The following is a 58,428-nucleotide window of genomic DNA, read 5'->3' as shown; positions in this document are numbered from 1 at the left end:
TAATTTAGTTTGACTTTAGAAGCAGATTATCAGAGCTCAATCTAGTTTCACAAGCTTTTCTTAGACATATTTTACTGCATTCCATAGACCCCAATGTAGATATACGGGTTGAGTTGGTTTTACTTAATGCTTTTCATTACTATAACCTCAATACTATGTATCATCCTTAATTCACTTGTAATTTCTATTTACATATATGTAAATATATGCTTTAATTCTACAGGTAAATGGAAATATATATATTTGACTATCTTTTGTTGTTTATAATTTGGCAGTAAGATAAATATTTAAAGAATTTGGTATAAAGTGACTTTTAAAGGTGCTTTTTTAAGGGGTTACAGGTGTGACTCAGTGGCAGGGTACTTGCTTAGCATACTCAAGATCCTGAATTTGATCCCCAATAGAACCAAAAAAACCCAAAAAAAACCCAACCCCAAACAAACAAAACCAAAAGAAAAAAAAAAGATGACAGATGAGATGCTGTTTTTGTATTTAATATTCAACAGTACCTTTTTCATGTGACTAACCTTGCAAATTAAAAAAAAATCTCAATGTCACCTTTTTATAAATCTAAATTATTGAATTTTTTTCACATTGATCTAGAACCATATATTTGTTTATCAGCATTCTAAATTCCTTGCTATATTAAGTGAATGATAGCAGAAATTACAAAAGGAATGACTTCTGTGTGCCTATGCAATGTTACCAACAGAAGCTTAAAGAAGGAACAGCCATCAGGCTCTGAGCCATGTGAATTAAAGAAACAGACAAATTGAAGGAAATCACTGTATAAAGAACTGCTGCAACCAAAGAACACACTGCTCCACAAAGTAATCCATGATAGAAACACTGGTTCCATGACAGAAAATAGTGGGCAAAACACCAAAGCCTTGAAAAATACATGCACAGACATGAGAACACCCCCAAAATGTGCCCTCCTTTACCCCAGTGTAAGATTAGTTATCACATTGACTGGAAAAGCCTTGAAATAATGGTCAAATTCTTTTAATATTTAACTAAGCAATTAATTTATTTGGATTAACTAAACATGTGAGTCATTTTAGCTGACATTTCATATTACCATATATTTATTTGTTTTTCATTCACTAGAGTGATGTTCAAATAGTTAGTGTTGACTGTAGGGATGGCTAAGACAGTTCCAAAGCTGTTTCTTTTCTTCTTTAATTCTCTTTAGCTTGAGACACACAGGGGAGAATGCAATGTATTGTTCCAAGATATGACATAAGTCACTTCATTATATCACTTTTATACAACTTGGTCAACAGTGATGATAATGCATGTGGTATTTGCAGAAGTATGGCACCCCCTTCGGATTCCTCCATGGCTGTCAGAAACCCACCTGACCCTGAAAGTCGTATCCTTGTGGTATCTTGTAGGCCAAGCAAGTCAGTAAGGGATTAGTGAACAGAGCTTCCTTTAGATCTAGAGTGAACACAAGACACTTAGAAAACAAAACAGCACAAACTCGTTACAAATGCAAAAGGACAGTAAGTACAAAACGTTATTGGACAAAAGGACAACAAGAGTGGAAGTTTGAATTTCAGGGAGAGAAAGACAGAGAGGAAGAGAATTTAGCAGGAAGGTACATTCTTCCTCTCCCTTTACATCTTCTTCCAAGTGAACTTCCCCCACTTTTCATACCCTAAGAGTAATTTTCTCTCCTGGAGGACACCATGGCATACTCCAGACTGAGACAGTATGGGGACATTGCTGTTCAAAGAAAGATTAAAGAAAAAGAAAAAAGGACAGTCTTTTTGTTCTTTTTATCAGAGTAGAATCAAAAGATTCAGAGGCTATAATAGAGAGTCTTGGACTCTCAGGTATATCTACTGATATTAGCTATATCAACAGCTAATAGACAGCTGTATCAACACTTTACTGTGCTTCCTTCCCGCAGACAAGGTGTGTGACTGCATGTGTGTTTTTTTTGCCCAAATAGCACCATTTAAAAATGAAGATGAACATGGGAGTTTGAGATTGGGAGGATCGCAGTTGGAGGCCAGCCCAGGAAAATAGATTCCAGACCTCCGTATCCAAAATAATCAGAGCAAAATGGACTGGAAGTGTAGCTCAAGTGGTAGAGCCTGTTTTGCAAGCAGGAAGCCCTGAGTTCAAACCCCAGTCCAACAACAAAAAAAAATGAGGATGATTTTATTCATGAGACTTTTGTTTACCCAACAATACACCTTTCTTTATCATTGTGTATAGCTGTATAATGTGCATTTTCTTAGTTACTCCGGAAGCAGAGATCAGAAGGATCCTGGTTTGAAGTCAGCTTAGGCAAATAGTTCTGTGAGACCCTATCTCGAAAAAACCCTTCACAAAAAAGGGCTGGTGGAGTGGCTCAAAGTGAAGACCCTGAGTTCAAGCCCCAGTACTGCAAAAAAACTTTAATATTAAATAATTGGTTAATATTTTAATAGTTGCTTGAAGTAGGGTATCCTATTTTATGAAACACGACAATTTATTTAATCTTAACATGATCGATGGACATTTTCAGGTTATTTGTTGTTTCGTTTGCTCTATCATTATTTCCGTGTCAGTTACCTTCAACATAGTTTCTGGATGCTGACGATAGTACAGTTTTACTGTTTTGACATTTTCTCTAACCATATTCAGAGACAGCTCCCATCCAGAGGTCCTTTTTCCTCTCTTCTTCTGTGCTGAGACTCCAAACACTAAGCTCATCCTCCTGTTAGGATACAGATTGAAAAGCTACTAAGCAAAAGTTTATTATGCCTTTTGTGCTGGGCCTTTTCTAGTTCATCAGTTACCTCTGAGAAACAGCAATGAAGGCCTGAAGTCAGAAATCTAGAACATGGCTGGATATTAGTTTAGGAAAGGACAGAGATGGCTTACGCTTATCAAACTACCTGTATGTTGCCGCACTTTTTACTTGGTTCACTCAGTCTCATTGACTATCCATAAAATGTGTTCAGTGCTATTACCTTTCAATTTGCCATCAACTGTTGTGAGACCAAGCCACAGAGGAAATGTGTAGCTGCAAGACTGTGATAAACATAGGATGCAGGCCACCACAAGGCATATTCCTTTTAAGGCTCGTTGGTCACACACACACACACACACACACACACACTTCACTGCCGGAGGGCAGGCCTCTTGATTACACTATATTTAGTGGGCTCACAATATCCCCTTGTTCCTTCCGATCTCCCCCCACCCCCGCCATCACCAGTAGCCGAATTCACGCAAAGAGCACCGCAGGCTCTTCTACATCATCATTGTTACGGCCTCATATGAAGGCCTTGTCACCAGACGGGGGCGGGAAGGCACTCCCCAGCAGCAGCCCCGAAAGCATCTTAATTCCCTCCTCTGTCGCTGATTGGTTGAGGATTGGGAAGCAGTGACCGGCCTCCTGCGGCTCGACTCGCCATTGGCTGAGAATAGGTGGCAATCAGGCCAGGCGAGGGCTGAAGCGCCTGCTGCAGCTTTATGCTGCCGCCCCGGCCTGGTTGCGTTTACGCGGCTGCAAATAACTGCCAGGGTCCCTTCCGCTGAGCCTCTGCGTGGAGGCTGCCTCTGGGTCTCCGTGCGCAGACACCATGGTGAGTGCTTTCAGCCGGGTCAGGCAAGCCTCACGCCTTGGCCAGGGCCGACCTTGATTGTCCCAGGGACCCTACCACGCTGCTCCAGCTTGACGCCGGGGCGGGGGAGCGCACTGCCCGCCGGCGGAGCAGCCGCGCGGTTTACCTGCGTGCGGGAGGGGGAGGTCGCGGATAGGACCGGGATCGACCCGTGCCTCTGCTTTCTAGAGGGTCCCTTCCGCGGCACCCCAGCTTCCCAAGCTCGGGAAGGAGAGGTGCGGCAGGGATTGATGTATTTTCGGCGCAGGCAGGCCCCGCAGGGGTGGTAGACTTGAGCGCCCGAGCGAGGCAGGCTCGCGGTGCACGTCCCCGCGTTGTCCCCGGTGCTCAGCTCGTCGCCGAGCGGTGACAGGTGAGCAGGGGTAAGAAGACCGCATGGGGATGGGATGGCTGGTGACATAATCTGCTCCTGATGGGGGAGGGGTTGCCATCATGATCCACCCCCTTTAATATAGGGTACTCCTAACAGCGGAGCAAGGGGGCAAGGGGACAGGTTAGAGGATTAGGATGTGATCACATCAGCAAGCTGGCCCCGAAGCCCCTAACCACCCAGAGCCAGTCCCTGACGCTTGGCTCTCTCTCTGCTCCTACAGTACGGATTTGTGAATCATGCCTTGGAGCTGCTGGTGATCCGCAATTACGGCCCCGAAGTGTGGGAAGACATCAAGTAAGTGACCGGCTCTTCTAGCAAGGGCTGCGCGCTGGACCCCTGTGTGGGGACCCCCGGGAGTCGGCCCCGGGCGTTTTCCACGCGCCTTGCTATACCCACTGCTTTTTGCGAGGGTCTCGGGTGCGCATCCTCCGAGGTGCCTCCGCCCGCGGCTCCGGTTTCAGCAGCGCTCCCACGCTCCAGAGCCGGGACCCGGAGAGGAGGGGCAGCCTGGGCGGGGCTGCGAGGGTGAGAGCGGCAGAACCCAGCCCCTTGGGGTCACTGCGGCCTCGCGACCCGGCCAGAGCGTGGGAACCCTCTGCCAGAGCCTCGGTGGCTCCCAGGCTCCGCAGACTGTCAGCTCCCACGCGGAGGGGATCCTCAGGGATTACGCAGGCAGCTGCAAGGTTCTTGCTACCTACCAGAGGCCTTCCAGACAAACGGAAGACGGGGCTGCTTTATGATAGACACCCCTTGCAGACGTGAAGAGGCCATGCCTTTTTTATATACTGAAATACAATCATAGACAATTTCTTGAGCAAGTCATCAGGTATATTTATTCATTCTGAAATAAAGTGAAATTAGAATGTTTTCTCAAATTCCCTCTGTGAGTGTGTGTGTGTGTGTGTGTGTGTGTGTGTGTGTGAGTGAGAGAGAGGGGGGTGAGGGGGAGAATTTGTTTTCTATTGAAGGTCCTAAGAACCTGGTGTCAGTTTATCTCTTTGAGCCCAGCACTCTGATGGGAACAGAAACACCACACCCTGAGAATTAAAATCAGTTGTAGAGAACAGTCATCATCTCTATGAACACTTGACCCTTTCAGTCTAACAAAATCATCTCTCCTGTCACGCTGTTGAAATTTGCATTTAACTTGTATAGCTGATCACCATCAGCCATCCCAGAAGAATATTTAGGGATTTCCATCTTAGAGTGGAGGAGGAGGGAAGGGTTTCCTTGGGTGGACGTGGAACATATTTTGATTACTTACTCTGATTTCTTGTGCTCACTAATTTCATTTTGTTATCTCAAGTTACATGAGGATTCCTTGCTGCTGTTTTTTCTTAAGCACACTATTAGCAATCAGTTTTAACAGGCCTTTGTTATGCAGTAGCACTAGAGATTTCTTATAATTACCGGTTTCCATGGAAATGACAGGGGTTATAAATTAAGCACTAGAATGCAGTTACTCTTTCCTCTGGGTCTGTATCATTGAACATTTCTTTATCTTCTGTAAGGTCACTTACATTATCTGTAGAACACATGTATAGGCTATACAGAGAAGGCGAGATTTGGCAGTTAAATGGTTCTGTCAAATGAGAGTACAGGCATTCAAGGTTACTTTGAGATTGGAATTTTCTTTTCACCTTATTAATACCTTCATAATTCTAATCTTGCTTGGTAGAGAAAGCAAGCACCACGAACAAGGTTTTAAACAGTATTAACATAAGTATAGGATTATTTTTAAGCCACTTTCTTTGTGAATTTGTGAAAGCACGCCCTATGTGATGTTTTCTCATTTGTAAACCAGAATTCCCAAATTTTCCTGGTGGATGTACTATAACAATGAATATGCTTAGAATTTCAAGACCATAATAAAAGATGACTATTACTACTTAAGAGTATTTTAGCCAAACTTAGAATGCATGCCATACCCATTAGATATTTATATAACTGATAAGTACAAAGGTGAAAAGTTGTACTTCATAGAGAGATGTAGGAAAAATTTCTTTAAAAAATAAAATTATTGCTGGCACCCATGTCTCAGACCTGTAAGCCTAGTTACTCAGAAAACAAAGAGCAGGAGCATAGCAGTTGGAAGCCAATCCTAGAAAATAGTTCTCCAAACACTATCTTGAAAGAATCCATTATAAAAAAAAAGGGTTGGCAGAGTGGCTCAAGCAGTAAGAGTGCCAAGCGTTAGGCTCTGAGTTCAAACCCTGATACCTCTTAAAATAAAATAAACAAGAAATGTGTTTATATTGGCCATATTTTCCTCAAAAGAGGTAAAAGTCTGAAAATACACAAATTTCATTGATGAAACTTAACTGCCAAATCACACTAAGAATATTATAAGATTCTATTTTAATTATGTATCAATTTTTTAGTTCAATATCAGTATCTTCTAACTCTACCTTTCAGTAGCTTTGAAAAATATTCTTAAACTGTTAAAGTGATAATAATTCTAATCATCCAAAACATTTTGTTTTGGTAAAAAATGAAGCAAATTTTGTTAGGTATTTTTCTTATAAAATGTCCTCAAGGATTATGCCTGTATAAAGAAAATACTAGTGGAAATAGTGCTGCCCTTCTGGTATTGATTTTGATTGTCTCTTTAGGGAATCAAATTACTTTGGTGCAGTTCAGAATCTGAACTGGAGAATATGGTTCTGCTTTCTACATTGGAAGTATTGAAGCTGCTGGGTGGTCTCTAACCCAGCACCACTGAGAGATTCCTACATGCTCTTTGAGACATCATTTGCTGTCTAGAGCAGAGATGCTCACTGCCTGGGCAAGGGAAATGCTACTGCTAGGATTCGGAACCCTCCTCCCCACTCCACCCTTCACTCCAAGGAAGATTACTCCAGTTATTGGTCCAAGACACTTTCAGTTTTAATTACTTTATGAGAAATTGAATATATGAGAAAACATTTATCTGTGCCTCAAAAAGTACCAGACTTTATCTTTTTTGGCTTGTGAAGAACTATAAATGAATATTTATAAAATGTTAAATAATACTTCTTGGTTTAGTAGGAAATGGCCATCCATCCTTCATGAGAAAGGATGTCAAATATTTAATGACAAATAAAATCCTGAGTAACAGATTCCAGACAGAAAATTTTTAGTGGATAAGAACTGAAATGCTCTATTGTAAATTCAATATCCACTTTTATTCTTACCAAAATATAACCTTTTCACAAGAGCTTTAAATTCCTCTTTTTAAAAAAGTAAAAGAAAAATTGCCTAGACCAAGAAATAGCAAACTTCTCTTAAAGTACCAGATAATAAATGTTTTAAGTGCTTGTGAGCTAAGCTAAAACTGAGAATATTAGGTAGACATCTGTATAACTAAAATGTAACTATTTATATAAATATAAGAAGGAAGTGAGCTAGATTTCACCTGTGGATCAAAAAATTGCTTATTATCCCATACATTTGGGATACAGGTACTGAAATGTCACATCATGCCCCATAAATATGTACAATTACTAGTGTCAATTAAACAAAAATATACTAAAAAAATTGCTTATTTCTGCTTCTGAACTATATCATAACAAATGTTGATACTGAATCTACTTCAAATCTTGTTTTGCAGATTTCTTTGCAATTTTCAGTATCCTTGGACCTTTTAAGAATCCATGGTTCCAAAATGACGAGAAAAACCAATAATAAATTTAGAAAATACCCGTAGTCAGGGCTTATGCATATTAAAACAGCATCTAAATACTTGACTTAGCCATCTATGTTTTCCTTGCATCAACTGCTGCTAAACTAATTATTGCATGAAATTACTAAGTTCAATTTTAGATTTTCTAACTTACAGGGACATATGGGTTTTAAAGATGGATTCAAAAGGCTAAAAATTCTAAGATATTTAAGTTTATTAATAAATAGATGAACCAAGATAGGAATGTAGCTCAGTGGTAGATCACATACTTCCCCAGCACAGAAAAACAAACACACAGACAAACCAACAAGCAAACAAAAAACCAACATTTCTAAAAACTGCAATTACTTACCTACAGTTGAGCTGACCATCAAGCATCTTTTCAGCAATGAAGTACTACACAGAGTTACTAATTAGCTTTTCTCTGTTTTACTAAAAGATCTGAGATAAAGAGCTGGATCAAAATTTGGTATGAAAGATGTAAAATTGATAATAATGTAATGACTGTTAGCTGATAAATAATGTGGTTAGTTCCTCTGGAAGGCTGTCAGTCATCTAACCTGGTATAAAGAATACATGCTTTATGGTTTTATCTGATTGTAGCAGGGTAGCATACTTTTTCATTCATTGATTCATTTTTTCCCTTTTATTGTTAAGCTTATCTGTAATGAGCATAGTTTAGTGTTTTAATCACTGCAGATAGAAAAGCAAATGATGTAATCCTTGCCTTCAAAAAGTCTAGAGATATCAGGATATTTTTAGTCTTAATTTTTTAAAAACTTTCCTGTCTGTAACTCAAATATGGAAGTAGTTGGACTGCTGGATAGTGTGTACTGATCTTCCACTTTTGAAATTAATGTGTCTAGTTGGATTTGCTAATCATGAGTAAAGATTATGGTTCAAATAAGCAAACACTTTGCTATGAATTGGTTATGTGACTTTCCAAGTTGCATAAACTTTTAAAGTATCAACAGCATAAGGAAAAAATACTGCTTTATTGGGTTGTTGTAATACATTGAATAATATCATAACACAGTTCCTGAATAGCTGCTTATTAAATAATAGCTATTATTTTTCATTTTACTCTAGAATTAGAGTTTTTCAGTGTTTTTCTTCCCTAGTCCACATGAAAGATGTGAAGCTCCTTCTTAGTAATAGTTGTCTGAGCACAGCTTGGTGGTTGTGTGCTTGCCTAGCATGTGCAAGGCTCCTAACAACAATTTGTAGTAATAATAACCCATCGCAGTCTCTGTACTACATCCATGCAAATGTTTCTTATCACTTCAGGATAAGGAATAAGTTGACATTTTTCATTACTCTTTCTTCTTATTATTATTGTTATTATCACAGAACTAGTATTGAACCCAGTGCATCTTGCACGCTAGGCAACTTGAACCATGCCCTTAGGCCTTTGGCTTGTATTTTGTTTCTTAGGTAGAATCTGGTAGCTGTGCTTGGACTGGCCTCCAATGCATGATTCTCTGTCCTTGCCTTCTGTGTAGCTGGAACATTACTCTTTCTTTCTTCTTCTTTTTTTTTTTTTTTTGTGGTACTTTCTGGGACTTAAACTCAGGGCCTACACCTTGAGCCACTCTACTAGCCCATTTTTTGTGAAGGATTTTTTGAGATAGGGTCTCACAAACTATTTGCCCAGGCTGGCTTCGAACTGTGATTCTCCTGATCTCTGCCTCCTGAGTAGTTAGTATTACGGGTGTAAGCCACTGGTGCCTGGCTTGGGGCATTATTCTTTATGCTTTATCCATTCCATGGAACTAGTACTCGTACTTGAATTTGAAGTATCTCTTGAACTCTCCGCTTCTTTCATTCTGGCTCTTATCACCTTCTCTAGTGCTACTCTAACAGGCCTCCTTCTGTGTCTGTTTTGTCCCTTTCCTCTCCAACTTGCAGACTATGGAAGAGTATTGTTTCCATTTTGCCATATTTCTCCTGAGCTCTTCTTTGGAATTAATCTTACATCACATTCTTCAAAGCACTTCTTTGCCCACGATCCCTGTTTGGTGTTTGAAAATGTAGCATATCCTCTTAATATTCATTTTATCAAAATAAACTAAAGCAAGCAAAATAGTGAATCACCATATTTTGCCATGTTTTAATCGTATTTTCATGTTTATGAAGGTGAGTTAAATATCAGTACCTTTCTATCCCCTTAGTCAAGTAGTGGTGCTTTATACTATAAAGTATTTAAAATTTAAAAGGTCTTTTCATCTCTATAATTTCAGCAACTGAATTCTACATTTGCTTGAAAAAGGAAATGACTTTTTAGGCCAATATGATTTTGGGGGGGTACTTTTTAAATTATTTTATTGAGTTCTCAAGATATGAAATAACTGTCTGGGGAATTATGCACAGCGTGGGGAAGAATCAGACCTGCAACCCTACTCCTCTGATGCCAGGCTTAATGCTTCTTTTAAGATACATTTATGAACAGGAGGTAAATAGAATACCTTTAAAAATGAAATCATGTTCATTTTCGTACACAGAACTTATTCTAAAGATAAGCAACTTAATATATGTAAGTCAACCAGACCCTTGTTAGAATCAGGACCTTTTTCTCTAGAAAGATCTGCCAGTTAGCCAGAAAGACACAGTACATTAGTTGATAAACATGCTAATGTTTAAAGGAATTTTGGAGCACTAGATGCCCTAAATACAAACACCTCATATCCCTGCTAGTGAGCTCTTTGCAATGGTCCCCCACAACCTGGGCCATGTGAGAAGCAGCATGGCAGCTAGGTAAAAAGGCAAGTTATAGCCTTATCTCAGGCATTTTTTATTATTTCTTTGTTTTTACAAACTGAAGTAGTTTGCAGAAATCAAGATTGGGCATGAGGTCTTTATTTTCCTTACATTTTGCACTTTTGTTAAAATGTGCAAAAATGTTAAAAAATTCATAGAAGCATATTATTTAATTTTGTATGTGAGAAAAGGATCTTTGCACATTACTGTGAGTACCAGAAGAGAAATTAGAAAATCTGTGTTCTCACCCTTATATCCAGATGTTCAGATGGCAAACATTAAGTAGACGTGGCTGCTGTTTGCAAGAGCAATGTCCTTTCTACGTTCTCTCTTTTCTCCAGAATCAGGGACTCTGGCAAATGTCTCTCTGTAGTGTGCTGGAAAGTGACAGCTAGGGGTTGATACTGTGCAGACGTCCGCAGGAAAGCACCCTTTAGGAAATGAGCACTATAAAGAAATCTAACTGGCCCAGTTCAGAAGTGACAACTTAGAAGACCAAGACATGAGGACTTGCAGCTTTTGTATTTGCGATTTTACCTCCTTATCCATTAAAGAGGAAACTGTGGGGAAAACTGTCGTTTGTGTTTAGCAAAATGGAGCAGCTTTTCCTACACAAACTACATCAAAAGATATTGAGGTCAAGGAAGTTTCTAGTGAAGTTAAAAAGTCAACATTTTGACATTTTGGTATTTCTGTGACTGTGGCATGGGTTCAATTGCAAATTCTTATGTACTTTGTTGGGTCATGAACTATTAAATCATTGCTTTATTGAAATTCTTTGTTGTCAATCTTCAGATTACCCAGACGTGGAGATCTCTCCATCCACCCATTGCATTTTCCTTCAGCACACCAGCCCCATGGGCCAATTTTCAGCCACTCAACTGTACGGACCTTTGAGATGTGTCTCAGGAGCGCCTGTCCTTGGAGCATGCTCTATTTCTTGACTCTCTCCACCCCCCATCCCACCCCCAACTCCCCCCCACCCCCCCCCCCGTCAACATATATACCTCCCTGCTTTAAGAGCCACAGCACATGGTAACTAAGGGAACCATCTCTTATATTCAAAATTATACCTTCTCTTTGTAGTACGTGCAAGAGTTTGTGATATATATACTCTGCCAGGCTCTCTCTCTCTCTCTCTTTCTCTAAATTTAGTATGTGTGTGAATACTTATAACTTTATATTCTTAATCTCACATATATTCATCATAGATATCTTTTCTGCAATCAGAATTTATGTCAGAATTATGACCTCTTTAACACTATTGATAAAACATAAGCTCTGTTGAAGTAGGCATTTTTCCCATCTTTACTGAGGTATTCTTGACAAAAATTGTATACATTTAATGTGTACAACTTGATGCTTTGATGTATGTATACATTATTAAATAGTCACTATAATAAAGATAATTAGCATGTCCATTACCTCTCATAGTTATCCCTTTTTTGGGGTGTGAACATTTAAGACCTACCCTGTAGACTATTTCAAATATGTATTACATTGTTGTTAACCAGAGTCAAAGTACTGAACAAAATGGACATTTCTTACATCAGTTAAGGCCAAAGATATAGCAAATAAATGATCCCATTTCCTTTTGGAGGGAGGAGTTCTTTTATGTTGTCTCCTGTGGATATATTAGAAGGATTAAGAATGCTGTTGTTGGAGTGCCAATTTCATTTGTCAAAAGACCGTTACTGGCTTGGATTCAGGGCATGACTAATCCTTTAGTGTGCATCTAAAAGGCAGGTATGTGAGATGCTGTTTAAAGTTTGTGTTGTGGACTGTAGATTAATGTCTGCAATCCTGAAATTAAATTTGAAAACCAGATGGGAATGCTCACCATGTTGTTCTACTTTGAGTGTGATATCTCATTTATATTGGACAGTTACCATATGGCTCTGCAGTGTCCTAAGTGTTTTGTACTTATTACCACACTCAATCCTCCCTACCACTGCAGAAAACAGATCCACTCTTTTTTCTCATTTTGCAAACAAGAGAACTGAAGACCAATGTGGACATAGGTGGTCTGGTAATTATCTTCCTGTGGGTTTTCCTCCAATGAGATGGACGATGGACCTGTAGCCTTCTCCTTTCTAAACACAACCAGTTTATCAAGGAGGTGGGCAACATAACGTGTTTAGCACTGCTTGCTTTTGGTTTTGCCTTCCTGGAATATTCTAGCACTTGTATAGGTGATTTCGATTTTAATATTTTAAAAGGTAGTTTTATTCACCAATCAGCACATCTGCTGAAGAAAATCGGAGTCTCCGACATTTTGAGCAAGCTATTTGTGTTGAGAAGAGCTGCTGCCTGACATGCTCCCCAGGCAGGGTTAACTAGGAAGCACACAAAGGCTAAGTAAATTAATCTACTGAAAGAGCTCCTTGAAACCCGTGTGGATGTATTTAAAGAACAGGTGACATTGCTATGAAGGGTCTCTCTTGCCAGCCTGGTCATAATCAGGAAAAAAAAAATAAGTCAAGACTGCTGTTGCTTTGCCTAAAACTTGAATACAAGTGTCACTCACAAAAGCATGAGTCAGGGACACATTGACCTACACAGGAGCTAACCTTTGCAAACCCAAAGAGGGTCCATCCAGGAACTGACACTGGATTGAAAGAGCTTGTCTCTTCCCTTGGCACCTCCCCAAAACTAGTCTCTTCTTTGGGCACTCAGATTTACTGGAATCATTTGATTTGGATAATGAAAATACAGAGGCTGTTCTTGCTTCCCAGCCACCTACAAAAAAGCAACATAGTTTCAAATTTTTGGATGTTATATATGGTTATTATATGTGGCTTATAATGGGACATTTTACTATTCATAATGATTGAACAAAACACATGATAACCTTCACCCCTCTCCAATGAGCCATCCTAATATTTATCACGAAAATGACTTCAGCATACTGCCTTTTACTACAGCATCTTTATAACACCATATCCCCTGGGACTCAGGGCCGTCACTGTTGTTGGGTAAGCTAATTGCTTGATATTCGTTGAACTTTTTCTGCTCAAGACCAGACCTTATTTATTTTGAGATTCCATTTTCAGATCAGTATATTCAGGCTCCTCCATCTGTAAACTATATGTAATTTAAATAATAGAGAAATTACATAATTGCTTTACAACAATTTTGAAAGAATGAGAGAGTCTAGACAATTTGGCCAGTGTATATGGCAGAATTTGGATAATTCAAGTGTGAGATTCTATATATCTAGAACGTAAATTATTGAAATGTTGTATAGATACACACACACACACACACACACATTATTCTTTGTTTTTAAGGTAAAAGCCTAAAAGTTATGGGATAACAAAGTGAGGGGTAGAGGATTATTAAATAATATGACTTGAATTACATACATTGTGTAATTTAAATATTAGCTTTACTTCCTAAGTATTTTTTACTGGTCACCTTTTGTGAGTTCAGGTCTTAGGTGATAAAATAGCTCTCAGATAAGGAGAGAAAGACGTGCAATGAAAGAGAAAGTCATGAAAGCTCCTCATAGACTTGTGCCAGGTGTGTCTTGATGTGTGCTGGGAGAAGGCTATGACCACCTGTTACCTCTTTGCCACCGGGAAGCTAAGACATTTGGCAGGATGAAGTCCCATGCAATATAAAATTGACTGGAAGTTGCAACAGTGGTGCTAAGTAAGAGAGAAAAAGGAGAAGACTTTGTTGACCTGATATTTCTGGTAACCTTAACAGCCATACTGTCCGACGTTAATTCTCTTGGTTATCACTCCTTTTGCACTGTTTGTTACCCTGCACAGTTCAATGTATTAATCTACTCCACACTAAGGGTTTGTGATATTTCCTATTAGCTTTTCCCAAAAAAGCAGATGAAGAAGGAGCTACAGAAAGAAGAGAACTGGTCCCAGAAGGGTTAGGTGAGTAATGATAGAGACCAGTTTTGCCTCAACTCTGTGCTTAGATGTTATCTACTCCTTGGAGCCTGCCATGACCACTGTGTTGGCATCCTGCCTTCATCCTAAGTCCCCACTCTCATGTCTATTGTTACCTGCTTATCTCTACCAGCAAAAATACAGGTTTAGGGAAGGCTGCAATCTTTATCTGTTTGATTCACTGATATATTAAAAGTGCTTAGGAAAAGGGGAGAAAGAACATAACGAGCATTAAAGTATTTATGGTAAAACTTCTCAAAAAAAAAGCAACTCAGCATTTCCAAAGACTTCTAAGATAAATGTAAGTGCAGTACTAAGTCTTTTTGAAAAATTTGGGGAAATTCAGTGTGAGGTTTTTAAGAGAAGAGGATTATTTTCTGCCTAATACTTCTGTTTAATTTCTATTTCAGCACCCTCTGCAGGGGGCATATTGGGACAGAGTATTTCAGGAAGTGAAGCTTAAGAGATAAAGGAGCTTATTCTAATGAAAAGAGAAAGGAAAGAGGGAATGCATTGGCTCATGGTTAGGGGAATTCTCAGGAAATGGCTATTGCCTTATTTTCTGCTTGTAGCTCACTCATTCAATGATTATTATGGATTAGTGGGTGTTTCAGAGAAACTGAATTTATTACAGAAATTTCTATGATTTGACTTATTCTAACTATAATAATACAGCATAGTGAAAACATGAATTAATTTACATTTTATTGTCTATTTAGGTCACATTCGTTTGTATGTTACTAGTCTGTCCTAAATCAAAGGTTCCAAAATACCCACCTGTAGACTCTTATTGTTTCATAATGAAATGTTAATGGAAAAGTGACAAAAAATAGGATCTATAAGTTTATATTGTTCAAACCAGCAATTCCATTCCTAAGAATCCTTGCTATCTTTACATAGAAATATGATTAGCTGTAGAGATATTAGTCACAAAATTGCTTACACTGGTGGAAAAGATAAAAGCCATATAATTTCCCATTTAGTCTTCAGTATGTCTGTATGATGCAGTTTTGTGCAGTCGTGGTGTAGAAATGTGTTAACTGACCTCAACAGATACCTGTTGCCTGGCATGGCAGTTTGTGCCCAAAATCTTAGCACTTTGGAGGCAAAGACAGAGGATCTGTAAAAGAGTGTAATATTAGTACTGCTTATCTCAGAATAAGGGAAAACCACTTTTTCTTTTTTAGTTTTTCCTTTCCTGTGCTTCAAGTATTTGTACAGTTAGAAATTATAATACATAAAATCTATACTATCACTTAACAAAGGATAAGTCAGGTTATACATTGTTTGTGATTTTTCTATCACTGATACTTGGTATTAAAAAGACCAGGATCTTTGAAGAACTGTGTCCATTTAATTTAAAAGTTGTGTTTTTAGGAAAAGGGAGATGTTCACATTTTATATTTAGCTCCATAACTGAGTTTGCAGACATAGGAGGCACTATAGTCATTGTAATATGTGTAATGCTTTAACCACTTACAACATAATTTTCCGTAACCTTAAATCTTTACATTTGTGGAAGGCGAGTTATAGTGTCGCTCCCATTTTAGAAAAGAGATGTTCTGATGCTCCTGTGATATATGTGGTTTGCCCAAGTGTGCTTAGCTTGTCAGTTCTGGTTTCTGAAATGCAGATCCTGTGCTTACTGAACCATGGGGGTTTTTGAGGTGTAAGGATAGAGTCCAGTGACTTGTGCATGGTAAAGTGCTCTTACCACTGAGCAAAACCCTCAGCTTTACATAACTGCAGCAACTAAGTATAAATGGAGGTCAAGCAGTGGCTACGGGCTTATAATGCCAGCTACTCAGGAGGTGGAGATTTGGAGGATTGTGGTTCAAAGATATCCTGGGCAAAAAGTCAGCAAGACCCTATCTCAACTAAAAAGCTGGGTGTGGTGGTGAGTGCTGTGATCCTAGCTACATAGAAGGCATAAGTAGGAAGATTGCAGTTCAAACTGGTCTGGGCCAAAACACAAGATCCTGGCTGAAAAATAACAAGCTAAAAGGGCCGAGGGGCGTGGCTTAAGTGGTAGGGCACCTTCCTAGCAAGAGCAAGTCCTTGAGTTCAAAGCCCAGTACCTTCCACCCCAAATGCATATTTAAATGCTATGCTCTTAAGAACATAGAGTGTCTTTGGGAGTATCTCTCTGTGGAGACAGTGACATAAGACATGCCACCATTTGTATTTTTCTCCTTGAACAAACAGTTGGAGCATGAGTAACAGCTGTGACAGTATGATTTCTGAGGGCTATGGTTTCCCTGAAGTTCCCATGACTGCAGTGAGCATTCCTTCCTATTCTCTGGCAATGTGCTATGATTTAAATGAGTGGGGTTGAGGGTCTACCTTGACCTCCATGCTATATGTGTTTTCGTGAACTTACCAGTGCGAAAGATGTCTGAAACCTTGTTGACTCCCCCTCACCCACTTTTGGATACTTGTCTGAGAAAAGTCATCCAAATCCTATCAAAGTAAATGCATTTATAGAATCATGACAACTGTTAAAAATGATAAATATAGTTTTCCTCCACCAACACTGTGTATATTTGAGCTACTTTGTTTAATGAGCAATGGATAGAACTGAAGATTTTATCAGTTCACTTGGCATCAAACTTAGTGTGTTTTAAGCAGATCTCTTGATCTTGACCGCAGTCCACCTCCAGTAGGCTCTCCCAGTTCAGTAATGACAACCTCCTTATAGTTGCTCAGGCTAGAAACCTCAGGGTCACCCCTGAGTCTTCTCCCTTGCTCATACCCTGCATCCCATCCATGAGCAAATCATGTTGAATTTACCTTCAATACCCACTTGCCTTTGGACCACTGCTTACCCACCTACTGCTTCCACTCTGCCTCTCTTTTGGCAGTAGCCTCCTGTTTGGCCTTGCTTTGTGTCCTCCACACCATGGATCCATTCTCAGTGCAGTGGCCAGTGGGGTCAGTCCCTGTCACTGATCATATCCCAGGTGCCAATCCCTTTCTGTCTTCCTAGTGTCCAGCTAGGCCAGGCTGTGGCCTCTGGTGACCTCTCTGACCCATTCCTTTATAGTTCCTCCATCCTCTCTGTTCCTCCTGCAGCTCAGGATGCTGTGGTCCTCTAGCTCTTCCCTGAGTTCAGGACGCTCTTCCCCAGGTTGCTCATGCACACTCAGCCTTACTCACCCACCAGCTGCTCGGTGAGGCCTTCCCTCCCCTTTGGGCTTGAACGTCCCACCCCTCTATTCAGCTCTAGTTTTCTCTTTATTTTTATTTCACATATTACTTGTTAGTTTTATGTCCTTTCTGTTCTCTGACTAGAATATATGCGTATGAAGAGAGCAGGAATTTTTGTGTGTGTATGAAAGGTTATCTCCCCCATGTTCACAATACTGCCTGGCACATGGAGGGGCTCAAGAAACATTTGCTGAATGTTTGTTAAGCTGAAAATAACTTCTTGATCATATTTAATGTTGGTCATTGCATTGGACATTTAAGTACTTATATAATTTAGTTTTAATAAGATATAGGTAAATATGTCATTTTAATTTGGGGAGAGGGAGATGACATACTTTCTGTTTTATCACTAGGCTTTTTGGAGCATGATGTTGCTTTAAACAGATTTGCCAAGACAAAATCCCATTTCAGATATCAACTATTATTTATATAATCATTATAAATGTGGTAGCCATCCTTTTACTTCAAAGCCCACCATTCTTCCTCTGTTGTTTTCCAGAAAAGAGGCACAGTTAGATGAAGAAGGACAGTTTCTTGTCAGAATAATATATGATGATTCCAAAACTTATGACCTTGTTGCTGCTGCAAGCAAAGTGCTCAGTAAGTTACATGCAACTTGCCTTCTTCGGCTTAATTACACATGGATGCTCAATAGAATGTATGTTTCAAGATCACAATGTATGGTTATACAAGGTGTTCACTGCATAAACTTGGTGGGGGTCATTAGGCTATGCTGAGTCTTGATCTTCCTTTCAAAAAGTCTTTAGAGAATGGAAAGTAGAAAGGCTTTCTTCTCCTCTCTACAGAAAGCCTTGTATTGAGGAAGGAACAAAATATTGATACTCATGTAATTCAGTTATAGTGTAAAGAATATAGTAATTACACCAAGTGTAGTTCACAGAAAACATTCTGAAATCTTTTTTCAATCACAAGTTACTTTAACTATTAGCAAAAGGTAGAGGAAACAAAACTTCTAAACAAAGTTCATTGCTAAAAGTACAAGTTCAAAGGCTTCATGGAGGAAAAAGTCATTCTCAATATATCATCTATTTTCTTATAGAGCTCAATTTGCACCTGGAGTGTAGTATGTGGATGATAGAACAAAGCTGGTTAGTATTGCCTGGAAGAATACAAAAATAAGACAAAAAATTGGCAAATGGCTAATAATTCAAAAAATATAGCTTCATTAGTAATCAAAATTGAAATGAATATGAAACAAACTTTAAAAGTAAACTTGCAGATTTGTGAAAATGAAGTAACTAGTGAGGGTCAGAAGTAAAGTTAAGAGGGCTACCATACAGATTTTGAATCTGATGAAAAACTAAGATGAGTTTTTAAAGAATGATTCTGTATTATCAAAGTCTTTTGAAAAATATGTTCAGGCGCTTAAGAAATTTTTTCTAAAGAAATAATCTCTTCATTAAGATTTATATGTCAGTATTTTTATGTCAGAGTTCTTTATATTATCAAAAATAAAAATAAAAACAAATTTTCAACAATAAAAATAAAAATATTTTCAATAAGGAAAGATTGGTTGTATAAATTGTTGTACCAAGAAATTGAACAAAATTGCAGTTAAAATTGATACAGAAAAATTACGGAAAAAATTTGAATTTAAAGGCAGGATGCTAGGGTGCAGACTGTATGTGATCAAGTTGTTAAATGTCCATATTTATATGAAAGAAAATTACTTTGCATCAAAACATTGTCATGTGTATTCCTGATGATTTAAAATATCTCTAATTTCAGAATAAACAAGGAATATGTTAAAGATATGCCATAAAATGCCAAGATTAAGTAGCTTGTTATATAAGATGAGAAAACAGTTGTGTTGTTAGTATGTACCGATTTATACCACTAATGTGTTAAGATATTGACTTCTCAGATTTCATTATATTGTGATGGCCAGAATTTTTTCTCTTGATCTATGTCTACACTGCACGAAAAATGTGAATATTTTAAATCGTTTTAATATTCTTCTCATTGCAATATCCTACCTATATAATATGGATTTTTTCCTCCTCTTTAACCTGTAAAACAGATCTCAATGCTGGAGAAATCCTTCAAATGTTTGGGAAGATGTTTTTCGTCTTTTGTCAAGAATCTGGTTATGATACCATCTTGCGTGTCCTGGGATCTAATGTCCGAGAATTCCTACAGGTAAGCAATTTGAGGTCCTGCAATTGGAAGTGAGTTTGTGGTTCTTAAATATAGGTTCTGCTTTTATTCAGCCAGCTGATCAAGAGTGTCTTGCTGCTAAGAAGGAATCACAGTGACTTTTTTCACATAAAATTATATTTTTAGATGATTTTAAATATACTTTAGCATCATATTTTTCTTAATTCTTAGTTGCTTACACTGAATATGTAAGTCATAAATTAGTGTTTTCTTTAAAAAAAATCTCCCCAGGGTCTGTTATGATCTGTTCAATACTCTTTTTATGATGATATGTGCTAATGGTGTGGTTTTACCTTTTAGACATACAACATAGTCTTATTTTTTGTTTGTAAAATATTCTTAAGAATAGAGTGTATTAGTATTTATGAAATCCTATCTGGTGCTTGTCATTTAGGAAAAGCACTAAGGTTTTCAGGTGTTCACCACCAAAAATATTTGAGAACCATTGCTGTAGAATTAAATATTAATTAATCTATCATAGAAAAGAAAGTAGGAAACTTTCCAAGTCAGTTTCAGGTTAAAAAAACAGATAACATCACCAAAGGCTTTTGTCTTAGTCTTGTTAAAATTACCTTAAAGGTTTTACTAGTAATTCACCTATTAGATGGGAGACTATTTCTGGAAGGACCCTTTTGCTGAAATGTGTTGACATTGAAAATTATGTAGCTCCTTGCAAAGAATATTTCTAAACCGGCCGTCGAGAGCATCCAGACCTTGCTGGAAAATGATGTCAGCGCAGTACCAGCTGAACTGAAGCCCGGTTTTCAGGGAATGTAAACTACTTTCAGGCCAGCTGCATTATTGATTTAGCAGCCAAAATAAGAACTTTCGTGTTTAATCGAAATGTCTGTTGTTTACATAGGGACTTTTTCTTATAAACTTAAAAGAGCATTAAATCAAGCTGGAAACTCGTTTGCCACCTCCTGCCAAGGGTTTATTAAACTAAGCTGTCAAAAAAAACCCCTGTCCCTTCCTCATGAAGCTACTGCTTCATTAAATTAAGCTCAAGTGCAACAGGCAGTATTTAGATGGATTGAAGTCAGATACTTCATATTTGGGGGATTTTAGATGTTTGAGTACATATTCTATTTTTAAAAATATTTTTGTTGATCACTGTCACCTGATCAGTGAAATTTTAACTTTCAGTTGCTCTCTCTTCATTTCAGTGTCTCTCTTATTGGTCATATGGACGTAACACAACAAATATTGAAATGGTTTTACTAATTTTTTCCACCCGTACTCATTGTGACCATTGGCTAAACTATTTTCACCATAGTAGTTTTATGAGTGCATTTTAGAGCTAGCTATACCATTCAATGGAGAGCCACTAGCTTCCAAGTCAGTGCAAAAAGAGTACACACATGTAAGTAAATGTAAAAACAATAAAATAAAACGTAAAAAGGTGTGTAAAATAGCATATGTGTAATTTTGTATTAAAAGTTAGTTAACATGCCAAGTGCCAATGGCTTACATCTCTGCTCCTAGTTTTAAGAGGCAGAAATGAGTAGGATAGTGATTGGAAGCCAATCTGGGCAAATAGTTTGCAAAATCTTATCTTGAAAATACCCATCATAAAAAAAGGCTGGTGGAGTGGCTCAAGTGGTAGAACTCTCGTCTAGCAAATTTGAGGTCCTGAGTTCAAACTCCAGTACCACCAGGAAATAAATTATTTAGCATATTTTAAAATTCTATATGATGCTTTTATTTTATTTTTCCTCTGATGTAAAAATGTGAACAATAAGAAAACCACAAATGTAGAATGCTATAAAATTTCCATCAATATTATCAACTTTTGATTCTGTTCTTTTTTTCCTGGTTTTGAGGCTATTTTTCATGGCAAATTGAGTATGTTAAAATGTTGCTTTTCTTAAAACTAGATTTTTTTTGTTATGATTAGGCTAATTATGTAAAAGTGAAACAAACCTTTTTATGTTGAAGTAACTGTGAAATAAAGCAATAGTGTTTCATGAATTGTTTTAAGTTCATATCTCACATGTATAAATAGACATTTTCTTTGTGTACATTAATAAAGCATTCTTTATTATATACCTCAATTGTTCCATAAGGAGTAAGATGAAATAGACTTCAGTTTAAAGTTTTAATGGGTTTTATTTCTTTTTTTACCACCTAGTTTTAATCAACCACCAGTCTTTTAACTGTATTTCCTAAGTGCTGAATTTTGAAAACTCAGTCATGCTTTTTCCATTTCCCCAATACTTCCTTGGGGGAGTTTGCTGTTATCTCAGAATTGGATGGGTTGCTTGCATCTTTTCTTGACCTCTTGAATCTCTTCTTCATTTTAGAAACCTTACCTAGTAATTCGTCTGAAATGCAAATATAATATAATCCATCATAGCATTTTCCTGCTTAAACCTTTGAGTAATTCCCCATTGCTAATTGGAAATGCCAAACATTCAAGACAATGGAAAAAAAGTCCATCATTTATCCATCCCTCTTCTTCCTGTCCCTCAGTCTAGCCATTCATTTATCTTGTTTCCCCATCCACACTTTTGCATATGCTCTTCCCTCTGCCTGAAACATCCTTCCAGCTCCTTTTAACCTCCATGAGGCCTCTTCATCCTGCAAGTCAAATTGCTTCCTCTAGGGAGACCCCAATCTCTACCCCACCTGAGTCCGGATAATTGTCTTCTTGTTTTCAGGACACACTCCATTCCCCAGCCACAGTGTTCTCACATTGCATTATCATTTCCTGTTTTTGGGAATGGAATGTACACTTCTAAAGGCAAGAGACCATGCATAGACCAGGCACAGACAGTATCTGTGTCATTTAAAAAAGGAATATTGACAATTAGTATAACAATAGGAAGAAAACATGTTAATGTAGGAAGCAAATTCACCAAAAGCTAAAGAGAATTTTATTAAGGATAATCCATTTGAAGTAAGCCCATATAACTTATTTAGAGATGAATCAAAAATTAAAATATAAAAGACTGACACACACTAAACCATTTTTCTTTCCAGGTGGACAAAAGTTAATTACTGGAACAATACCATGTATTATTTTCCCTTTTCTGTTTTATGTCTGTGGTAGCTTGCATTTGTATACTTGTATAATGAATCAAGAGCTTTGAGAAAGTACTGTTTGATAAGACAAACAAGGACTTTTGAATTGGAGCTGCGTCAACCCAAAAGCAGAAGGGCCATTCGTTTTCAATGCTATTGCACTAATACATTCTTTACAGACCCAAGAATTTTACAGAGTTAAATGAAATTAAAATAAGCATCAAAGGCTGTCATGTAGACTACTGAAAAATAAACAGGCAAAATGCACCTTTGGAGCACCAGTCAGGATTTAAATAATGACTTTTAAATATGATAAGGGCCTCATTTGAACATTTATATACTCTCATTGTTTGCTGGAGACACTGGCTCCTGAAACTGACTTTGGTATGGAAGCAGTTTCCTTAGTTGGCTCAACTCATTTAGATTCCTGTTTCTCAACCAGTACCTCTGTTGAGCCTGAGTGGGACTTTACTCATATTCCAGTTGGCTCCAGCTTTTGGCTTATAAAATACAACATTGTGCTTTGGCCAGCTCACCAGCAGCAATCTGGGATTGATGACTGATCTAACTCTTAAATGTTTGTGCAAAGGGTTATTTTGGGATATATGAGGATTTTCCTGAACAGCTGTAGAATTCTAATACTTCCCCAAATTATTTATATTTCATAGAAAAGAATGCACTATTCACTTTATTTTTAACTTTTGAATTTCAAAAGAAAACACTTTTCTCAGCATCCAAAATGACAATTTCTGCAACTTACAATTTAAAAATTGACACATAGGGATTTAGTTTTATTTTAAAAAAAAACTTGTGAAGGCAGATAAGAAATGTCTTAGAACTGGAAGACTTTTCTCTTTGAATAACTGGTGGATATTCTCACAATTTCACAAAATGTTAATTTTCAAATGCAGCATCATATGAGAGGGATCTTTCTTTTTAGCGTGAGTTTAAAAGCAGAAAATGAAAATTTTCTGCAGTTTTGTTTCTTTGACTACTTTTCTTCTTTCTTTATTTAAAATATTTCTCTTGAAAGGACAACACACACACACATACATATAGTTCACATTTAATATTTAAATAATTTTTATGACCCTGGTACAATTTCATTTGCAATAGGGCTTTCTGTTTTTTCTTTTAAATTATCTTCTCACTTGCCATGATCTTAGGCTATTTGTTTTGTGCTTTCCATTATCTAAGGTTAGGATTGCCATTTGCTTTAGGTCTTGTTTGTTTAAACTTTTCATCTTCCAATTCTAAAATAACCTTGTTCTTATAAAACTTACTGAGATGCTTTAAAGTTACATAATTCTCATTAAAAACTGCTGCTGCTGATCCTGTTTTTCAGAGGTGTGAGAAGTAAAAAGAAAGGAAATGCAGTACCCTCGGCATCCATCATAAAGAAAGAAGAAAGAGAGATTTGTAATGACTAAGATTTATTTCAGATCTAAACTTCAGAGATGTTGTCAATTACAGACAACTCCCTCTTCACCATCCACTAAGACAAGGTTACTGGGAAACTGAAAATCTCTTTTCCTTAAAAATTTCAAGGAAGGGTCCTATTTGGCCATCTCTGTGGATCATTTAGGCATTTTTCAATAGATATACTGGAAGTAAGGGAATGAGATCATGGACTTCTACAGACTTTGTCTCTCATTAGGTAGGAGCTTATTTTCAGTCTGCACGTTACAGAAAGAAAATCTGCATTTGTTGTGAAACATTCCAAGATCTTTAAAAATATGGAACTTTATAGTATTTCTCAAAAGAATATTGAAACGTCTTTGCTTCTGAAATCTGTAGGGTGCAGTAAGCTGGGACTTCCAGCACACTTTCCCAGGATGCCAGAACTCATCTTTCTTCTATAAATCATAAATGCCAGGTGACAAGGTGAACTGCACTTGTAGTGGCAGAATTCCTGTGTAGAAAAAGTTCATTTTGCTTGTAGAAAAAAACAACAAAGTCATTGATGTTAGGACATGCAGAAATGGAATTATAACCCTAGACTAACCTTTTGGTATCTCAACATAAAATATCCTCTCTTAGTTTTTAATTTTATAAAACTAATAAGAAAATGAGTACAAGCATATTTTAGACTTGTTCCACTGTTCACTGGCAGTCTGCTTGTGCTGCATTGTGTGTATTGACATTCCTCTATGTCTCTTTGGCTTTCACATCGTATACTTCCAGTTGGCAGTGCATCTCCTTTTGTCCTATATTGCTTCCCTGGGTGTACATAGAAAGAAAATAGGTATCAGTTTGAGGTGAAACTCTTATTCCCGGAATACGTTGCTACAGTCATGAATGAATAATCAACTTTGGTTAGGTAGTACTTACTATCAAATCTGGAGATTTTCCCTCGGCTTTCTGAAAGTCTTTTTTTGTGGCTTTTTGAGGTTGGTACAACAATTGTAGTCCAAATTTGAAAATAACACACTGATTAGCAATATAAATGCACTGAAATGAAAATAACTTAATTTTTAATCATTAATCCAATTTCTTACAGTAGACAGGCTGTGGGACTTACTTTAATTTTGAGAGACTAAAACCAAATAAGGAAAGCTGTAACTAAAGAAACCCCAAGAGTATTTTTTTTACATTAGATACTATCTACAGAAAATCAATATTACACTAAGTGATGTTAAATATTTTATGCTACAGGAAAGCACTTTACTTGTCCATTTAATTAACAGTAAATTCAATAAAACAGCAAATCTCTGTAGAGTTGGTTACCACAAAAGAGTTAAAACAAGAACATTCTCACTTGGCATTTTTAATGTTCCACTGTCTTTCAAGATAAATTTAAGCAATATTTTGTTATCAATATTAATATCTCAATACTATCCATACCTTTATTTAAATTAAAATGGCTCCAGCCACCCCTAGAGTGTAGTGCCTATCTTTAGTGACACATTAATTGCCAGATTTGGTTTGGTATCTGATCTTCCTTAGTATCAAGGCAGCTACTAGCACAAATGGTGCCACTTGTCACTGCCTCATGCTACTGGCTTGACTGCATGCACGAATGTTGCTAATAATATAGCATGATACAAGATGAAAATAGATGGTTACAAAATGATATAAGCATGCTGATATATGAAATATTTAAACATTTTATTTATGAAAAATTGACAAAAATATAAAATACCTATTTGAGTTAATTTTCTTTGTTTTTAAGGACCGGTCTGTATTAGAAAATTGTACTTAATGTGGAAATTAGCTCAGTTTTGACTTTGTGAACAATGGAGATGAAAATAAAACTCTTCTGACAATTTTTTCTCAAGAGATTTCTCTCATGAGATTTTTCACAACATCATTAGAATTGCAAGAGTTCTGGAGGTGTGTGAAGAATAGGTATCCCCTTCTCAGGGAAGAATTCCCACGAGAACTTGTCACAGGAACAGTCCACCACACTGTCCAACCAAGTAAAAAGAAATGGAGGATTCCAGGACTTGTGGATCACACAAACTGTCTAATGTTGGTGGCTGCTGTACTGGATTATTTTTCTACAGTAATAGCGGCCTCTAGAGGTAATCAAGATAAACTGATGGTTTTGTTAAGAACTAGCCTGACTTGGGCTGGCAGAGTGGCTCAAGTGGTAGAGTGCCTGTCTAGCAAGCACGAGGCCCTGAGTTCAATCTCCAATACCTCTAAAAAAAAAAAAAAAAAGTTGTAATTTGGAGGAAGCAAATAGGAAGCAGTATTAATGGAGGCAGTATAAAAAGACATCAGATTTACCCAGTTGAGAAGGTCATTGAGACATGTATTTAGATTGGAGTATTAGTCTTCACTTCATGACCATGCTGTGCTGTGGTGTATGTGTGTGCAGCCACACACAGAATGAACTAAAGACTCCTTAGAACATAATATTGGACCAAGTTAAAAGAGTGGTTTGCACCAACTATTGTGGCAATCTTTATACAAATAAGTGTTGTATTTTAGTGAATACTGTAAGACGAAAGAATTTGACAGTTTCTAACTTAATGACATAACTATAAGAATTGAAAATATTTACTGGAAAATATATTAGTTTTCCAAAACTTCAATTCCAAAGGTAATTATTTTGCAGGTTTGCCATGAATCTTTACCTTGATTGGAGACTACTGATACACATGGAAAAATTACATTCCTTTAATTTCTAAAACATGTTTGTAATTTCTGAAATACTACTCCACAAAATAATATGTTTATATTCCATTACGTTTACCACACTTATATTAGTTTCTAAAATAAAAATAAGTGGGTCACTGTAGTGCAAAAAGAAGGGTGATGTGTGATCACTCTGAGTGTCCTCTGCTGTTATTACAACATACATGTACACATGTGCACTCCAAACTCCTGCAAATGCGCCTGCCTTTGTTTTTACCCTTAACTCTGTCTTTGGTCTGGTTCAGGCTTTCCTTTGACATGTCACTTGTTTGTCTTTTCTCGAAGTACACTGTTAATAGTCACAGATTTTTAAAATTTATTTTTTGTGATACTGGGACTTGAAATGAAGGCTTACACCTTGAGCTACTCCACCAGCCCTTTTTGTGTTAGGTATTTTTGAGATAGGATCTCGAGAACTGTTTGCCCGGGCTGGCTTGGAACCACAATCCTCCTGATCTCTGCTTCCTGAGTAGCTAGGATTACAGATGTGAGCCACCAGCACCCAGCTTATTTTTCTTAATTATACTATTTTCATTTCAGTTACTCCATAGTTACTTGTCTTACAGGTGTCTCACTGAAGAGTGTGCTTTGAAAATGTTCACTTTGCCAACCTGCTCAGTAACCTCAGAGCTGAGGGTGCTTCTGTACTATGTTTGCTGATTCTGCTGTTGTTGTGAGGGTATTCTTTACCTTTCACTCTTTTCTCTTTATTGCAGAACCTTGATGCTCTGCACGATCACCTTGCTACCATCTACCCGGGGATGCGTGCACCTTCTTTCAGGTGCACTGATGCTGAGAAGGGCAAAGGACTCATTCTGCACTACTATTCAGAGAGGGAAGGACTGCAGGATATCGTCATTGGAATAATCAAAACTGTTGCTCAACAGATACATGGCACAGAAATAGACATGAAGGTAATGACCCGTGATGGGCACTCTTCTGATCACAGATGGCATTTGGAATATTATCAGTGATGCTCCCTAAATAAAGTTGTTGCTGCTAGTGAATTTTACAAGAGTATACATATGTATATAATGTCAGCATGATGGATACATTAGTACTCTTTTATAGTTGGTGTTGGAATGCATTATACATGACACATTTTTCTTTGTAACAGCAGTTTTTTTTTTTTCTAATTATATTGCTTGAGGCAGGAAGAAATTTAGTTTGCCTTCTTGTGAGCACACACCAGCTGGGAAGCAGGAGAATATATGACTGACTGAGCTGTGGGTTTCTATTTGCAAGATATCCATAATGTGGATAGTCAAATGTGAAGATAATGCAAAACTAGATATGGTGTTTTTAAATCAGTGTTTCTTTGTGGATTTTTTGTCTGCCCTGAAATGTAGTTAGAATATTTTGTTTCATCAGCTGAAAGTCTAGCATTTTGAATCAAGCTACCTTTGTAAGAGTTACCAGGTATGGTATTTGAAAAATTGTGTTGCTATTAGTAATGCACACTATTAGTTTTGAGTGGTCATTTTAAGTACTAATATAGCATTTGTGCAACAAAGAGAATCACCAATTTTTTTCTATCTCTGACTCAGATAGTTCTCTCCCAATAGCTGCTTTTCTTGTGATCGGTATGTTCAGCCTCAAGTGTCATTTCGCAGTGGCTCTAAGCTTGAACCAAAGTGGATACAAGGAAACCCTAGTCCATCTGTCTTTCTTTATGGGACAGCTAGTAGCCAGAGCTTTCTCAGATATAGTGATGTTCTAGCACAAACGAGATGCCCAAAACTCTTAAGTGCAATATTATATATGCAAAGTAAAAACTGCCACATCTAAATTGAGTATGTTAGAGGAGCAGCCCATGTATGTAATCTAGTCATGTCACGTGAGACTTCATAGTCCTTCGCTTTCAGGAGCTGGCAACAATTCTTATGTAGCACCTGTGGATTTCCAGATGGATGCATCATGAGTTTTTCTACTAAAAAGTAGAACCTTATGTAATATGACATTATCAAATCCAGAGATATTTTAAAAATAAAAGCCTTGGATGAAGTGTTGATATAAATCCATGCATGGGAATCTCACTGGAATTTAGTCAAAATAATATATGCTTCTCATTTCCAATGTTTTGATCTTGACTCAAAGTAACACATTCTCCATCCAGAGTGAGCCTGTATTATCAATGGCTTTCTGTGTACCGTGGTTGCTATTGGTTTTGTTCACGGAGCCGAGGTGAGCTAGAAACTTCAGAGGGAAACACAAACTAACACACTTAGAAATTGTGGTCAGTTACTATGGCGATTACCTGGCACAGCGATGGCATCCCAAACACCATAAGAAATTCAAGTTTTTACTTAATTGTGTGGCTCGCTTTATACACTATTTAGGTTCTTTTAAGACCTTCACTTATTCAAATGCTCCAGTATACATTGAAATATTTGCATTTATAGATATATTTTGCATACTTGATTTTTCAAAGGTATCATTTTTAACTTCTTTTGGTATTCTTAGATTAAATTCATAAGTTTAATGATTCCAGAGATACTAGAGAATTTGAGTCACAAAAGAAATGTTACAACAAGGGTTAGGGAATGGCTCAAGTGGTAGAACACCTGCTTAGAAGACTTGAGGCCCTGAGTACAAACCCCAGTTCTACAAACAAAGAAAAAAGAAATATTCCACCATGTCATAAAGCAAGAGGGCAAAATACAATTGCAGAAGCAATTCATTTAGCCAGTTTGACCAAAGAAAACTGTAGAAGAAAATAATCACTCCGTACATTTGGGTGTATATGATTTAGTTCCTCTAGTTAAAATAGAAATAGAGCAGAATGTCAAAATTAAGCCTCAGTCTTAAGGTTAAATCTCTTTTGTTTTGTACCTGATTTAGGGAAGTCAACCCTAATGAGGGAAAGATTTCAAATTCTAACTAACAAATATTAACCTTTTTAACCACAGTAAGTAAATCATAATGCTACCCTAACTTTGCCATGAAAGAATATATAAAATAGCTGCCATGATTTTTGCCTTTTATTCTTTAAGTCACAGAATGTGGGGCAAAAAGTGAAAATAAATAACATGCAGTCTTCATTTAGCTGTGTCTGAAGGAATGTCACCTTCCCCAGCCATTCCTCCTGTAGATCTAGCTACAATGGAGACAGAATTTTTCTTGTTAGAGAGAACATGTTGCTCTCTAGTTCTTAAACTCAAAGAAATTCTATACTTTAATATCAGCCTGTGACTAATATTTTTGAGATGTAGCTATTTAAATTATAGAGCTCTGCTTATAATTATGATTACTTCTTTATAATGAATTCCTGTATTTGGAGTTAAATCAAAGAATATATATTTTGAGGGATTTTTCTGCATATTGTCAATTTATCCTATAGAAACATTAATAAAAATACCTTTCTAGTTGTAGTATTTGAGATGCCTCTTTTCAGTATCCCACCCAGTTTTGCCAGTTATACTTGGCAAGTGATAGATATAAAATAATATTGCACATTTTAAAAGTGTACATCTCTATCCTTTAATTTCCCGCTGTCCTTAAATAGCTTATTAAATATTATCTTATCATATTAAATATCATTTTTTATTATCTTTATCATTTCATCATTTTTTATCATGTGGTAAGTAGGTTGTTCATTGTGCAAGTGTACCTGGCATGGGGGTGCTCACTCACCATGCTAACGGGGTGTCTTCACCCTAGTTCTACCTAATAAGGTAGACTTCTTCCTAAGAGGTCATATATACCACTGGGAAGTGATATATATACATAGTATTTGCATATGTATTACATTTTTCTAATTCACTTTTTAAATATAATTCTCACTAGTTTCTTGTATTTAGGTATTTTAACTATACTGAAATGCACACAGTTAACTCCATCTTCCTCCCCCCCATTTGATTTCCAGGTCATTCAGCAAAGAAATGAAGAATGTGATCACACACAATTTTTAATTGAGGAAAAAGAGTCAAAAGAAGAGGATTTTTATGAAGATCTTGACAGATTTGAAGAAAATGGCACCCAGGAATCACGCATCAGTCCCTACACCTTCTGCAAAGCGTTTCCTTTTCACATAATATTTGACCGGGACTTAGTGGTCACTCAGTGTGGCAATGCCATTTACAGAGTATTGCCCCAGGTAAACCCATGGTACACCTCCTCAGGGCCTGACACCAGGGTCACAGGTGCGATTCAGCCCTTTGACTGTATATAGGTGATGTCACACATCATGTATCCTGTAAGTGTTTAACCTTGCTTAAACATACTGCAGCTACTTACCTGTTTCTGCTTTAATCACTTACAGGGACAGTCGGAGGTTATCTGAGAATGATACACTTGATTTAATGAGAAAATGGGGAACTTGCAAGTGACAATCAGTTTTTACTTCTGTAGTCATTTATTGAATAAATCCATTGAATATATACCTTTTGAAAACAGCTTTCAAAATCAGCCATTGACCTGTCAGGGAAAGGAAAGGAACTTTAATAACACTCAAGATGAAAAAGTGAGATTATCATGGGGTTCCATTGAAAAGGCAGCAAAGAGCCCCAGATGGTTAGAAGCTGCATTTGACTTCTATTCTTGAGACCTACTAGAAAACTCCTTCCTCTTTCTCTTATCCACTCACTTCTGGAGTTGCTCACAACATGTCTAGTGGTACTTCTTGCTTGTAATTCAGAATTAGTCCAAATGGGGTCAAATGTAAACCTTGCAGATCTACAGGCAGAAGTGTGGATCTGCACTATCTCTGCAGTCCCCATTGAGTGACCCTAAGTGCAGCACTCTCTGCCTGTTTTCCCTCTCTTCCAACATGAGATAAAGATAAAGCACATGAAGATCCCTCAGTTCAGTGCCTGGTCCTTCATAAGCCACCAATCAATGTTGTATATGTTTGTCCTTACTAACCCTCCTTTGATGAACTTTAAGAAAGTGTTTGCAAGTGTTTTTGGTATTTAAATTCAGTTCAAGGTAGAAGCATTTAACACATAATGCTACAATAAAAGAAAATTTTTTCTTCTTTCTCCTGAAAACTCTTACATTATTTGTATCAGATTATATTTGAATATTATTATCTGAATCCATATTAGGTTTCATGTTCATGCAACTAACTCTTTGATGTCCATTTTGTCATTGAGTTGCATACAGCAAAATATGAGTTCAAAGATCGGATAACTTCTCTACACAATTCTGGCTTAATCTAGTAACTGATATCAAACCATAAAGATCATTTGAACTAACGAAGTGACCTTTGCTTTTTACCTGCATTCTAGCTCCAGCCTGGGAATTGCAGCCTTCTGTCTGTCTTCTCTCTCGTGCGTCCTCACATTGATATTAGTTTCCATGGGATTCTTTCTCACATCAATACAGTTTTTGTATTGAGAAGCAAGGTAATCAAGACTTATTTCATTAAATGTAAGTGAGGTTTGTTACCAGTTAGAAGTTATGAGGAAGAAAAATGAGCTATGATCACATTCTATGAGATAAAGAAGTTACAGCGAGATAAAAACCAAACCTCAAAGAGATGGCTGTTTAAAAGGCAATTGTCTGGCTTTGTGGTTTGGCTGAGGAACTGGAACTCTGTCAGCAGATCAGAATCAACAAAAGTAGGTTGTAGAGAGTGTCTTGTGGGCACATCCCATTTCACATAATAAAATCGGCATCTTCCCCCTGTGCAGGCATGATGCCTTATTTTAGCAATCAGAACTAACAAAGGTTTTTTTTTTTTTAAACTTCATCTTAAGCCACTGTTTTATTCTTCCCTAAATTGTTTATTATTCTTGGTGCCATTTTGTAGGAAAATAAAAGGGAAAAAATACTCATGCAGTTGGTAAGTTAGACAGTATCCAGATCTCATAGTTTGTGTTCCCAGGATAATTATAGCAAATGTGGTTTGCCTAGAGTACACATTTCATCCTTCCTACTCCTCCCAAAGGCCAAACCTACATGCATTTGATGCACTTGGAACGGACCACTTTTAGCTGTTCTGTGAATACAAGATTAGCTTGGTTCCATTTTTTTTTTCTTTTCTTCTTCTTTTTTTTTTTTTTTTTTTTGGTAGAACCTAGTAATATGTGTTGCATCCATACTGGAAAATCAGGAAGAAAAAGACTCACAGAAGATTAAAATAAATATATGAACAAAAGCACAGGCCAGGCACAGTGGTTCACTTCTGTATTCCCAGCTATTTCGGTGGCAAAGATTGGGAGAATTGTGCTTCCAGGCCAAACCAGGCAAAAAGTTAGTGAGACCCCCGTCTGAACAAATAAGCTGGGTGTTTTGGCTCACATCTGTAATTTCAGCTACATGGGAGGCAAAGGAAAGTATGAGGCCATCCCTGGACAAAAATTTTAAGGCCCTATCTGAAAAATAAAGCAAAACCAAAGGCTAGAGGTGTGGCTCAAGTAGTAGTAGAGTGATTTCTTAGCAAGCATGAAGCCCTGAGTTCAAACCCAAATACTGCAGAAAACAAAAGCACCACCTCTGCCTTTCTGAGCTCAAAGGAGCAAGTCCAGGTTCATTCACCTCTCCCTGGTGTTGAAAGGTAGCCACTGTGCTTAATACCTGGCAAAACACCCTGTGGTGGTCGAATTGAGGCACTGATTTCTTCAGGCACTGGCTAATGGCTATATCTCACCTTTTCAAGGAAGGATTGCTGGATGTAGAGAAACTGGAATGTGAGGACGACTTGACTGGGACTGAGATCAGCTGTTTACGTCTCAAGGGTCAAATGATCTACTTACCGGAAGCAGACAGCATACTTTTTCTGTGTTCCCCAAGGTAAACATTTTTAGGTTAATGGTAATTGATTTAAGTATACGCCTTTAGTTACAAAACAAATTCAATAGCATTTAATTTTTTAGAAAAATTTTGACTAACATATACTAACCGTATATATTAATAGGGTTTAATGTGATATTCAGTATACAGAAAGCACTGATGAAATCCAGCGTCCCTTTATCCAATATTTTATTCCATCCTGCTCACTTTTGCTGACGTGTAAATACATTTTTCCTGTTCTAATTCTCTACAACAGGGGTCATCTTATTGATAATTTGTTTATAAACTCAGAAGAGATCTGTCACGTCTCAAGCCATTTTTGAAGTATTTATGCCATTAGATGGTGAGAGAACTTTCAAAAGAAGAATTGTGTAAAAAGCAGTTTTGTAAAGTATATAATATGATGTTATAAGTACACAGTACAGTGGGGATCAGGAATGAACTTTTCTATAGGATGCCTGTAAAAATGATAAAATGACTCTAAATGACTTTTGGATTTGAGTTACTTCACATTAAAATATTTAACTATTTTCATCAGGGTATACTAGTCAAAACATATTATGAAATAGAAACTTATGTTAAATATGTTGTTTATAAAAAGCCATCAAAAGAAGAACAAGCTATAGGCTGGTATTTTTCTAATTTGAGAAACCATTTTACCAACAGATGCATGGAATTCAGAATATGAAAAATATATCTAAATTTGCTTTACAACAATAGGAAAAGGTAAAGGTGGGGCTTGTTATTATGTGATATTTTGTATATAAGATTATATAAGTGTGGTAATGGCCTATTTCCTGAGAAATATGAAAATAAAAGAGACAAAATGAGGAACTATGATACTTTCTAAAAATTAATACCCTTTAATGGTCTAGAGGTATCTGCTATCAGATGTTTTCCTCTTCTTCCTCTTTTCAGACTGAGCCTATAGGATGGTAAATTCCCATTAGGGTGATTTCTCTTCAGGGAGAGAAGACTTTGGGGAGAGAAGCAGACATTTTGCAGTGTACCTGTTAACTGCTGTTTGCAGAAATCAGTCCTGTAGTGAGACATTCACAAATTGCAAAAGCATCTGCTCATGTGTGTAGGAAGATTTGTGCTCCTATTAAATAGAATGAGATCAATTTAAAAAACGTCTTACTTGTAAAATATATAATTCCAGGATGATTTGTTTAAATTAAGAAAAATTCATGATAGTAGTTCATTTAAATAATAAGGAATTTTAGAGCAACGAGATACTTATAATTTGATTAAATTTTCTAACATGGTATGAAAACTTTGCACTGTTCGTTTCTATTTTAAACTTATAATCATCTTTTTATTTTTCTGCTCATGGGAAGCTCTTGTATAACTTTTGGCAAATTATCTAGTCTCTGTCCAAATAGGTTTATTTCTCCAAGAGAGCTTTTAATTGCATATTTATTTTAACAAAATCAAAAAAGACTTTGTGCCTTATTAATAAAATCCTTGATTACTTTATTTTTGCCTCTTGCCATGCTAATTTTTGCTTTAACTTAAGGACATTTCTGTTGAGAATATTTTTCATGGGAACCTTTTATTAATTCAAAATTCTTTAGTAAAATCATACTTCATTTTGTCATTTTAGAGAAATTATTATTCTTAATATCTAGGAATAATTATTTTGCTTTTAAATAATTCAAACCAGTAATGTAAACTAGTTTAGCTAATGAGTGAGCTTTTCACTTATTGGAATGTCACCGAGTCAGCAGATAATATGCCGCTTCAAAAATGACTGAAGTTACAAAGATGTGTAGAATTCGACAAAGTCAAATAACACTTAGAGAAAATGAGAAAATTTAATCAAAGAAAATAAGAAAAGAAAAAGAACTGAGAGCCAGAATTAATAATAGCACAAAAAGAACATGCTAGGAGTCTCGTAAACATATAGAATGCTGATGAAGATGGCTAATAACTTTCGTAAACTTATTTATTTTATTTATTTTTTGCAGTACTGGAGTTTGAGCTCAGGGTCTCGCACTTCCTTGCAGACAGGGACTCTGCCACTTGAGCCATGCCTCAGCCATTTTATTTTAAGGCCTTAGTTTTCAGATAGGGCCTGTGCTTTTTGCCTGGGGCCAGCCTGGGACCACCATCATTCTACCTGTGCACCCCACGTAGCGGGGACCACAGACTTGTGTCATCATATCCAGCTTGCTGATTGAGATGGGGTTTCACTAACCTTTTTGTCCATGTTGGCTTTGAACCATTATCCTTCTAATCTTTACCTTCTGTGCAGCTGAGATTACAGGTGTGAGCCAATGCATCCTTTTCTTGTAAACTTTTAATTATTGTTTCCAAATGGAAGAAGTAATCAATTGCAAGATTCATAGAATCCGTAAGGCAAAAGCAAGCTGGTTTCTCAAAAGAATTATTATTCCTAAGAGAGTAAAAATAGGTTTTTTTCTTTCAGTTTTATTTTATGATAAAAAATTTTAAAAAGCAGCCTTGTAATAAGTTTCTGAGCAGATTTCATAGGATAGTTCTGTATTTTATCTTTCAGTTAACACAAATGACTCCAAAAAATGCATCCTTATGAAAATGCATTGCAAGCTCACTAGGTTCAGTTTTGTTTGTTTTTCGTAGTAAAAGTAATAGTAAAGTTTATTAGGAAAGAAAATAGTTTCTGCTGGGTATTGAGGGGGTGGGGGGGAGAGGGAGGGGGTGGAGTGGGTGGTAAGGGAGGGGGTGGGGGCAGGGGGGAGAAAAAGAAATCTAGTATGATAGGATAAAAGTGGGGAGAAATGGGGAAAAAAGGGAGAAACACTTTCTGCTCCCCATACAGGAAATGAGAAACTCACTACTTTTCAAATGACTTTTTAAGTTTCTGAGAGAATAAAGTCACTTTATTCATTATTTTCCCAGTCTGACCTTTTGAGTGGTAGGCATTGGCTGCATGACACCAACAGTGGCAGGGAAAATTTTGGGTCTGAATTTGCCCCATTCTCTGTGTGACAGTGTGATGAACCTGGATGACTTGACAAGGAGAGGGCTGTACTTGAGCGACATACCCCTACATGATGCCACCCGCGACCTCGTTCTCTTGGGAGAGCAGTTCCGGGAGGAGTACAAACTGACACAAGAGCTGGAAATCCTCACAGACAGGCTGCAGCTCACACTGCGAGCCCTGGAAGATGAAAAGAAAAAGACAGACACGTAAGAGTGTGGTCAAAGAAGGGCACGGATTTATTCATAGTATGTCACAATTGTAGTGTCGTGAAGACTGGTACCCAGACTAGAAAGACTTGGAACTTCTGTACTCTGACGACTGTGAGGCTCTGCTTCCATATATTGATTAAAAACAGTAAATTCCAGACTTTCATAAGACATTTCACCCAGATTCTTGCCTGTCCATTTTTTAATGTTTATGAAATAGCAGGTGGTGTTGCTGGAGACTTGACCCAATCTGTCTTGCTTCACGTAACTACTTCTACCTACTGGATCGATTAGTGCTTCTTCAGCACTGATGTGTTCGTAGATGCCCGTGAGTGGATGTCGGCCATAGAAGGAAACACACCAGTTAACCTTATCCATAGCGTGGATGAAGTAGAGAATGCCATTGCAAACGCTTGGCTTGTCTGTAACTACTCACTCCACACACACAGTGTGTAGTTCCTTTGAGAGCCCTTTGTTTCCCCCATGATCCTGAACTACAACCGGATTCATCCACACACATATGGAGCAAATTTCAGCAAGTGTATGGGGCAGGCAGCTCAACATTTTCCATTACTTGAAACCAATTCAAAGTGTACATTTCACTGTTACACTGCACCAATTTATCCATGAAATATTACACTTTTATGGAGCTTGTAAGACCACACTTAGGACTAGATCCAAAGTCACATGAGTTTGTGAGTTTTGACTGAGTATCCTGCTCCGTCTGTAATAAGAGGAAACCATGTTGGTTTTATTTGTTGTTGATGTTATTCTCTGGCTTGATATTGTCTGGTATCTACATTTGTACTTGTGTTAGTCAGCTTTCTGTGGCTATAACAAATATCTGAGATAAGTCAACCTGAAGGCAGGAAAGGGACTTCTTTGTTTATTTGTTTCGACTCATAGTTTTGATGGCTTGGTCCTATTGTTTTAGGCCTGTGGCAGCACAGAGCATCACGGCAGGAGTGTGCAGTGGAGAAGGCTACTCACTCCATGGTGGCTGGCCTGCTAGAGAAAGGAAGAGCCCTTCATCCTAGCATCCTCTCAAAGGGCACTTCCCCAGTGACCTATTTTCCTCTCATTAGGCCCCACATCTTAAAGTCTCCACCACCTCCCCAAAGTGTCACAGGCTGGTGTCTATACCTTCAACACATGGTCTTGGGGGACATTTCTGGTCCAGAGTATAACACCAATAAAGATACCTAGCACTCTAAAGAATGCACAATTTAAATTGTGAAAATATCCATATGTGCTATATTCTATATTGAAAAAGCTCTTAGGTCACTTTTCCCCTACATTATTAGCTTAGGCCAAGTATTTACTTCTCTTAGGAATAGGTTTACTGTTAACATTTAATATTCAGTATAGCTTTAACTTTCTGTTTAGAAGTTAAAAAATGTACACTGGAGAAATAACAAATATGGCCAGGATTACAATTGAGAGCTCAGCTCCATTCTGCATATTTGAACTTCACCCTTTGGTTTTAGGGAAGAAACACTTTGCTAAAGCTGACAATACCCAATGCCAGTAGTCATCTCAGTATCCGCTCTAGAAATAAATAGAATATTTTCTTGTCTGGATCAATCCCCACTTGTTTTACCAGTCTCTTTCACAGAAGAGTGAGGTGGGAATGGACGGGAGAGCGCCCTGCTCCATTTACTATGACATCACAAAACCTGAGAAAATCTCTTTTTATTCCTGAGAGGTAAATGTGTATCAGGGATTGTGCCGATTATGACAACTGTCACATCGTCACTATCATGACAAACGGGCCAAAAGACAGAACTACAAATGAAAACTTGATTTTCCTTGGACAGTCCTTTCTTTCTTTTTCTTTTTCTGGTCTGCTTGTTTGCTTGTTTAGCTCATTTTGATTTGGTTTAAATTGGCTTAGGTCTGGGGACATATACGATTAGAATGAATGAATGGCTTGTGTACCCTATGTGTCGTTCTTTGCTTATGTATGTAACTAATCTTTGATGATGACTTTAGAAGGTGGCCTATCAGATCTGGTGCAAAGGGCCTTGATGCTATAAGGCAGGGTCCCAGCTTTTCTTACAGTGCTTTTTCTCCACACTCACAGATTGCTGTACTCGGTCCTTCCTCCTTCTGTTGCCAATGAACTGAGACATAAGCGTCCAGTGCCTGCCAAAAGATATGACAATGTGACCATCCTCTTCAGTGGTATTGTGGGCTTCAACACATTCTGTAGCAAACATGCATCTGGAGAAGGGGCCATGAAGATTGTCAATCTTCTCAATGACCTCTACACGAGATTTGACACTCTGACGGATTCAAGGAAAAACCCATTTGTTTACAAGGCAAGTCCTCAGGAGCGACAGCAGGGCTGTTTGGAGCCTGGGTTCCAAGCAATGTTCTCAGTCTGTAGCTGCAGCCAGGCACAGTGAGCTGTGATGCAGAAATGATTTACCATTTCCTTAAATAATTACTTTTATTTATAAAACTTTCTTCTCATTGTAACTAAAACCAAAGTTTCATAGCGTGGACGATTCACTGATTAAAATGAAGTATTCGGCAGCTGACTCACACTTAGGCTAACAAATCTGTGCAGGCTGTTTATCACATTTAGTATAAACACGGCATTCATTCTGGTGTTCTGCAGAAGACATTTTTACTGAAATATATAAATGCTTTGCGCCACAAAGAAGTCATGGGGCTTGGGAAAGTTCTTGGGCCTCAGGTTTGCTTTTAGATAACATCAACTTGAAGGTAAACATTTACAAGGTATTTCTGCCCTTTGTTTCAAGTTTGTTTCAAGTAGAAACAAAGATAATATCGGAAAAATGAAGTCAGTGGAATATTGCTTTATAAAGGCAAGAATGTTAACTAAACCAACTCCAGACATTCAGCATAATATAACTTCACAGGGACTATTTATTTTGTGGTCAATTTCTGAGGCCCAGGGTAGCACTTGGTGAGCATACCATAAAAATGAATAGTTGGTGGCCATGATAAGTCACTTCAGCCAGTGACTCTTAAACCATCAAACCATCAAAATAAGGTATTCAATTATTCTACTAAATTATGAGCATATCTCAGGTGGGAAACTGTTTCTTAGAGCAAAAACTAATTCTCTGCCTGTACTTGCCTATAATTCAAGGCCCCACATGTCAAGTGTATAAATTCCAAATAATTATAAGGTTTCATCTTGTTGGATTTCGTGTGTTGAGATTTTGAGAGAATTAAGAAGGAAGGAAATTTAAAGTTGGTAACTTTACCAACCATAGGAAAATATTTTTTCTTAGGGTAATAAATCATCTTTATATGAACCATTGAGCATGTAAATGTGTCTTGTGCCAGGTGGAGACCGTTGGTGATAAATACATGACAGTGAGTGGTTTACCAGAGCCTTGCATCCACCATGCACGGTCAATTTGCCACCTGGCCTTGGATATGATGGAAATTGCTGGCCAAGTTCAGGTGGATGGTGAATCTGTTCAGGTTAGTACAATGTAGATATTATAACGTTAGCAGTGGTCCTTATGCAGAATAGATTCGTGTTCTTGTCTAGGAAGTCATTAACATGTATAAGGAAGGGAGTGTTACAATAAAGGATAAGATATTTTATTGAGCCCATTGTATTTCATAGAAATGGGAACTGTGTCTTCCTATTTAAAATTAGCTAGTCTGCCCCATGTCCCAAAGATGAGATTAAACCTCCTGCCCTTCTGCTTTTTGTTTAAAATCACTTTCATGAGTCTCACTCAAGTTGCTCAATTCACATCTTTAAAGTCTGCAACGTCAGATGTTTTTCTTGGAACAGAATGTTTCTCAGGAGAAAGAAATTTGGTTAGGGCATTTGGGTTGTCTGCAATAGCCTTGAAGTGCTCATAAGAATGCTTATATTTTCAATGAGGACTCTCCTTTCTTCTGTAATATAAATGAGCAAGCTTGTACATATTCACGAGAAAAGCGAGTGAAGCAAAGCTCTGCTTTCTGCAGATCACAATAGGGATACACACTGGAGAGGTCGTGACAGGTGTCATAGGGCAACGCATGCCTCGGTACTGTCTCTTTGGAAACACTGTCAACCTCACAAGCAGAACAGAAACCACAGGAGAAAAGGGGAAAATAAACGTGTCAGAATATACCTACAGGTAAGAGAAATGGTCTTGGTATTTACTGACTTGGGAGGGAAAACGTGCCTTGTGTGTGGGCTAGGTGAGTGATTTTGTTACCTTTAGTGATCTTCTCCCCTCCCCTCTGCATATAGGGTTATTTGTCATTTGAGAAGACCTGTTATTGTTTCCATTTGATTTATTTTTGGCCATACTGAGGTTTGAACTCAGTGCCTTGTACTTGCAAGGCAGGCACTCAACCACTTGAGCCACAATTCCAGTCCCCTTGTTTACATTTTAAATGATTCCAGCCCTCCTAGGAAATGTTGACATGCTTATTGTGTCTAAAACTTCAAATGCCTTTAAATATGACTCCAGTATATTTTCTTGCGTCTTGGTTCTCCACACAACCTTTATCTACTTTTCTCCCTACTTCCTGTGCCCTATCTTTTAGGTGTCTTATGTCTCCAGAGAATTCAGATCCACAATTCCAGTTGGAGCACAGAGGACCAGTGTCCATGAAGGGCAAAAAAGAACCAATGCAAGTTTGGTTTCTATCCAGAAAAAACACAGAGACAGAGGTATGACTAATCAGAGCGCAATACTGTTTTCTAAGGTTGAGTATAAAATGGGGAAGTCAATTGTAAGCACTGAAAGCATGCTAACTCTTTAGTTAAGTGGTAGAAATAACTGAAGCGTGAATGAGCTGTTTTGAACAATGCACACTTTTTAGGGGGCACCTTATGGCTGCCAACTTTTGTCCTCTAATGGAATTAAAACAAAGTACCAGAGTGAGCAGGTTTGTGTTTTTGTTCTTTGTAATCCAGTCAAACAGGACTGAGGTAAGTGGGCTGTGAGGGACCCACCCACCAGGCCCTTTCCTACTGCCACTTCTTCTTTTCCTTCTTCGTTGTCTTTTCCTTCTTTTCTTCTTTTCTTCTTCTTCTTCTTCTTCTTCTTCTTCTTCTTCTTCTTCTTCTTCTTCTTCTTCTTCTTCTTCTTCTTCTTCTTCTTTCTTCTTCTCTTTCTCCTCTCCCTCCTCCTCCTCCTCCCTCTCCTCTTCCTCCTCCTCCTCCTCCTTTCTCTCTCTTCTCTCTGTCTCTTCTTTCCTTCCTCCTTCCCTCTCTCTCCTCCTTCTTTCTCTCCTTGGCTCCTAAAGCTAGTTCTTAGAAGGGCCATGGTTCATGGGTTCTTTAGCCACCAAGCCTAAGATGTTTCTAAGGGTCACACCATTTCCCTGCTGAATGTTTTGTGTGTTTTTGGAAATGCAAGTCCCTTGGGAGTTTCTCCTAGAGAGATGAGTGTTGTATAATTTGCCAGAATCCAAACAATTCCTTAGGAGAGTTTTAGATTCTTGGGGTACTGTAGTTGCACTCCAGCCAGAACCCTTGGACATAAGAACCCCCACACCCCATCTGGAATCCTGCCCTGTACAGTGGGATTGTGTTCTCCAAGGTCACATCGGCTAGCTCCTACTTCCTAAGTGTCACATCAGAAGCAAAGTTGCTATTTTGTTCCCTGTTGACATATATACAATGGTTCTTCAGGGGGTCTTAGACTATAATACATATGTTCCTAAAAATGCTTTTGTAGAATATAACAAGTAATAAAAGAAATGGAATGCCAACTTTTTAAATATTTTATCTTTTTTCAACTGTTCTTACTCTAAGTAATCTACCTATGAGGTTGAAATGCTTATGAATGCTCTTCTGATGAACCAAACTATATCTCAAGTGTCAGTCATCTTATTTGGTAGTCCTAAGAAAAATTTCACCCTACATAACGGTGGGAATGATTTATAGAAATGGTAGATATAAATGCAAATCATACATACTCAAGAGAGGGGAAAACCATATTTAGGAGACACTGTAAGCTTTATTATCACTGCAAATTAATACTGCATTTCTTCTGCTTTTTAAAGGAAACAAACCAGGATGATAACTGAATGTCATTTTGTGGGTTGAAGAGAACTGAGGGTGAGGGTCCTGTGATCTCCCAGCACATGACACGCCAAGACACAGATTCAGATTTTGCCTCCTCTTTGATTATCCCAGGCCTTTCTCCTAGGTAGATTTCGCACTATCCATTATTCAACTTTAGCTCTGCTTTGATTATTTTTTAATATTTTAGTATCTTATCTAAAGTTTGGCTGTGAATGATATGGGCTTTATGTATCAAAATCTACAAATGTCACCCAAATTAGTGATCTGCAAATAGTAGGCACCCAATAAATATTTGTTGAATTTAATTAAATGAAAACAGTATTTTGTCATATATATATATATATATATATATATACATATATAAAATGGTTCACCAAATCTGTTTAATGCTCCATATATATGTATATGTATATTTTAATGACTATAACATAGAACAAACTTTATATCACGTTGGCGTATATCATTATAGAAATCATTTTCTAAAGGAGTGAGTTCTAAGTTTTAGGAAAAAAATGCAATTTATTTTCAGAATTCCAAAGTAAGAATTAATGCCATGTTAAGAAAAGAGTGACTATTTTGAAAGTATACTAATTTCCTTCTGGAAATATAGAATACACATTTCTGTTATTAAAGCATTTGGTCGCTCATTCAAATCACATGACATTCATAATTCATTGAAACTTTACTGCTTGTATTGTATTCCTTGTATTAAATTTCATTAACTACTTGTAGCTGTTATAGAAAGCTGCATTGGTTCACACTGAGCAATTGATTAACTTGGCCAGATGTTAGGGACTTTAACACTACCCATAAAGTACGTCTGAGATACACTGCAGGGACACTGCTGTTAGAATCATTCTTGACCTTCAATTTCCAGAAACAAACTTCCTTTTCATAGTTTAGAAGAATGTGACTTTATCCAGGACATCATGGTCAGAAATTTCAGTTTAATTTCACCACAGAGTATATTCCTATTGGAATAACTGGCCCATCATTCATAAAATGGTCTCTAATAATTTATTAATATCTATATAAAATATATTACAATTACTTATGTGTAAAAATGTTTGTCTTTCAATATCAGCACATCAATATATGTATAATTGTTCCATGTTAATGTGTAAAAGAATCTACAATAAATTATTTTTTCCATTTGCCTCTAGGCAGTTTTTAATATAATGATGTAAACATTATTTTTGTGATTTTATTAATGTCATTTTATATAGGCACATTATAACTTTACCTACTATAAACTTAAATTAATTTTGACTGCTACTGTTATAAATTTTGTGTGTGTGTGTGTGTGTGTGTGTGTGGTGCTGAGGATTGAATCCATGGTATTCCACAAGGTAGGCAAGTGCTTCACCCACATTACAATTTTTAATAGCTCCTCTTAGGAACAGTCTTAAACACTACTATTCTTTAGTACCAACAAAGTCACAGAAAAAGACTAGTCATGGGAGTATGCACAGATAAATATGAAATGGAATTCACATACTTAAAGAGCCTTTTTAAGGATGACAGACACACAGACAAATAACTAAAGTATTTAATATTTATAATGGTGAGATATCTTAAAGATAAAGAAAGGATACTAAGGGAACAAGTAACTTGAGTGAAGAGGATTAAGTGGGAATTGTTGTCATGCCTGTTTGGGTTTTGTTGTTTTTAAAAGGATGTACTATGTAGCACAGACTGGCCTGGAATTTGTGATGATCTTGCCTCAGCCTCCCAAGTACTGGGATTACAGGCATGAACCACCATGCCCAGCTTGTAATGCTTATTTTTACAGGAGATTCAGGAGGATTAAAAACCTACAGTGACACTCATGTCTTCCCAGAATCTAACATGTATTTATGGAGCTGTAACTTGCAGCAGGCACTGTTCTAGATGTTTGGGGTATGCCATAGTTTCTATCTGTAATATTCTTCAAAGACCCATGTGTTAATGGCTTGGTCTTCAGCTTGGCACTGTTTTAAGAGGTGGGGCCTAACAGAAGGAAGTTAGGTCATTGAGGGCATGCCACTGGAAAGGTTTATGGGACTAGTGCCTTCCTGTCATGCTTATTTACTCCCTGGCTCCCATGAGGTGAGTGTCCCCCTCTGTGATCCACTCCTTCCATCATGTGTTACCTCACCACTTAAGTTGCTTATCTCAGGTATTTTTTTAGCAACAGGAAGCTGACTGACCCAGGGTACATCAATGAACAGAACATCTCTCTCTACTTTTGAAGAATTTATATTCCAGTTTTTGTAACTTGAATGTTTTCAAATGCCTACACTCTCCTGAACAATCACTAAGTATTTCTTATAAACTGTCTACCTCCCATCTTTTCCCCCCCAAATTACTGTAGTCTGACCTTTCAGAAATCCAAATTGTTTTCCTGACCACACTTGCTTAATTGCTACTCATTGTCTGTGTCCCTTACAAAGATAACTACTGCATGTTTTCTGTCATATGTGGAAGCTAGATCTAAAAGAAAATGTACATGAGCATTTTGGGAGGGGAAAAGGAGAAGCTCCATTGTATGCATTCATGAAAAGATCACAATGAAACCCATAAAATTTGTAAGAAAGATAAAAGGAGGGTGAGAGGAAAGGAGACAAGAAAGAGTAATAGAGGGGTGAATACGATCAAAGTTATTATATGCATGAATTGAAATGTCACAATGAAGTCTCCCACATTATATAATTAATATGTGCTAAATTGTGATAAAATGAAAGTAACATAAAATATGGTCAGAACAACTTATAAAAAAGACTATCACTGTCACCTTTACCAGTCTGATCTGTTAGTTGCTGCCTTTGTAACTTTGTGCTTTGCTCTGTCTTGAAGGCCCTGTTCCCATACTGCTGGAACACTCCTACTTCTGTTTAACACTCAGTGGCCTGTCATTGGAGATTCCCTGATTCCTGCAACGCTCTTGTCCCGCAGTAATAAGAGTGGATAGGACATCATTTTTTTTTTCTTTATTACACTGTAAGTTTCTTAAAGCTAAAATAGTTCTTCTTTCCTTAGATAGCCTTTGAATTTGCCACAAATGATAATGTGATAATTCACATTGAGTGAAGGAATAAAGGAAGAAGTCTCTTAGACTTAGTCTCTATAAACTAGATTTGAAGGGAAGAAGTAATAATACATGAAATTGGAGAAAAGTGGAGACTAAAAATTCCATTATTGCTGAGTACGATGAATTCCAGCTACTTTGTAGGTAGAGATCAGGCTGGTTGTGTAACTCCAATATAAACACACCTACCTACCTAGCAAACACAAGGCCCTGATTTAAAACCATTTTTTAAAAATGCCATTATTACACTTGTGCAGGAGGAAATCATGCTGTCATCTGTGTGGAGGCCAACATGGGAACGAACTGGAAGGAGTGTAAATTTGCAAGCTTGCACTTTCTGCATGGGCCTGGATGCAAGAGGCTACTTGAGTCACCCAGATTCAAAACATAAAGCACATAGTAATTGATGGGCTAAGGCAGATGAGTTAAAAGCCAAGTAGAGGGCTACTGGTGAGGTAGTGGGGAGATGATGGCATCATTAAACAGAGTGGAAGATACACAAGGAGAAAAAATGAGGAAGGTAATGAGAATATTAGGCATGGCTCTGAAGGGCTTGTGGATACATTTAAAAGAGAAATGACAATTGTCTCTTGAAGTGACCTGATGGGTGTGGAAAGAATGGAACAAGTTGGACCCACCTAGCTTGAATTTCCAAACAACCAGTTACCAGTCCTGTGAAATTCATAAAAGTCACCTAATCCTTTTGTAGTCTGGTCCTTTCATTGTCAACACAGGGTTATAAGAACCACCTACTAGAAAATTTGATAAATCTAATGAAAACAAGAAAATCAGTGGAGTTAGAATTTTGGTTCACCCTTTTTGGAATACTATATAGATGCTGTTAAAGCTGACTCATGGATAGCACACATCATGATAAAACCATAGGATCAGCAAGAAAAACTTGTGAACATATTATATTGAATCTTGAAACAAACCCAATGAAAATCGCCTCCCCAAATTAAACCCAAAATATTGTGAAAGCTAACACAGTTTATCAGTTTCAATTAAGAAGATTCATTTTTTTAAACTTCTGCAAGTGAATAGATATACATGTATGTATATCTCATAAATAATTTCTATTGTATTTTGTTTAAATGTATGGTTCATTCACCAAGTAATGTGTCCTGTTTTCTTTGTCATTAAAGTGGGAAAAATAATTTCTTGCCTGCTTACTCCTGTTTCTTTTACACCATCCTCTCTAATGGCTTGTGAGCTTCTGGAGGGCAGCAGCAAAGACTATTTGGAATCAAAAATGCAGAAGGACACTTCTCTCACAGAAAAAATTGCCATCTTGGCTGTCAACTGAGTGTCACTTCCTTTTGTACCCTTGAATTCACTCCTACTCTCACAGTTCAAAGAAATGTAAAAAAATACCTATTTCTACCCATCTTACTCATTTGTGTATTAACAAATCTATTCTTATATTCTTGCTCGGAAATTACAACTAAATATTTCCTGCTAATTCTGTAGGAAGCTAAAACAAACAACTTATAGTAGAAATAATAGTCCAGTACTATTACTAAGACACTAAGCTGGATGTACTCATGTTTAAAGCTATCAATGTAAAGTACTATTTATTTATAAGAATAAAAATTTAAAAACCTTAATTTATATTAATGAAAACACATCTGTGATTTTTTTGTGCTACTTCTATTTTAATTGGAGAAGAAACATAGTAAAGATGAATAAACCAAAACACTGGACAGAGAAAAGATTCAATAACCAAGTACATCAATGATAAGGCCAGCCCTGTGGCCTTTGCAACTAACTGATTTATTAGGGCTCAGTTTATTAATCTGAAAAAAAAGGAGCTATCCAAGGTAATATCTACAGCTAATTCCTACTGTAAAATCCCATCATTTCTTTGGTAAAAATATCAATACTGTGATTTTGGTTTGGCCCTTTGGGAATAAGACCTAAAGTTTTACTGCACTAACTTCACCAGCCCCAAAACATTGGGCTGATCACTTGAAGTTAACTGCCAAGAAATAAACAACCTAGTGAGGACCTTTGGCTCTGAGCAAAAATCAGAATGACTAGATCTAGATTCTTGTATTCGTGTATGCAGGGCATTGGAATAGAGCATTGTCTTTTAAAAATTAGATACAGGAAGTGTCAGGGAGTGTTGCATATGGTTTGGGACTGCTATAGTTCATGAAATTTAGTGCCCATTTTGCAAAATGATGTCCACAGTTGCCCACCAAGCAGTTCTGGATCATTGAAGGAAAAAGAGTTATGCAAAACATATCCATTAAAAATTCATAAATCCTTTCTCTTTGTGGTTTTCTGCATCATGTGAAATTCACACTTGCCCATACAGATAGAGCAATGAAGCACTCTGGACAGCTATCACACTGAAACCTTGCATTGGCGTCACGTATAGTTTGGAATGAATTAATAAATAATGTAAGAAATTTCCATTATTTTTATGTAGAAATATTTACATTCAGCAGAAGCTAAATTAGCTACTGAGTTCCTTGTTTCCTAGCAATTGGTCTCTGAATGGGAGTGGGTGCAGTGGTTCATGAGAAGTTTGCATCCTGGAGTGTGAGACAAGGTGAGGCCAGGGCTTATGGGAAATGCATAGAATTCAAGTTCCGGATCTGATGAAAAGGCTTGTAAGAAAGAAGCCAGTAGGTTGAAGAGTTAAAGGAAGAAAGGATTTTGAAGTTAAAATCCTTTGCTGCTCAAAGCCTTTTCAGAGTGCTAGGCTGTACATGAAATGATGTTTCTATTGAATGATTTTATTTATAAATCAGTATATTGAACAATTGGTGAATGTTATTCCTCGATACATTAGTATAACTATGTTTTCTCCAGTTAACAATTTTAAGATCTGTTTAGAAAACTGCAAAGGTAGTCTCCACCAAGAGAGTCTAATAGAAATAAAATGTGAAATGCAAATATGAGTCACCTATGTCATGTGAATCTTTAATTTTAAAAACCTCTAGTGGTCAAATGTTGAAAAGTACAGAGAGGGCTGGGTATACAGCTCAGTGGTAGAGTACGTGCCTAGCATGCACAGAGTCCACATTCAATCCCCAGCACCACATACACACAAAAAAAGTGATTCAAAAGTGCAAAGAAATCAGGAAAATTTAATAATGTCTTTTTTTGAGTCCAGTTTAAGCAAAATATTATGATTTCAATATGCAATACATTTAAACTTAATTAGATATTTTATGTTCTTTATTTTCTCCTAAATCAGTGAAATGTGGTATGTATTTTACATTTTTAGCACCTCTATATTCAGCCACATTTCAAGTGCTCATGGTAACATGAAGCCAGTAGCCACGACATTGGGCCAGATAGAGTACAGACCACTGACAGATCTTCTATAAGAAATGAAGTCATCTTAAATACTTGATTTTTTTTCTCTTTGTCAGCAAATTGAATCAACTTTATTATTTATAAAAATAAAAGAAGAAAAGTAGCTGAAGAATTGTGTTAGTCTAGGCTTTCATTATTGTGACAAAATAACTGAGGAAAAACAACTTGAGGAAGGCTTTATTTTGGCTTATGGTTTCAGTTCAGTCACTTGGCTCAGTGTTTTGGGCCTGTGTTGAGGCAGAACATCATGATAGAAGAACATAGTAGAGCAAATTTCTCATTTATTGATGACCAGGAAGCAAAGGTGCTAAGGAAAGGGCCTAGGGCAAGATATGGTCTCTAAGAATACACCCCAGGTACCAAGTTTCTCCAAGTAGGCTCCACCTCAGCGAATTTTCACCACCTTCCATGATGCCATTAAATCATGACTCTATCAATGGATTAATCCATTACTTAGGTCATAGCCCTCATGACATAAGCACCTCTCAAAGACTGGATTCACCAGCTGGAACCAAGCTGTCAGTACATGAGCCTTCTGAGGGCACACCTCATATTTAAATCATAATAGTTGTAAGAGGAAATGGTCATTGGGTAAAGAAAAAATAGACATTTATACTTTTAATTTTGATTTATAATACATAATTCTGGATAGAACATTTATTTTGAACATTAACATTCTATGTATCACAGCATAATATAAATGGTGTTAAGAAAAGTAATAGCAACAGAAGGAGTCAAGATGGCAGAGGAATGAGTCTGGATAACAAAAAAAGAGTCTATATACAGAAAAGATACCGCCTATATTCTAAAGAAAGGAAGAGCACTGACCGCAAAAGAGTGACAAGATATCTGAAAAATAAGGCAAATCACAAGGATGACAGAGTAAATCAAGAAACAGTTTGCAGCTCAAGCCCCAGCTCCAGCCCCAGCTTCTCTGGAGGGAGGGGAAGCTGAAGTCTCCACTTCAAGGTAAGCCAGGCAGCTTTTGAGACAGACTGGCAGACCTAGCTGTGGGACAAAAACTATAATGCCTGCAAACCTTAACCCCAGTGTGGGGATATGTCAGGACAGTAATTTCCCCTGTGCAACAGGCCAGCAACAGACAGGACTACCCTTTTATTCCCCATACCTCAAGAGAGCTGGGGCAAGGCACCATCTTGAGTAAGGGCCTTCTGATCGAGACTGAGGTACTGGGGTGGGGAGGGACAACACTGAGGTACTTGGGGTTGTAGGTTGTCTTGTAAACAAGGCGCAACCTCTGCTGAGGGCATCTTGACACTCCTGGCCACAGTGTATGAGAAGGGGTGACCACAAGAGGCTTGTGGAAAGAGAGAGAGGCTTTATCTTGAGGCAAGTTGAAAAATTAAAGGGAAGTAGGGTAGAGAATTGGCAACCCCGCCTAACTGTCTGTGGAATGGTTCCAAAACAAAGCACCTAGACTTCATGGGCAGACCTCAGAAACTACTTGCAGACAGGCAAGTTTTAAGACTGAGCAATTTAGGGGATTTGAAAAGTCACAGTTCTGGAATTCCTAACCACAGTGTCAGTGTGGGACTCTACCACCACAGGTGGACTTAGAGAGGGAAAGGATCAACTGGAGCAATCTGAGGGTTCTTGGCAGGAGCCCCTGGAAACAGCAAAAATGCTGAGAAGTCATCTACCTCACCAACCCACCACCAGAGCAGCTCCATTGAATAAAGTCAATTTAAAAAACAAAGCATGGAGCGCCTACTGACTGATAACTCAAGTTAGAGCAGCTGTTTGCCTGAAAACAGGAACAGTCAATGAAGTTCAAAACTAAGAAACTGGGGATTTAAAAGGTTGCAGCTTGGGGAACTCCAAGTCTCAGAACCACAGTGTCTGTGTGGGAGACTGCCACCAGAGGCAGACATACAGAAGGGAAGAAAAGCAGCAAAAGGCCCTGTGGCCCTGCCCTTTCAAGCTATCTGCCTCCTACTCACAGAAAAAAATGACCCTGCCTGCTCAGATCTCTCCCTATTTCAACAGGAAGTCTCACCCCCATATCTATGGAGGCTGTACAGACGAAAAACAACTCAGAGGGCAAATCTCTTCAAGAGAATTGCCCTGGAGTGTGTTAACCATGCTGTCCCAGCTGCCAATCCTGAGGATACTGCCCGTACCCTAAACTAGAAGTGCAACTCTTCCTTCCACAAGCTGTTCCCAGAACCCCTGGGTCAAGAAGGACTAACTTGGACAAAATGCAAGGAATATTGACAAAACTTTTCTCCAGCAAGAAACGGAAGTGTGTGTGTCCCCTCATTCAATTTGTTTTCATTTCATTGTTTCTCACCTTTTTCTTTCTTTCTTTTTTTTAATATTTGGTTTCTAATTGTTGGAATCTTTTCTTTTTCTCTTTTTTCTTCTTATCTCACAAGCCATTTTCTATTTTTCTGTTATAAATATATAGAGCTCTCTCATACTATTACCTCCTAAGCCTACTTCCCCTTCTTTCTATCATCTCTCTCCTCTCCTTTTCCCACTCTCAAGCCCTATCTTATACTCAGTTTTCAATCTTTATGAGGCAGACTAGAAGTAGGGAAAGTTTGGGACTCATAAGTAGGCTGCTCATGCATGGCCCAGACCACCCACACCTGCTGGGAACCACCCATACCCCTCCTCAGTCACTGATTATTGGATGGGAATATACTGGTTCCTCCCTTCCCATAGATTAGGATAAGTTTTAAAAGTACTTGATAAAGCATTCTCTTTGCTGACAGACTCTACCTGTGCCCCACCAGGCTCCCCTTTGTATTTCCCCTCTCCCTAACATTTAATAAACCCCATTTGCACCCACATAATCTGCTTGGATTCCTCCACACCAGAATGCAAGAACCAAGGTCTTCTGGAAATGCCTTTTGCCGTTAAAACTTATAACTTTCATCCAGTGTTAAATTCTCAGATCATCCCCTTAGAAACCAGAATTTTGCTCCCATACAACCTTAGTGGAGAGACAGATAAGTATTCCAGTTGTTTCTTATTCATATACTTGATTTACTGCTGAATTATTCAACTTGTTATTGCAGTAGTTTTTCCACTTACACAAGCAAGTAAAAGAGAAACTTAGACCAACAGATGAACAAATCATAGCATAGAAATTTAGAAATGAAAAACCAAGGCAATTTCTCCCTTCCAAAATCCCATCACACCTCAACATCTGAATCCAATGATAAGGAACTGGCTGAAATATCTGAGAGAATCAGAAGCCTTGTTAAAAATGATCAGTGACCTCAAAGAATATTCAAATAAACAGGCAAATGAAGTTATGAAATCTATCCAAGACCTAGACAAAAAAGTCAGCAAGGCAATGAAAATTATGAAAAATAAACAAGTAGAAATGTTAAAAATAAAAACCTCAATAAATTAAATAAAAACCACAGTGGATAGTATTATCAGCAGACAAGCTCAAACAGAAGAAGAATATCAGAGATAAGACTGAGGAGGTATTGCATGCAAAAAAATCACACAAAAAATGGGTACATATGATTACAACATACAATAACTCTGGGACATGGTCAAAAGACCAAATTATGGGGTAGAAGAAGGAGCTGAAATACAAACTAAAGGCATAGTAAATCTATTAAATGAATCATGGCAGAAAATTTCCCAAATCTATATAATAACATAGACACCCATGTAGAGGAGGCATTTTGAACTCCAAATAGACATGACCAGAAAAGAACAACCCCATGTCATATAATTAAAATGCCAAAACTAGAGAACAAAGAAAAGACACTAAAAGCTGCCAGAGAAAAATGCCAGCTTACATAGAAAGATAAACACAGAAGAAATATCTTAGAACTCTAAGCATAAACCCTAAAAGCCAGGAAAGCATGGAGCAATATAATCCAAGCTCTAAAAGAAAATAACTGCCAACCAAGAATAGATATCCAACAAAGCTCTTCTTCAATCTTGATGGAGAAAAGACCATCTAAGGTAAGGATAAGTTAAAGTGGTTCATGTTCTGCATTACAAAAGATATTCAAGGGAAAATAATTCACACAGAAGAGGAAGATAAATAACCACAAACATGAAAGGTCAGGAAAGAAAAACACTCAAAAGGGGACCTAATGAGCCCATGATAGCTAGAAAAGTAACAAGCATAATCAACTCAGTAAACCAACAAAACCTGAAGATGAACAATGCCAAAAGAAAAATCAACATGAGACTTAACCTGGAAAACAAGTAATAGAAACACAGGAAATCAGTAAATATCCCTTATCCTGATCCTAAATGTAAACAGACAGGTCTGGGGATGTACCTCAGTGGTTGAATGTATGCCTAACATGAATGAGGCCCTGGGTTGGATCCCCATTACTGAAAAAAAAAAAAAAGAAAAACCCCAAAAAGCAAGATCCAACCCTCTGTTGTCTACAAGAAACATACCACACAACCAAAGACACATCTAAACTAAAAGAGAACAATTGGAAAAAGATTTACCAGGCATGCAGAAACTGAAAGCAAGCAGGAGTAGATATTTTTATATCAGACAAAGCAGATTTTACACAAAAATCAGAAGAGATAAAAAAGGTCACCACATACTAACAGAAGAAACAGTCTGGCAAGAAGGTATATATGCACAGAACATTGGTGCCTGCAGGTTCAGGAACAAAAATCCAGATACAAAAATAGTGAGAAATCTCAACACCCTACTCTCATCAATAGGCAGAACTTCCAGACAAAATATTAATGAAGATAAAGAACTAAACAATACAGTGGATAAAATGGACTTAACAGATATTTATGGAGAATTCCATTCTATGGCAGCAGATAACACATTTTTCTCAGCAGTACATGAAACTTTTTCCAAAATAGATCACATCCTAGGTCATAGAGCAAATCTCAAAATGTACAAAAGAACTGAAACACTTCCCTGTATCCTAACAGACCATATTGGATAAATTTAGAAATCAATAGCAGGAAAACCACAAAAACCATTCAGACTCATGAAGATTAAACAACACACTTTCCTTCAACAGGTCATTGAATAAATTAGGAAGATTCAAATGAAAATAAAGACACAATCTACCAGAACCTGTGGGACACAGCAAAGGACATTTATAGCCATGAGCACCCACATCAGAAAAGTGGAGACATCTCAAATAAATAATCTTATAATATACCTCAAACTCTTAGAAAAACAAAAACAGTCCAATCCCAAACTAGTAGATGGAAAGAAATTATAAAAATGAGGGCAGAAAATAATGAATTGCAGCTAAAAAGAACAATGTAAGGAATCAATGAAACAAAAAATTTGGTTTTTTGACAAAATAAGCAAGATCATCAAAACTTTAGCCAAATTAACTAAAAGAAGAGAGACCCAAATTAATAAAACCAAAGATGAAAAGGGAGATAGACACTAGTACAATTCAGACCATATGGGAATATTTTGAAAAACTATTCTTAAGGAAAGTAGAAAATGAAGAAGAAATAAATAAATTTCTTGACACATATGGCTCACCAAAATTGAACCAATAAGACATTAACAACTTAAATAGATACATAACAAGCAATGATTTCAAGACAGCTATAAATAACCTCCCAATAAAGAAAAGCTCAGGTCTGGATGGATTCACTGCTGAATTCTACCAAACATTTAAACAATTAACATGAATGTTCCTCAAATGATTCCATAAAATACTAAAGGAAGGAATGCTACCAAACTCATTCTATAAAACCAGTATTACCCTAATATAAAAACTAGGTAAAGCCACGTTAAAAAAAAAAAAGAAGAATGTTATAGACTGGAGGTGTGGCTCAAGTGATAGAGTGCCTGTTTTGCAAATACAAAGCCCTGAGGTCGACCCTCAGCAATCCCACCAAAAACAAGCAATATATATATATGGAGAGAAAGGAAGAATTATAGGCCAAGATCCCTGATGAACACAGATGCAAAAATCCTCAATATAATATTTGCTAAAAGAATCAAATAACACATTAAAATGATCATACAACATTATCAAGTAGGTTTCATTCTAGGGATGCAAGGATAGCAGAACATAAAAATCAATAAATGTAATACAATACATAAACAGAATTAAGGACAAAAACCACTTTATCATCTCAATAGATGCAGAAAAGCATTTGACAAAATTCAACATCCTCTTGTGATAACAGCTCTGAAGAAACTAGGAATGGAAGGAACATTCCTCAACATTATAAAGGTTATACATGACAAACTTATAGTCAACATCATAGTAAATGGGGAAAAACTGAAACCATTTCCTCTAAAATCAGGAACAAGGCATGGATGTTCACTCTCCCTACTCTTATTATAGTACTGGAATTCCTAGCCAGAGCAATAAGACAGGACTACTATTAATTCAAAGTTGATCCAAGATCTTAATGTAAGCTCTAAACCAGGAAAAAAAAATAGGGAATACACTGGAAAATATAGACATAGGTAATTATTTTATGAATAGAACTCCAATTGCTCAGCAGTTAGTTGAAAGGATAGACAAATAAGACTAAATCAAAATAAAAACTTTCTGCAAAGCAAAAGAAGCAGTCATTAGACTGAAAAGATAGGCTATGGAATGGGAGAAAATCTTTGCCTGCTATACATCTGATTAATAATAAGATTACACAGGGAGTTCAAAAAACTAAGCCCACAAAGAATCAACAACCCACCGACTAAGTGGACAGATGAACTGAACAGACAACTCTCAAAGGAGTATTAATGGCCAATTTCCTTATGGCCATATCCTCAGCCATAAGGAAATGCAAATCAAAATGACAATGAGATTTCAATTCACTGCAGTCAGAATGGCTATCATCAAGAACAGAAACAGTAACAAATGCTGGCAAGGATCCAGAGAAAAAGGAACACTTCTTGGTTCCTTTGATAGGAATGTAAATTTAGTGCAGTCGCTGTGGAAAGCAATATGGAGGTCTCTCAAAAAACTGAAAATAGAACTGTCATATGATCCATTGATCCCATTCCTGGGGATATACCTAAAGGAGTGTAAGCCACTTTACAATAGAGACACTGACACACCCATATTTATTGCAGCACTAATCACAATAGCCAAACTTTGGAAACAGTTTGATGAATGGATTAAAAAAATTGTGGTATGTATGCATAATGGAGTATTATTCAGCTAGAGAAGAATGCAATTATGTTGTTTGTAGGTAAATGGATGGAAACAGAGAACATCATGTTAAGCAAAGTAAGCCAGGCTCAAAAGGTCAAAAGTCACATGTTTTCCCTCATACTTGGAAGCTAAACCTGAAAGATAAACGTACACATAAATACATATGTGATCTTATAGGTAGGTTGGTAGATGATAGATAGATAGAACCTGATTGTATTAGTGAGCCTATCTAAAGGGATTATGGAGAGGCTGGAGAGGGAAAGAGAATATTAGAGAATGAGTAATATTGAAAACATTGCATCTGTCATGAAGAAAGTATAACACAATGCACTGTAAGCTGTTAAATAGGGGAACAGGTAACCGAGTAAAGTAACAGAGGGAGCTAATCTGATTAAAGCATGATATGTACATGTATAAAATATCAAGGTGAACCCCCCCCCCTTGAACAGTCAATATATACTTAAAAAAATGAAGAACAGGAAGGCAAAACAGGTTCTGTCTGGGGATTGGTATTAGTGGGAGGGGGAAGGCAAAAGAAAAGGGTGAAGGAGGATGAATATGGTAGATGTATTTTGTATTTGTGTATGAAACAGAACAATGAAACATGGTGAAACTGTTCTAAGAAGGGGGAGGAGGATGAAGGAGAATGATGAAGGGGGTGAATCTAAGTAAGATATAAGCACATATGTAAATGTCATAATGTATTCCCCCGTACAACTATTATATGCTAATAAAAATTCTTTATTGCTTAACAGAAAAAGAAAAGTAATAAAGAAAAATGAATTTTATGGGGGAGAATTTTAGAGAAACATTTAAGAAAAAGAAATTGGACCTTTTCATAAGTGGTAGCCTTAGCAACTTAGGTTTTGAGATGATACAGAAGCTTACATTTTCACTTGACAATTCTTTTGGAGGTTTTTAATGAGGAGTAATTAAGAAGTACAAAACGGCACCTGTTATCTTTTGACAAAGTCAAGGCTCTTTATAAAGATCTAGTTCATCATTCAGTTACCACCCACATTCTATTTCTTCTTTTCATTTGTGTTCCTGTTAAAAGGTTGATATTCCACTGTCAAACCAACCTACTCTTCCTACTCTCCACAGGAGCATTATCAAAGCATGAACTATGCAAAGGACAAGAAGAGGAGATCCGCACACTTCTGTACATGGGCACAATTTTTATTTAAGATGTGCTCAACAAAATGTTGCAGAATTATAGGAACCCCTCAGATTTCAGCAGAAGTAATTGTCCCCACTATGTACATCCCACACTTTTCTTTGAACTTAACCAATATTTGTCCCCTGATTCATTAACAATTGAGATGCCAAGTTCTTTAAGTACAGCTCATTGTATGTCTTGCTATGTAAAGTCCTTCAAAAAGAGACTTTAAAATAGTGTTAATGCTACAGTAAAAGTCATATAACTTTTTAAAATGTGGATTTATTTAAATATTGTACTCATTGTAACTGGTAAACTTAATAGTCGTGCAAGAGCTGAGATAAGTGGTAATCCAAATCTATGCTGACCCCCAAGCTCCCGGGAAAATATAGAGCAGGAGTGTGGCGATCAGGGAGCAAGACTGCAGTCACACTGTGCCCTATGTTTTGAGCATTGTGCATGTGTTTAATCCTGTGGCCATCCACTGCATAGAAACTCTCATTAGCACCTCCATTTACCTGTGAGGAAACTGAAGCACATAAAGTGTGGGTAATTTGCTAAAATAAAACAGAGTGAGTGGCCAAGTTGCTGCACTTGGGCAGCTGGATGTCAGCACCTGGCTCCCATCCGATCAGAAGAAAGCAGCAGTAATGAGTGACTGGTTGGTGCTTTAATATCAGATGCTTTTGATATCTAGATGTTACACCTGTAGACATTACTGTCTCTAGAGTGTTTCAAGTGACAAAGTTTTTAATCAGGCAAGCAGGCAAGAACATGAGCAAATACGGTACATGGTGTTTTCCCTAAATCTTGTAACTAACACAGAAGAGCAGGATTTAGTGACCTGGAGCACAGGCAGGACTAGTGGAGAACATAAAGAAACTAGATGTGGGTCACAGGACAGCAATCACAAGGGCTAGCACAGGACAAGCCATATGGAATGAAGTAGGAG

At 37.3% G+C, this 58,428-nt stretch overlaps 1 protein-coding gene across 2 annotated transcripts; it reads left to right on the top strand.

The window, feature by feature from the left end:
• Positions 1-3,427: 3,427 nt before the first annotated feature.
• Positions 3,428-43,962, top strand: Gucy1b1 (guanylate cyclase 1 soluble subunit beta 1). 2 transcript variants are annotated; one of them, XM_020159609.2, is made up of 14 exons: positions 3,428-3,587; positions 4,220-4,293; positions 18,032-18,132; positions 19,574-19,692; positions 27,594-27,791; positions 30,743-30,973; positions 32,106-32,222; positions 33,479-33,612; positions 36,589-36,786; positions 38,870-39,107; positions 40,108-40,248; positions 40,750-40,904; positions 41,320-41,446; positions 42,787-43,962. In XM_020159609.2, exons 1-14 carry the CDS (start codon positions 3,585-3,587, stop codon positions 42,808-42,810), a joined length of 1,860 nt encoding a protein of 619 aa, XP_020015198.1. In that variant the 5' UTR covers positions 3,428-3,584; the 3' UTR covers positions 42,811-43,962. The 2 variants fall into 2 exon arrangements, with proteins under 2 accessions (XP_020015198.1, XP_073897867.1); XM_074041766.1 differs by lacking the exon at positions 3,428-3,587 and adding an exon at positions 3,673-3,978.
• Positions 43,963-58,428: the final 14,466 nt, after the last annotated feature.

This window comes from Castor canadensis, chromosome 9 (assembly GCF_047511655.1).
Source record: "Castor canadensis chromosome 9, mCasCan1.hap1v2, whole genome shotgun sequence".
Taxonomy (NCBI): Eukaryota; Metazoa; Chordata; class Mammalia; order Rodentia; family Castoridae; genus Castor; species Castor canadensis.
This window is presented reverse-complemented; position numbering and strand designations above follow the sequence as displayed.

Excerpts from the sequence above, each read along its gene's own strand:
- Gucy1b1 (XM_020159609.2), top strand. Across the intron at positions 27,792-30,742 it reads GCACAGAAATAGACATGAAG|GTCATTCAGCAAAGAAATGA; the intron begins GTAATGACCCGT and ends TTTGATTTCCAG. Across the intron at positions 33,613-36,588 it reads CTTTTTCTGTGTTCCCCAAG|TGTGATGAACCTGGATGACT; the intron begins GTAAACATTTTT and ends TCTGTGTGACAG.